The 72089-nt window shown below is 38.9% G+C and overlaps 1 protein-coding gene across 1 annotated transcript; it reads right to left on the bottom strand.

Moving 5' to 3' along the window:
• Positions 1-18302: 18302 nt before the first annotated feature.
• On the bottom strand, positions 18303-49283 carry DBX2 (developing brain homeobox 2). Its single transcript, XM_021704899.1, has 4 exons — positions 48866-49283; positions 35156-35251; positions 24514-24701; positions 18303-18838 (listed from the first exon to the last, which is right to left on the bottom strand). Exons 1-4 carry the CDS (start codon positions 49281-49283, stop codon positions 18509-18511), a joined length of 1032 nt encoding a protein of 343 aa, XP_021560574.1. The 3' UTR covers positions 18303-18508.
• Between the last annotated feature and the right edge of the window lie 22806 nt (positions 49284-72089).

Genomic DNA, 72089 nt, shown 5'->3' with positions numbered 1-72089 from the left:
GTTGGCCTGTTTTCCTTGATCTTGGGAGGGGTCTTCTCTGCCTCTAGGATGTGAATGTTTGTTTCATTCCCCAGATTAGGGATGTTCTCAGCTATGATTTGCTCAAATACATCTTCTAGTCCTCTCTCTCTCTCTCCACCCCCTCCGGTATTCCAATTATTCTGACATTGGAACGCTTCATGGTGTCACTTATTTCTCTGGTTCTATTTTCATGGATTCTGAGTTGTTTTTCCCTGGCCTCCTCTTTTCCCTTTTTATTATATTGTCTTCCAGGTCGCTTATTCGTTCCTCTGCCTCAGTCACCCTGTTAGATTATCTAGATTGGATTGGATCTCATTGATAGCATTTTTAAGTTCTGCCAATTCAGCTTTCATTTCTGCCCTTAGAGACTCTATGTTGCCATTAATTGATTTCTCCATTCTAGCCATTGTCTTCACAATTGCTAGCCTGAATTCCATCTCCGACATCTTGGTTATATCCGCATCCATTTGTAAATCTGCAGCATAAGTCATGATCTCTGAGTCTTTTCTATTTTGGGGGTTCCTTCTCCTAGTCATTCTGTTGATGGGTGTTTGAGGGAATGTATAGAGTCCAAATTATTGACCAGAACCCAAGCAAGATGCACCTATTTTCTTGGGACCTTAGGGTTGCTGGCCTCTTGTTTTCCCAGCCTATCTTCTGGGGGAGGGGCCTGCCACGCTGTTACTCAGGCAACCCTGTTTGGGCAGAGTTGCCCTGCCCCCCTGTGGCGGGGGATGGGCTCAGCGGGAATCAGTTTTGGGGGCTTTTGTTCTCTGGCGGCTTTCCCTGGCAGCATTCCGAGTCTCTTCTGCGAGTCAGAGCAGAAGAGACCACTTCTAACCCTCTGCCTCAGGGCAGAGAGACCGCAGTCTGTTCTTCAGTGAGCTCTCCAGGCCACACTGTCTCCGTTTCTGTCCGTGCTGCTATAAACTGCAGCGCCCTGGGTTGTGCACCCCTTCCAGCAGAGAGTTTTGACTTGAGATCCGTTGACTCAGGATAAGGTTTAGGAAGACTCTCATACCTCTGAAATGGTGTTCAAAATTTTGTGTGTATATGCAAGCATGTCTTTAGAGCAGAACTTCTTGATCTTGGCATTCTGACATCTGGGGCCAGATAATTTTTTGTTGTGGGACCGTCCTATGCATTTAGGATGTTTAGCATTACCCCTGGCCTCTACCCACAAAATGCCACTAGCACAGCTCCCATCATCACTATCAAAAAATGCCTCCAGATGTTACCAATGTCCCTGGAGAACAAGTGATAAGGAGAGAGGGTCCACTGCTTTCATCAGATTCCCAAACAAGTTAAGAGCCACGGCTTTAGTCTGTAGAACAGGGGTCCTACTTACCTCCCCATTGATTAGGGCCCATGCTGGTCTGGCCTTTGGAATTCCCCTCGAAATGAAACCCATTGCGGTCGTGTTGTCCCACTCTCCTGGCTAACAAAGTGATGGGACACCATCACCACCCTTCCCCCTGTTAAGTACAATCACCTAAAGATCTGTTATTTCAAAAATCTTTGACTAAGATCTCCCAATTGCCAAATGGCTTCAGAAAGTCTAAGGATTAATTTTAAAGAAGGGGAGGCATAAACCTCTTAGTTTATCTTGTTTTGATTCCCCATCATACAACCCAGTGCTTGACTCATGTAGTCAGTACATATTTGGCTAATGATTGAATAACTGAATTGTGAAACCCACAGCATCTACGAGAGCTTACTCTTTTTTTTTTTAACATTTTATTTTTAAGCAATCTCCACACCCAATGTGGGGCTCAAACTCACAACCCCAAAATCAAGAGTCACATGCTCCACCAACTGAGCCAACTTGCTGCCCCCATGAGAGCTTATTCTTAATTAAAAGATCCATAGTATGAGGCAGTTCTGGAGTTACTCTATACCATTAACTTGGACTCACTGGCAATAGATTCTCTCTTTTCTCCATGTAGGTTTGGCCTCTATGCAGGTCACCGGTATCCCTCAAGGCATGTAGCATCCCAAGTCTCCTTATCATCTCCATTGGAACCCTCGTGGGGTGTAGGATAGTTCTCATGCTTTGCTTTCCTTTTGCCAACAGGTCCATGGATTTTATTATTTGCTTTTCTTTAAAACCACAACGCCTCCCCACTGCCCTTGGTGTTCTTTTCCAAATCTAATTCTAATTCTGAGTTATCTCTAGTGCTGTACACACACACACACACACACACACACACACACACACACAAACCCCTTTCTTGCCTACCCTACACAGATTGGGTTAAACAAAATTGAGCTACATAGTGTTTCAAGAGATAACCTAAAACATAAAGACATAAAAAGATTAAAAGTACAAGTGTGAAATACCCCTCAAAAGAAAGTTGATGTAGCAAGTACAACAGCATCACCAAAGTTAAAGAGGTTTGCTACATGACAAAGGGTCTGATTCACTGGGAATACAAATCTAATGTTATATGTACTAATAAAATAACTTCAAAATATGTGAAGCAAAATTTGACAGAACTGTACAAGCAACTTGACAAATCCTCTATTACAGTGATATTTTATCGTAACATTCTCAGTAATTGGAGCAAACAAACCCTAATTTAATAAGTATATAAAGATTTGGCAACTACTAGCAAGCTTGATCTAATACACATATATATTTCAAATCTTGTCCATTCAATCCACTCTTCAATTAAATATTTCACACCAGTTTCTCTATGTAAGCCTTCACTTTCTCATTTCTATCCTCTCTTGGCTGATTTCCTTGCTACTTACTGAGAAATTCTAAGCAGTAAAAATTTTTCCAGACTCCCTGTATCACATTTACCCACTCACTAGCATCTGCACCCATCCATACTCTGCCTTCCCACATTTACTACAGATGAGCTGTCTGTGCTTCTCTGTAGAGCTAGTCCCTGCTCTTGTACCCTGGAGCCCAGCCCCTCCGGCTTTCTTCCTCAAGTCCTTTCTCTCTCTTTCATTCTGTGGGGTCACTCCTATTAGCATTCCCATTAGCATGACCCCATCTGCCCTGTAAATACTACCCCTTTCTCTGCTCCCCTCTGCTAGTAACTACCTTCTGCCTCCCAACACCTCTCCTGTGATACTCTCAATACTTCATACTCTAGCCTGGCTTTCTCATTCATGTCTCCATGAAACTGCTCTTGTTGATGTCTCCATTGCTAAATCCAAAGGTCTTTTCTGAGTTCCCATCTTACTGTACTATTATCAGCATTGACCCTGTTGATCACTCTCTCTTTTCTTCATTAGCTTCTAGGACACTCACCCTGTTGGCATTCCTCTCCCCCCCCCCCCCCCCCAAAGCTTGGTGCTTCTCAGTCTCTTTTGCTGGTTCCTCATTTCCTCTCAAACGTCTTACCATTGGAGAGCCTTGGGGCTCCCTCCTCTCTTCCCATACTCACTTCCTTGGCACCCTCATCCAGTCTCTGTGTTAAATGCTCTCCATAAAGGGTAGCTACACTTGTGCTGAGCACAGCATTATGCATAGAAAAGCTGAATCACTATGTTGTACACCTGAAACTAACATAACATATATCAACTATACTCAAATAAAAACATATAAAAATTAACAATTTTTAAAAATTTAAATGTTGTCTATATGCAAATGACTCCAAAATATGTATCTCTAGCCCAGGCTTCTGTCCTGAAATCTAAGTTTGTATATCTAATTACATACTGAACATCTCCACCTAAAGAGCTCATTGACATCACAAACTTAACATGTTTAAAACCTAACTTATAATCCACGCCCCCCCCAAAAAAACCCTAGCTCACCCAGAGACTTCCCTATCTCAATGAATGATGATTCCATCCCTCCATAAGCCCAGGCAAACCATGGAGTCATCCTTATCCCCTCTGTCTCATACCACCTTTATTCTGTCTGGAAATCCACTGGCTCTATCTTTAAAATAAATCCAGAATTCAACCACTTCTCTCTACTACCATGTTACTACCTTGGGTCCAAGCCACCATTATCTCCTCCAACTGTTACACCAACCTCCTGAATTTCCTGCTTCCATCCTTCTCCTTGTAGTCTCTTCTCAACCCAGTAGCCACAGTGACCCCTAAAAATATAAATCGTATCATGCCACTTCCCCGATCTCCCTCACTCAGAGTAACAGCCAAAGACCTTATAAGGAAGGTCTTATTATTTGACCTCATCTTTCACTATCCTCTTTGCTTGTTCCCCTCCAGTCGCACTAACTCCTTGCTGTCCTTTGAACATACCATACAGGCTCCCACTGACCAACATCTCTATCCATGTAATCTGTCTTCCCACTTAGATCCTTTGCACTCTCATTCCTGCTGCCTAAAAATGCTCTTTCCCTAGATACCCACATGACTAATGTCCTCACCTTCTTCAGGTCTTTGCTCAAATATCATCTTTGGCGAAGCCTTCCCTGATGCCTTTATTTACAACTGCAAAACACACCCCTGGCCCTCCTGTATTACTTTCCCCCCCCCTTTATCAGATTTTTACATACTTCTAATTTACTTACACACTACATTCATTATTTATTATCTGTCTTCCTCTACTAGAATATAAGCTCTTAAGTGCGAAGATTTCTGTCTATTTCATTCACTGATGTATCCCAGGCACCTCCTGGCACATTGTACATGCTTAGGAGGTATTTGTTAAATGAAAGAATGAATAACTGAACAAATGAACAAATGAATAAATGCATAGAACTTTGCATCCAATATTCTTGTCAAAACAAGTGGAATAATTACAAAATTTGAGCAAGTACTATTCTATAAATGAATCTAAACATATATTAAAAATCACTACCATACATAGACTAGCGTGGAAACACACTTGCAACTATAAAAGAGGAAGTATAGAGTCTCTCTGAAAGCAAAAAGAGGAATGCCTCACTCAGAATTCTATGCTCAGGTACATATTAATGGAAGAAATAATACCTATGAAATTTTAAATATATGTATAGCAGTAAAGATATGTATAGCTTGGAAACTGGAGTGCAATGAGGATAGAGTGTTCTAGGCAGAATGAAAGAACATGAGCAAAGATCCCAAGGCAGTAATGAGAGTATAAAGAGCAAGATGCACTGAAAAAAGCCTGGAGTGAGGAGATGGTGATGAATGATGAGGTCAGATTGAAAATTAAGTAGAGACCACTTCACAAAGATCCATGTGGCCTATTAAAAAATGTAAACTTTACCCTAAAAGCAAGGGGACTTCCAGTTCCTTCATCTCTTCACCAATGACCTTTCTTTTCAGCCTATCAGCCACCCATCCTCATGTTTCCATCCTAGACCTCATCAGCACTAGAAACTACACCACTTCTAAAATCTTAATTTCAAATATTACACTTTCCAACCACCAGATCACTTGTTTACATGATCTAAAAACCTTCACTTTCACCAAGACCCCCAATACATTGATCCCATGACTTTCTCCCTGATAATCAGCCCTGCTGCTTCTTTCCTTCCCTCATCTAGCCTAGCTTCTATGGTCCACCATCATAATCATGCTCTTTCCAAAGACTGTGCTCTCTCCAGGGTCTTTATCCTTTCATACTACTCTCCCGGCAAAACTCTGACTCTTAATCTGCTTTCCTCATATACGCACTGGCATTTGAAAATTGGTAGAGAAAAACCACATATGTAAACTTACTTGTTTCACTTGAAATTCATACTATAGACCGCAAATAGGTACTCAAAAAGACCCAGAAATCCTTCTCTGTTTCTCTGATAGATTTTAACTCCTCTTTCATTTAATTTCCTTTTTCCTCTAACCTCCCATCACCCTTCCTCAGCCTTCACCTTCATTCTCAGCAGATGACTGCCTCATGCTTCAGTAAGAAGTCATAAATGAGAAGACTCTTCTCTCCCTCCACCTACAAGCAGACCTGCCTCTGCACTGCTCTTCCCTAAGAGTCCAGTGGAGAAAGTGCTCTCTCCTCCTAAAGGAAGGCACCTCTTAAACCCACCCCTTCATCCAATACCTTTTGCTGTCATCAAAATTGGCTCCTCTCTCCCTTTCCTACATTGTCATCATCCCCTTTCAATTCAGTCATTCCACTGTTATCTTAATATTCCCTAGTAACTCCAACTTAAAAGAAAAAAGACCTCACTTCATTGCATAAACCCCTCCAGCTTCCATGTTCTCTCTCCACTCCCCGACACAGCAAAACTGCTTCAAACTCTTGTATACTCAACCCTGTCTGCTGTCTTTTCATTCTCTCTTCAACCCTCTCCAGCCTGGCTTTCACTTCCTACCACTTCCTAACCATTCCAGTTATGGCTATTTTTGTCAACATCACTATCATCCTCTCTATTGTCAAATTCAAAGAACTTATCTCTCCTTATCTTACCTCTCAGCAGCATTCCAGGGTCCTCTTCTGCTCTTTTCTCTCCACATTTTTTGTATGGTCCCATACAATAGTTTTAAGTACCACCTAGATTTTGATGACTCCCAAATTGATATCTCTGGGAATGGTATCTCCTCTCAACCCTAAATGACCATAACCAGCTTAAACCAATGCCCAGTTTTCTGACTCACTAGCTTAATGAGTCCAAAATTGAATCTCCAATCCAAACCTATTCCCCATACCTTCACCATCTTAGAAATGCCTTCATCGCTCATCTCCTTGCTCAACCCACAAGCCTCAGAATCTTTGCAATCCCTTCATTTTCCTCATCTATCACATTTAATCCATCAGAAAGCCTCACTGATTCTAGCTTCAAAACTTGTCTCAAATATGTCCATTTCTTTCTGTTCAAAAAAACCATCAGCTTTGTCCATTGTCATTACCCTATTTCTCATCTAGTCTACAGAGTAGCCAGCCTTTTTCTTCCCTTCTTTCTTTCTTTATAATTTATACTTTTTTATTGACTTAGACTGTTTACTGAATTTGAATATAAGCTGTGTGGGCAATGGCCACATCTAACTTGCTCACCATCATATTCCTATACTCTAGCACAGAGCCTCACACCAACACATAATTGTTGAATGAATTAAATAAGGAATCAATAAAATAGTAAGAGGAGAGTGACATGATCAAATCCATGTTTTAGGGCTGTGGTTCTTACCTGGGGGCAATCCCCTTCCTCCCACCCCGGGATATTTGGCAGGTCTCGAGATGTTCTTTATTGCCATGACAGAGGTGAAGGAGTATTTGCTAATGGGTAGAGGCTAGGTTGCTGATAAGCATTCCACAAGGCACAAGACAGCCCTGCATGACAAAGAATTATTTTACCCAAAATCCCCATAGCGCGAAGGTTAAGAAATCCTGTTTTAGAGAGCTCAAGACAAAGTTTAAAGAATAGACTACTGCTAATTAATCTCTTCCTCCACTGGCAATAGGAAGAACACTTAAGAGGTCATTCCAAGAAAGGGAGGATATCCTGGAATGGAATAAAGCATGCGCTATAAAGAGAAGTAAACACATGCTTAAGATGTATGGATATAAGAGAAATGTTTAGAGCTGACTGTATTTTGTGATTAACTATACGGGGGGACAAGAGAGTCAGATAAACAAAGATATCCAGGATTACTTGCAGTCTTCTGGTTTAGATATCTAGATACAAGCAGTGTTTTCACAGAGTCTGAAAATATAGGAAGTTTAGCTCACTTGCAGAGGAAGATGCAATCAGTCCTGAATAAAACATGAAGTTAATAAATGGTTGTGGACTCACAAGATGAGCCTAACAAATTCCATTGCTAAAGTAAACCCAAGATATAAATTCTCAGAGATAAATCAAGACAAATCTTATAAAGGTGAAAACAATATGGCATGAATAAATAGCATGCAGTTATATATATATATATATGAAATATATATATATTTCACAAAAGTGAAGGAATAACATGATATAAGGTAAAAAAGAATAAAACTTCAAAAATTCAGTGATTAAAAACACCCAGGGAAAATAATAGATCACACAATAAAATGTGAACTGAACTTAAAATAGGTAAAGACAATAAAAAGAATAGAAAATCTTTAAACTGAATGTGTAATTTCCTTTTTTAAAAAAAAGATTTTATTTATTAGAGAGAGAGTAAGAGCAGGGCAGGGAGAAACAGAGGGAGAGGGAGAAGCAGACTCCCCACTGAGCAGGGAGCCTGATGCAGGGCTTGATCCCAGGACCCTGAGATCATGACCTGAGTGGAAGGCAGTTGTTTAACTGACTGAGCCACCCAAGCACCCCAAACATGCAATCTCTTTTAGCACAAGGGATCAGTGAAAGGACTAATTTGTATAGTGTGCATAAAAGTAGTTTAGAAGTTTTATGATACATGGAGAAAAGATAATAGTATCTCACTTAAAACAGTGGCATTAGGGCTTCTGATTTTATTTCCGACCTTAATGACTTGAAGGTCTTCATCATAAAGATTACTATATGTTTACAGGACCACGATATAAAAACATACTTCTGACCAAGAGAAATTGTACTTTAAGATCAAGGCTTAATTGTAAAAGACTAGGACATCTTAAATTAAGGGTTGTGGTAGGCTGAAAAACACCACACCTCATACCCCCAACCCCAAGATAGCAGGTCCTAATCCCTGGCATCTGTAAATTTTACCTTATCTGGAAAAAGGGTTTTTGCAGATGTGATTAAGAGTCTTGAGATAGAGAGACTACCCTGAATTGTCTGAGTGAGCCCTACATGTAATCACATGTAATCTTACAAAAGGGAGACAGAGGGAGGTCTGATACAGACAAGAATAGAGTAGACACACGGAAGAGGAGGCCATGTGACTATGGAGAGACTGAAGCAATAGGGCCACAAGCCAAGGAATGCCAGGAGCCAGCAAAAGCTGGAAGAGGCAAGGAACAGAGTCTCCCCTAGAACCTCCAGAAGATGCCAGTCTTGCCAACACCGGGATTTCAGCCCTGTAATGTTGATCTTGGACTTCCTGCTCCTGGAACTGTGAGAGAACACATTTCTGTTATTTTAAAGCCACCACGTTTTCAGTAATCTGTTATTATAGCAGCCACAGGAAATTAATACAAAAGTATCTCTTAAATGTTTATGTTAAAATACAGTTTCAACTGTACCAATATAGAATAGAATGAAATACAGATAATACTGTTACAAACTGGATTTTATCGTTCCAGAATTCATATGTTGAAGGCCTAACCCCCCAGTGTGCTATATTTGGACATAGAGCCTTTAAGGAGGTCATTAAGGTTAAATGAAGTCATCAAGGTGGGGCACTAATCTGATAGAATGATGACCTTACAAGAAGAGACACCAGAGGCTTCTCTCTCTCCACACAAGCACAGAAGAAAGGCCATGTGAACACATAGTGGGAAGGTCATCTGCAGGCCAGGAAGTGAGGTCTCATCAAAACCAACCCTGCTGGTCCCTTGATCTTGGACTTCCGGCCTCCAGAACTTTGAGAAAATAAATTTCTGCTGTTTAAGCCACCGAATCTATGGTATTCTGTTATGATAGCATAACTTAAGTAATACAAATATGCTTTCTACCTTGCCCTTATCAAAACGCCATCTTGCATCATCATGTCACCAATTGTTTACATTTTCCTCCACAACTGAAGTTTGTGCTCAATGTTATACCACATAAGAAGAAAAAGACTGGATTGTAGAAAACTATCGCATTTCACACTGCACCTGTCAAACTTTGGAAATGACCATGCCAAGCCTAGGCTGACTGAGGCCAGCTCTGCATGCCACGACCACACTTCCCTGGCTTCCCTCACTCACCCATTACTTCATTTAACAAGAGAGCTCTCAAAAAGACAAATATGTGGGAAAACTGGAAGGAAACTCACATATCATTTAATTTCAAATCAAACAAATATATTTATTGTGGAATTATTGAATTCCAGGCTCCCTGCTAGCTATTGATGGAGAGGGGAAAATACAGACAGATTTTCTAAACTTACAGAGCTTAAAGTCTATCTAGATTCATGAGATCGGGAAAACAAAAGATGAATAGGTAATTACAACGGTGGTGAGGGTGTTGGGAAGAGGGTGCACCCAGTAGAAATTTCACCTGGGAGTCCAGGGGAGACCTGAAGGCTGGGTTTAAGAGTAGGCGAGGAGAAACGTTTGTCGGTGGGGAGCAGAGAAGGACAACAGTCTGGGATTAGCTTGTGCAAATGCTTGTGAGAGTTACAAGAGTGTACAAAATTTAAGGAAATGGAGAAAATCCAACACGTCTAGAATGTAGAGAATAAGAATGGAAGTGAAGAGAGATGAGACCAGAGAGGAGCAGGAAACAGATCTCAGAGGACACCGTAAACTAGGTGAGGGAGGTTGGTCTTGGTCTTAGCTTGGGGAAGAACCACAGAAAGATTTTAATGGGAAGGATGGCATGATTAGATTTAAATGTTAAGTTTGATAAGTTCTTTACAGATTTTGGATACTAGCCCTTTATCTGATATGTCATTTGCAAATATCTTCTCCCATTCTGTCGATTGTCTTTTGGTTTTGTTGACTGTTTCCTTTGCTGTGCACAAGTTTTTATCTTGATGAAGTCCCAATAGTTGATTTTTGCCCTTGCTTCCCTTGCCTTTGGCGATGTTTCTAGGAAGAAGTTGCTGTGGCTGAGGTCAAAGAGGTTGCTGCCTGTGTTCTCCTCTAGGATTTTGATGGAATCCTGTCTCACATTTAGGTCTTTCAACCATTTTGAGTCTATTTTTGTGTGTGGTGTAAGGAAATGGTCCAGTTTTATTCTTCTGCATGTGGCTGTCCAATTTTCCCAACAGCATTTGTTGAAGAGACTGTCTTTCTTCCATTGGACATTCTCTCCTGCTTTGTCGAAGATTAGTTGACCATAGAGTTGAGGGTCCATTTCTGGGCTCTCTATTCTGTTCCATTGATCTATGTGGCTGTTTTTGTGCCAGTAGGAAGGAAAAAATGAAGGGGGGGAAATCGGAGGGGGAGACGAACCATGAGAGACTATGGACTCTGAGAAACAAACTGAGGGTTCTAGAGGGGAGAGGGCTGGGGGGATGGGTTAGCCTGGTGATGGGTATTAAAGAGGGCACGTACTGAATGGAGCATTGGGTGTTATATGCAAACAATGAATCATGGAACACTACATCAAAAACTAATGATGTAATGTATGGTGATTAACATAATAAAAAAAATTAACTTTAAAAAAAAAGATTCAAATGTTAAAAGAATCAGTCACCTATAGCCTGGAGTAAGAGTTGGAAGGAAGCTAGAAGGAATGCAAAGAGATCTGGGATGTGCATGGCTGTGGGGCTGGACAGAAGGGCCAGATTAAAGACATGTTAGGGGAATGCATAGACCAGCCTTGGCAACTGGTTCTATATGATGGGAGTGGGGAGAAAAGAGGAAAGCTGACTCCCACATTGCTGAATTCACTGTCCTACTTTGCCATTTTTTTGAAAGAAGGAAATGCTGGTAGAGACTAGGGGTGAAAGAAGAGCTCATTTGAATTTGAGATATCTGTGAGACAGCCATATCAAGATATGCATTTTCTGATTTTAAAAGTGATATGATTTAGAGTCAATTATTTGGAAAAAGAAGAACAAGGGAAAAAAAAATCAACATCATCTTTAACCCCACTACCCAGAGACAGCTAGAGTTCATATGTTTGTATAGTCTTGTCTCTAAACCTGTATGTGCACACACATAACACAGACACACACACATACACACGCACACAATTTGGCTATTAACATATTGTTTGGTAATCTGCTTTTCCCTTAACAATGAATCCTGGCCATTTTTATAAATCATCTTTTTTTTTCTATAATATCAATTTCAATGGCTGCATAGGATTTCATTATATAAATTTGCTAAAATTGATTTAACCAATTCCCTATTAAAATATAAAAATATATTATGATGGGGCTTTTCGGACAGTGAAACTACTTTATGTGATACTATAATGGTAGATACATGTCATTATATATTTGTCAAAACCCCTAGAATGTGTAATACCAAGAGTGAATTCTGATGTAAGCTATGGACGTCAGGCGATAATGATGTGTCAATGTAAGTCCTTCAGTTGTACAAATGTACCACTCTGGTGTGAAATGCTGATAGTGGGGAGGCTGTTAAGAGGGGGGACATATGGGAAATCTCTGTACCCTCTGCTCAATTTTCCTGTGAACCTGAAACTGCTTTACAAAACAAAGTCAAATATATTTTGATGAGTACCTTTCTATATAAAATTGTTTGCACACTTCTATTTCCTTAAGATAAATTCTAGTAAGTGGCATTGTCTAGTCAAAGGGTATGCTCATTTAACAACTTGTTTGTGTTACCAAATTGCCCTCCAGAAAGTTTTTAATAACTTACACTCCTACTAAGAGAGTACACTTGAGTTGATTTTTGATCCCTGACTCAACACTGCCCATATTGTGTTTCACTCCACAACTCCATTTACCCCATCATCAAAATAGTGCTGTAAAAACATTATTGGATGTTTCTGTCAACAACATTCCTGTTTTCTTAACCACAATATAGTACCAAGTCATTCTGTCTTTTGATTACAGCTAGCTGCATCTCTGAGAAAATGTATGCCATGCTAATTTGTCTTTATTTAAAATTTCAAAGAAATTCCCACATGGATCCCAGATGTTGACCATTTAATACAAGAAGGTGTTTCCTCATTATACAAATATGGTATGTGTCCAAAATATTGGCATTGTTTAGTTTATGAATCACTTAAAATAACGACATCACAAAAAACAATGGTTCACGTGTGAGTCATAAATTAAACAATGCCAATTTTTTGATGTGCACCACATTTGTATAATAAGGAAGGAAACACCTCGGATTAAATGGTCAACATATGGAATCCATGCAAGGGCTTTAAAAAATTAGGGCTGCATTTTCTTAAATTGTAGTGTAGAAAGAAATCCAAAATGGAGGCAACTTTCGCAAAAATTTTCCTGCCCCAAATACTCTTGTAAGTAGTATATCGCTTAATTGGTACAAAACCTTAAGTCAAAGCAATATAAGTCAAATTCCATTACAGGGAATGCCAAGGGAGTATAAGTCTTTTTGTTTTTCTAGATCTTTTTCTGTAATATTGTAGAATACAGTCGTGGTGGGTTGAATAGTGGTTTGCAAAAAGGTATGTCTATGTCCTAACTCCTGGAACCTGTGAATGTGACCTTATTTGAAAAGGGGTCTTTACAGATGCAATGAAGTTAAGGATCTTAAGATATGATTATCCTGGACTTGAAGTCAGCTCTAAAACCAATTAGAGGGGTCATTATAAGAGAAAGGCAGAGAAAAATTTGTGACACAGACACAGGAGAGAAGACCATATGAGCCAGAGGTAGAGGTTGGAGTCACACAGCCCAACCTAAAGACCTCCCTAGAGCCACTAGAAGCTGGAAAGGGCAGCTTCCTAAAATCTTCTGAGGGACCATGGCCCTGCCAGCATCTTGATTATGGATTTTTGGCCTCCACAACTGTGAGAGAATAGATTTCTGTTGTCTTAAGCCATACGGTTTGTGGTAGTCTACTATGGCTGCTCTAGGAAACTACAATGGAAATTCATCATAATAGAATTAACTATACATTATGACTTAATTATATCACTTTATTTTATTCAAATTGATGTACCTGATTTTTTTTAATTTTGGTTAACATCAAACACTTGATGATTCTGCTTTGGGTTTAAATAACACTGAAGGCTACCTTTTAACCTCAGAATGTTCTGATCCCAAAAGGTTTTCCTCATAATTTCTGTTACTCATGCAACTTTGAGAGAATGTCCATAGAGTTGTGGGAACTGGGGAATTCTGGACTAACTAGGGAGAACAGCCTTATCATCTCAGCCTTCAAAATGGTGACAGATGCCGGACACCCAATAGTTTGCTTGACTTCTACCCACATCGTGGGCGATAAAACATAGCTAAAATGAGGTATCAGTGTGACTGTAAAGCACAATTAAAAATTCTGCCCTATATTAGTATGTTTACTGCTGGCAAGGTATTGAAATCCAAGTGTGTACACTCCCTTGGACCTTGACTGGATGGATATGTTTTGATAAACTTCATGGTGGCTTTTTGGAAGAAGTTCTCCATTTGGTACAGGAGCTCCATGATTATTCTTTCCATGACCTGCCATCCCCCAGCCCCATTCCTTGGTCCACCTCAAGAAGTGAAAGAGTTAGCAATGGAAAATTATATAGCCATCATAAATAGTTTCAGCATTTATTTAATGGCATGGGGAAATGTACTCTGTAAAAAGTTGAGTTAAAAAAAGCAGGATAAACTGGATACATACTATGATCCAAATTTGTTTAGTCATACACACCTTTATATATACATACATTCAAAGTGAAAATTTTTCACAAAAGAGCTAAGTTGGCTGTCTCCAAATAATGGAATTACACACGTATTTTTGTTAGCTATATTTTCAAGTGTGTTTCTTCATAATGAGCATGTATAAGTTTTACAACCAAAAATAACAATGTAACAGAACCAAAATAATAGCTGGAAGATAAGAACCATCTTTGTGGGGCTAGTCCAACATTCTTAAGGTAGTTGCTTATTTCAGAGATGGTTGATAAAGGATATAAATTAATTCTGCAAAACTTCCTTATATATTCGAGAATACTTATCCTGATTTCCCACCTCACTTGTGTTATTTGCTTTTCCTTCACTGTTCCCACCCACCATGGGTACAGGTTGATCTGAGGCTGAGAAAGTAGAAAGACCAAAGTAGAGGGTCGGATGCACTATGAACACAAGAATAATGAATTCTTCCCTCGGGCTCTGACTCCTCTTGGGACCAACGTGGCCTGATTGGAGGAGAGAGAGAAAACCAACGACGCCAGGTAGCTTGTATTTTTCTGAATAGTGGAGCACTTAATCAACTTCGTATCACTCCCCCCAAACTCACATGGAGAGATGGGGGTTTTGGAGGATGTTAGAAGATTATTTTTTGCTTCAAATTTACTGGGTCTGATTACCGACAGCATAGAATATATCAAAAGTTGTTTGGCAAAAAGACTAATTCTAAGTTTCTTGAGGGCAAGGACCACATTCTCCCTCACATTTGTTTACACAGAGCCTAGGACAGTGCCTCACACTGAGTACCCAATAAGTGTTGAAATCCAGAAAGAAAAAGTACTTTTGTAGATTTCAGATGACTGCAGAGGCAGGGTCTTACAGGCTTATCAACACAGTGGAATGAGCCTTCTGTACTAAAGGCCAGCAGAGCTTGAAGAAATCACTGGGCATCAGGGGGTAGGTCACAGAACACGTTGGCGAGTGTGTAGCTTTAAAAAAAAATGCATCAGAATGCAGAATGAAAGGGGCCAGAAAGGACATGGGTGGCTTGAATGAGCAAATTTAATTATGACTTTATATTTGAAAAGAGAAAAACATGTGTAATGATTCTCAGAGGGTGGAGTGGGAGGTGTGGCTGAAGAGAATGTATGAAGTATATGCACAAATCTGAGCACATACCCAAAACTGGTTGGAAGGTATGGCATGTTCATATGTATGGATTTTTAAAGTCTGAGAACCACTGGACTAAGCAACTGGGTTCCCCATTCAACCCACGGCATCACTAAGAAAATAGAACTGCCTTTTCAACATCAATGATTATGGCTTTCACTGTCTCCTGACCCAGTGATCAGGCCTACCCTGCTATATACTTCCAACCCTTTATATTTAGCTTTATAAAATATTTATCTTTGTAAAAGCTAGAGGATGGCACTAACCATTTTTTCTTCTCATCTGCCTAAAAATCCACATGACAATGTCTTCTAAAAATTTTAAAAATACCTTCGCCTCCAGGCTTCTCTGGTTCTGGTGCTTACTAGAGCTCAATTTGCCTGGAAAGCAGACAACAAATACACTAATATGTGACCACATGGAGAAAAGGAATCTGCATCTAGAGAACAGAGGAAAATACATGTGTATGTATTTTAGGTGGAGAGAGGTAGAGAGAGAGTTGGCAGAGTACAAATTAAGAGAGAAGGGAGACCCTTGTCAATTAGAATATCAAGCTCAGCAGTAATTCAAGCAAAGAAGGCAAAGGGAAGGCACAACAGGCTTATGTATGTGCACCAAGTGTATGCATTTGTGTGTGTTTCCTATGTATCCCTAATATATTCATCTAAAGTATACTTTTCCTGAGCCTTAAGGCATTCCAGAGTAGAAACCAATTAAAATATTTATTGGTATATTTGACTATCAGGCCAACCTTACAGAGAGAAAAGCCTCTGCTGAGTCTCAGAGCTTGGTGTGAAAGTCTGGGGTTAGATCATTTAAGCACCAATTAGCCCACATCTAAAACCTGGTTTATCAGGTGGCCATGAAGCAGGTTGCTCTTGTTTGATCTTCAGGTTATTCTCAAGAAACATTAACCATAGATAAGCACTTCAAAATTTTTGGCAGTGAGTGATAAAAAAAATAGTTTCATTTCACTTAAACACTCCTATGGGACTATTTTCTATAGAGGCTTCATAGTTGAAGGATTTTGCAATTCTTTACTTTCCCTAAACTTCAAAGTTAATAGAGAAGAGAACACTAGAAAGAAAACCATTCCCCAAGTAAGAGATCATAAAGTACAATATGCTTCTGAATTTCTTTAATAAATCTTACCGCAATCCCCAAAACGTATGTCTTACAATGCATCCCATAGCTGGTGAATACATTCTACAGCGGTATGCACCCCCGTATGGTTGGTATGATTTCAAGATTTGAAACTTGATGGCCAGGGTCCAAATCCCATTTATTAACCTCATGACCTTGGGCCACCACCCTAACAAGGGCCTTTCGCCCTCGTCTGGGTAACAGAATCCTGACAGTAACAGTGCCTACCTCCTAGGGCTACTGTCATGAGGACTGCCATGAATTAACTCACCCTAAAGGCTTAGCACAGTCTCTGGTGCATAGAAAAGACCCAATAAATGTAGGTGAGGTTAACATTCTACCAAGAAAAAAAAAACCCAATACTATAAATCATTTTAAGACAGGTTTTAAATTTTAAATTGTTGTCAGCAGATCCCTGCTACTCTTTCCCACAGACACTGAGACAAGCTTTTTCCGAGAGGACTTTTAAGTAAAACATCTCGTGATCAAGACACAGGCTAGCATACCCCAATTCAAATCATGTTCAGACAAAATCATTACCTGATGCTGACTAAAACTGTTGTCTTCTGAGATATTACCTTCTTTAAACGCTAAAGCCTCAAAGTCTATAACTAAGAATGTAAGCAAATTAGAAGCCACTCTCTTTACGCAGCTGTCTAACAAAATTCCACACCATGAACTTCTAATAATGTTTCTTGTCCACAGATTAATAATAACCTAGTTCAAAACCACATTATTTCCTTTTTCTGCCTCATTTCCTTCAAAGTGAAACATAATTTTTTCTTGGACCTGGAATAAAAATTTCTAGATTAAGCAAATCATTACCAGAAATGCAATTTTATATCACTACTATTTCAGGAACAACAAAACACACAAAACATCTGTGTGGTGCTTGTTAATACATAAAAATAACCTAATATATATAGTGTATACCACCTAAGTGGAAAATTGAGTCTATAACTAGAAGTGCAAACAGAAATCCACTACCAGTTCCATCAGTATCGTGTTTTGAAGTCCAGTTGGGAACATTTTAGGAACTGTGACACTTCTTTAAGTCTTGGCCGGAGGTCACAAACTGCTTGGCAGAGATGTTTCATTTGCCCAACACAATACTTTTAAAATTATTACTCAAATATTTTTAGGTGGGCCACGCCCGTTATTTACTGACAGGCCGTTAAAGGCATTTCATTTTGCAAACCTTGATTAAGGCCCATCCTTACAGAGAAGAGATCAAAAGATAATCATTAGTTAAACGGGTACCTCCCTCAATGATGTCCTGATGAAGTCCAGACACTTGGAAAATTAAGGGTCCTAATAGTTTCATTCAGAAATTCTTCTAGTTTTCTTGTTGGATTACTTTTAAACATAGACTTTCAGGGTATGTATCTAACAGTGGCTCATTCGATTAGGGTAGCTGAGCTGAGCTGTTAAGTTCATTTATAGCTGGAGACTGAAAGAAATCAGAAAATAGGAATTTTTAAAAAACACATTGGACCAAAATCCAAATTTTACATTATTTTCAGAAAATTAATAACATTCGGTCAATAGTTGGTTTTTCCTAATATAAAAGGAAATGAATTTGCTTGGTGCAATATTTAAAGAGGAACTAATTCCTACTAATGTATTTCAATGAGTATTTATATATATATACACACACACGTAGAGACACACACATATATACACACATACTCAGAGCAGGGACTGAGCCAACTATAACTCTCATTCTTTTCAGTTCCTTCGTACTTTCTGGGAGATTCTACTCCACTTACAAATTAAGCCTGAGTCTGGGAGCCAAACAAGAGAGCAATTGAGAGGGTTTCCTAAAGAATTAGTTCATGCATCACTCCAAAGGTATTACTTTTTAGGCACTGATGAGGCACAAGCTAGCTGGTTTTAGAGTCCAAATGTTATTAGTTAAGCATCCTTTTAAATTAACGTAGAGGAAGGTTTCCATTCAGACTGCCCCAGTAAGTACACCCTTGTCTCCAGCATCTTCCGAACACAAATACAAGGCACCCTGCTGTGACTTTGCTTCTGGGGCCGCTGCCCCTGAACTCTGTTGGATGAGTCTTTCTGAAGGTTCTGGCGAATTCTCCCTCCATCTTGGACTCGAGTGCTGCTGGGAGACTTCCCAGAGTGAGGGACACGGAGAAGGGAGCCCCAGAGCAGACCTTGAGAGGGGATCCTCTTGAAGGCCTACTTCCTGGACACACCTGTTGGAAAGCACTTCCTTCTCTTTGGAATTCCGCCACTTCATTCTTCTGTTCTGAAACCAAATTTTCACCTATTGACAAAATAATTGGACAAAATGATCACTTACTCCATGTTACTTCACTTCAGCATTGTAAACTGTAATGCCTTCTACGAAATACCTTATTGTGAGAGCCAGCCTAGCAAAGTCCTTATGGCTTTCCACTGGGCTCCTTCAAAAATACCTGAACAACTGCTTTAGTATAATATCCCCACACTGATGAAACAAAATGACTGCGATAAGCGGGTTACAGCCTGTAAGTCTGACATCTTTCAAAACTGATTTAACACTCAACAGTTTAAAACATCATTTAGCCCATGCTAAATTATTCACACAAAGGAAAGGCTATCGGCTAGTAATAGTGTTTACTTTGTGCGAGGTGTCAGGCCGTGCAGGCTGTTGGATTACATAATTTGATCCTCACGATGACTGCAATAAGTCCTCATTTCACATGTATGAAAATTGAGGTTCAGAGTGAAAAACCAGTTCAAGGTCACTCAGCTAGTAAAATGGAAGCACTTAGAACAGAATCCATGACTGTCCCACTCCAGGGCCCAGGCTCTTGTAACATTCAGATTTCATTAGGAACTTCTGGAAAACTAAATTAGGAATGCATTTTATAATGCTTTGATAAATTCCAGGCTTCAGTTTCCAAGTTTAATTACTCCTAGGATTTACCAAACTTGAATAATTAGGCTCAATAACAATCAATCATTATTAACCCCAAAGTGCTTATGATGGTGGTTTCTAATTTGAGCCATACTTCTGCCCCACCCCACCAGAGTCTGTCTTTACTATTAACTCCCCCCTTTATCTACTGCGTTGTCAACCGTGCCTGATCAGAAAACTTCACAACTGGTTTCCTGATATTTTAAAAGTCAATCACATTGTTTTCCTGAGCATTATACTGCATCTTTGCTTGAACAATTTAGTGGGTTTCTATTTTTAAAACAAAAAACTAGGAAGTTTTTACCTTAAAAAATAATTATTAAAGTGTTACCAACCAATGTTTCTCCCAATGAAGGAAAAATTTCTATCTGAGATGATCTTTCCAGAATGGCAAAACAATTCCTTCATTCTTTCAACCTGACTGGCAATTTCAAAATGGCTGCAAAGAACCTGATCCCAGGCAAGTGAATCCAAAAGACTGCCATCTCAGTTATAATTCTGTGGTTAAGGCTTTTCATAAGAAAACAGCACTAATGTGTACACACCAGAGCATTTGGTTCTAGTCATGAACTCATTTATTATTTGCAGTGGGCATTTACTCCTAGAAAGCCTGCCAAGTATTTCTAGTGGGTTTTCACTAAGACATTTTATTTGTGCCCATTGGTGATTCTTGCCCTTCTCATCACATTCATTATTTTCTTCTTTCCTTAGTTTTTCTGTAGACCTTGAATTTTTTGAGTGATATCTCAATGAAAAAAAATCATGAAGAAAGTTTCTTCACAATCAACAGTATTGAAACAAATGTACATATTTGGGGAAAACTGTAAATTAAAAGTTCTACCTCTCAACAAATACAAAAACAAACTCCAAATGGAAACAGCTAAACACAAAAACAAAACTATAAAAGTTCTAGAAAAAAACTATGAGAGATTATCATTACAGTCTTAGATTTTTTTTTTAAGCATTGACATAAAACACTAAGACCACAAAAGAAAAAACAGAGCTGCCAACATAAAAATGAGAAATTTCTGTGTAAAGACACCACAAACATATGAAAAAGCCACAAACTACCTAAAAGAATTAAAAGCAGAGACTTGAAGAGATATTTGTATATCCATGTTCATAGCATTATTCACAAAAGGTAGAAGCAACCAAAGTGCCCATTGATGGGTGAATGCATAAACAAATATGGTATATACATACAATGGACTATTATTCAGCATTAAAAAGGAAGGAAATTCTGACACATGATACAATATGGATGAACCTTGAAGATACTATGCTAAGTGAAATAAACCAATCACAGAAGGCCAATACAAGTGATTCCACTCATTTGAGGTACCTAGAACAGTCAAATCATAGAGACAGAAGGTGGTGGTTGCTAGGGGCTGGGGGGAGTGGGGAATGGGGAGTCACTGTTTAATGGATACAGAGTTTCAGTTTTACAAGATAAAAAAGTTCTGGAGATGGATGGTAGCCATGGTTGCTCAACAGTGTGAATGTACTTACCGCCTCTAAATTGTACCCTTAAAAAAGGTTTAAATGGTAAATTTTATGTCACATCTATTTTACCATAGTAAAAAAAAAAAACTCAAACCTGAAGAGTTTGCAATGGTTGTAACAGGAAAAGGTTACTAAACATAATATTCCAAATATTTTGATGACAGCTGAAATAATTGCTACAAATAATATGAATAATAGCCAAAAACTGAGAGCAATCCAAACACCCACCATTAGAATGGATAAACCGTTGTATACAGTGTAATGGAATACTACAGGGCAATGAGCTCAGAAGAGTGACTGCTGCATGCAACCTCATGAATGAATTTCACAAACATAATGTTAAGGAAAAGAAGTCATATATACCAAAGAATTTGTACTTTATGATTCTATTTATATAAACTACAAAAATAGGCAAAACTAATCTATGCTGTTAGAAGTCAGGATAGTGGGTAGTCTTGGAAGGAGGAGGCGGTAACCAGGAGGGAATATGCAGGGGGCTACTGGCCTAGTGATAAGGTTCTTCTGCTTGATCTGTGTGTTGGTTATACAGGTGATTTATACTCTCCTTCAAAAAGTCAAGATATATGTAGAATATGATCCTGTTTTTATTTAAAAACGTATATACAGGGTGCCTGGGTGGCTCAGTTGGTTAAGCGACTGCCTTCAGCTCAGGTCATGATCCTGGAGTCCCTGGATCGAGTCCCGCATCGGTCTCCCTGCTCGGCAGGGAGTCTGCTTCTCCCTCTGACCCTCCCAACCCTCCCCCCTCTCATGTGCTCTCTCTCTCAGTCTCTCTCTCTCAAATAAATAAATAAAATCTTTAAAAATAAATAAATAAATAATAAATAAATAAATAAATAAAAACGTATATACACAATTCTGGATCTCAATTCTAGGTCCTTATTTATAAAACAGGAATAATCAAAGTAGCTAGCTACCTCATAGCATCATTGTGAGGATAAATGACATCAAATGTAAGGACACACGGTAGGCATCGTGCAAGTGCTCGTGTTACTCTGTGTTTGTGCATATACAACACATATATACATTTACATTAAAGATAATATGTGGTACATCAAATAAATTCAAACAAGAGCCACTTATAAATGACAGTAATAACTAAGGAGTTGGTTTGGAAGGGGAGGAGATGAATTTTCATTTTTAATTTTACCAATTTCCCCTTTGTTTGAATTTACCATAATAAATACCATGTGTTGTGTAATTAGATATATATGCAAATAAGAAAATATGAAATTACTTCTGAGATGTTTACCAAATTTGATAACATAAAAAGTATTCATTCCTCAAGGCACTTGAATTTTAAAAACAATACAATCAACTATGTGAAACTATGCACCTGTGAATACGAACAGGAAGGTAACATACAAAATAGAAAAATAGTTTGTTTTCTTGGAATGGACAGATTATGGTCATCCCCTCATAAAAATGTTCTCTAATATGCGTGCTGCCTTCTCGTTCCAATAATCTATTTTTAAGAAAATGATATGTACTATCAAAGACGTTCACACTATCTCAGCACTGTCAGATCAAACCTAGCCATCTTTTCTCTTTTAACACCGACTTCAAGTTCTGACTCAACCAGGGGTCCCCTGCAACCTCCCAAACCTGCACATTTTCTCCACACCAACTCTGGAGTTTTGTTTTTTGGTTTTTTTTAATCCGTACCAGTGGGATGCAGACCAGCCCTACTGAGCTTCTGTGTGTCCTAAGTCAGGCCCAACGATTCCTCTAAGGATGAGACGCTTCCCTCACTAGACTCCCCAGGGGTATAAGAATCAGTCATGGGGATTAACATAAATCTCCAGAGAGATACATAACTTTGAGAACCACTGATCTAACTGCTTTATTTGGCAGTATATCTAACCTACCAGGTGATGTCTCCTATGTTATCATATATTATTATCTAACAGTTCGTGAGCTTCTGCTTTGTTTTCCCAGTTGCTTATATAAATTCCTGGGTGCACAGAGTGTATCTTAATCAGTGCTTAATCAACACTCCCTCTTACTGCCTACTTATTAGTACAGCGTCTTGCACACACAGACCATCAAGATATGGCTACTGATTTATCTATCATATACGCAAAATTGCTCTGCGACATGGATAGAATTCCTATATTTGTCCCTGTTTTTTACGTGAGAAACTGAGGTGAGGGATCTGTAGTACCACACAATGAGGAAAGCACAGATGGGCTGATGTAGGCCAATTACTCTCTACCACAGCATGTACTGCTTCCTACAACTAGAAAAAGTTGGGGGGGGTGGGGACAGATCACTTCCCTAGGGAAAGGAAGCAAGGTTAAGGAGAGTTTCATCCAAAAATAACTGGTTTAATAAAGTCCAAAGTTAGAAACCAGGTCATTTGTATTGAGCAAAGAACAGTAGAGCACGGTAGTTACTCAGGGCCTCTGCTAGCCCTTCAATGCCTTTATGCTAACTCAAAAAAAAAAAAAAAAAGATAGTAGGAAGGGAAAAATGAAGGGGGGGAGTTGGAGGGGGAGACGAACCATGAGGGACTATGGACTCTGAGAAAGAAACTGAGGGTTCTAGAGGGGAGGGAGGTGGGGGGATGGGTTAGCCTGGTGATGGGTATTAAAGAGGGCACGTTCTGCATGGAGCACTGGGTGTTATGCACAAACAATGAATCATGGAACACTACATCAAAAACTAATGATGTATGGTGACTAACATAACATAAAAAAAAAAAAAAATCCAGGTGGATGTAGCCTTGCACCAGGAAAGCCAGTTTGGCAGGCGGAGCACCTGCTACATTTCAGTTGCTGCCATGCCTCTTCGCCCTTGTCCCCTCGTGCAGTGCATATCCTACACAACGATACATGATAGCTCCAGGTTAAATAGAACACACAAACTCCAGAGTCAAGTTGCCTAGGGTGAGAGCCCAGCTCCAAAGCAGCTTCACTACATGACATCAGACCCATGTTTACTTCCCTACACTTTCTCATCTAGAAAATGAGGACGATTATGGTGCTTATTTTATACAGTGATTATAAAACAATTAGTCATAAAATACTAGTACCTTAATGTGTAAGAAAGGTTTGTAGGTGTTGCAAATATGAAACTACTTTACTGTACTTGACATACGCTCAGAGTGCAGAGTAATGAAATCTATTTGAAGGTATTTATGAGTCACACATTTATGACTGGATTTTGGATTGGAAATGAAGAAAAAGACAGGAAAATTGGTTCCTGCTTTTGTAGATTATGTGGTCTACTTCTCTCAAACCAAACAACTAATGATGTAAATGCCACATCCTTAGTGGTTCTCTTCATCTGGGGAGAATTAATCATGCAAAAACCTAGACCTCTCAGCAAATGGACCTATTTTCAAATAGCAATTGTGACATATATTTCCACCCACTCAACAATCGTGAAAATCATTTCAGTAACGCTTTAGGGTCCAGCACCATACCTAGTACAACAGACATTGCCAAATGCATGGATTTCATTGTATTCCTTTGGAAATCAGGAGCAGTGGACATCTTCCTGCTCATTAGTACCTGTGATTCCTTTAGTCCCAAGCTGAGGGCAAGTTTCTTTCGGTCTGTTTTGCTGATATATTTCTGCTTCTGAAACATTTTCTCCAGAGCCTTTCTCTGATCCTCAGAAAAAACAGCTCTTCTTAAAATACCCTTCCGAGCTTTGGAGTTAGAGTCCTGCGTCAAGAGAGGCAGCACACTCTCTTCTCCTGGAGGGGGAAGACAGGTACAAAAGCCCAGTTAGCGTTAGTGAGGAGAAGCCCGTCTGCCTTTCCCAGGACAGTATCTTCCTTCTCTGTACCACGGCCAAATCATCTCTCCGAACTCTGCACACTCAGAGCAGTGCTTCTTCCATGGTTTTGGTCATGGACTCCATTGAGAAATCCGATATATACTCTTGGCTCCCCAATGAGAAAAAAGTATATATGCTCGCTCTCCCAATTTTGGTGCCATGTTAGAAAGTCTATGGTCCCACGTTACAAAGCTCAAAGGCAGAACGAATAGTAGGTGAGTTAAACACACCATTTTTCTCTAATTCTTCATTTATTTATTTGTTTTTTTCTCTCAACAAAGTTTTGAACACTTACCATATGCCAGGCACTCTGCTCAGTGTTACACATTGAGACACAAGACGAATACATTTTATTGTACGCATTATCCATAAGATTTAGTGGAAGGCATTTATTGAACTAGCATCACAAATGTGAGGATATATTCCAAAGGAGGCTGCCTTGAGCGCACAAAACAAGGATCTGATCTTAATCTGGGATTTCAGGGAAAGCCGGTAGGAGTCAGAGATGTTCAATCTGAGAAGGGAGGTTTGGAAGATCCCCAAGCACTACCACTCCCCAATCCAGCTGACCATCAACTCCTTCAGGTTAGAGGTATTTACTACTTTTTCTGCCTTCTGTGGCTAGCACAACTGGTTCCCACCCTCTAAGAGTTTCATTCATCATTCATTCATTCATTTAGCTTCCCAGTTATGGTAGGAAGAATAATGGCCTTCCCAAAGATGCCTATGTGAATATGTTCCCCAGAACTTAGAAGTACATTACATGACATGACAAGGGGGAATTTAGGTTGCAAATGGAATTACAGCTGTTAACCAGATGACCTTGAGATTAGAAGAGTATCCTGGGGTAACCAGGTGGGCAATGTAATCACAAGGGTCCTTATGAGTGGAAAAGAGAGGGGAAAAAAGGAAGTCATAGAGAGATTGACTTTGATGCTACACTTCTTGCTTTGAGGATGGAGGAAGGGGCCACAAGCCAAGAAACGCAGGCAGCCACTAGAAACTGGAAAAGGCAAGAAACAAATTCCTCCCTAGAGCTTCCAGAAGGAACTCAGCCCCGCTGACACCTTGATTTTAGTCCAGTGAGACCCATTTCAGGCTTCTGAACCCCCATTACTGTAAGATAATAAGCTTGTATTAAGACAGTAGGTTTGTGGAAATTTGTTACAGCAGCAAGAGGACACTCATACCTGGTATCCGGATAACTGAGCTTATTTGAGGAAACCAGACCAACAGCACATGGTCCTTGCCCTCAATGAGCTCACATTCTCATCGGAGGACTGACATGAAGATCACGGTGGAATATAGGCACCAGGGGAACAGGGACGCCAGTTTATGGCTGTAGCTGGTATGCATTTTGGTGCTTAATAATTATTTCTAAATAAAAAACAAATTAATGTCTTAAGCACTACAATAGAATGAATGATCTTATGAAGTGCTCTGGCATCACAAAGGAGGAAGTAATTAATTCAGAGAAAACAGGCTGAGCCAAGTCTAAAAGACCAATCCAGTTCAAGAGAGAAAGAACCAAGGCCAAGCTAGGCAGAGTGACTAGCACGTCTAGAAGCAGTAAGGTAGTGCTATAAATACATAGAACAAACTGATGGTTGCCAAAGGTGAGGGGGGTGAACGATGGGGCACAAAATGAGTGGAGGGGAGTGCGAGATACAGGCTTCCATTTATGGAATGAATAAATTACGGGAATAGAAGACAGCATAAAGAATGTAGTCAATGATATGTAAGAGTGATGTATCAGGACAGATGGCAGCTGTGCTTGTGGTGACCACAGCATAATGTACAGACTTGTTGAATCACTATGTGACACACCTGAAACTAATGTAACCTTGTGTGTCAATAATATTCAACATTTTTTTAAAAAGCACTAAGGCATGAAGGAATAAAATTTATGGCAGGAAAACTAAGCAGTCTGCAAGGCTGGGAAGGGCATGAAGCAGAGGGGGCAAGATGGCAACCATATCCAGCCCACAGATGGGCTTTGTTTGGTCTTAGAATTCTGATGTAGTTGTTCACATTTAATAATTAGGAGATTTCATGTGAAGTCCAGGTTTCTGACATCTCTTCAAAGGTAACCACACTAGGCTCATCTTCCCAGAAAGCAAAGAGCTACCAGAGTGAACAGCAGGTGTCCCCTTTTGATGGGATGTGTGGCCCTCAGTTTGCCACAGCCTCACCTAGCTTGCTTTGTACCTGCCAGGCTCTTGAAGACATCTGGACCTTTGACATAGAGATTATAGAGTGGAACAGAGCCAGATCATAGAGTACTACAAGAGTTTGGGACTTTATCCAATAGTAGTGAAGATCAGTAGCAGATGTTTAATCAGGGTGTGACCTGATAATAATAATAAACACACACAGAGTACTCTGTACCATTATACTTACTCTGTGTTAAGCCACTGATTTGCATTAATTCATTTAATCCTGCCCAGCCTATGCCCCAAATGTTATACTATTCTTCTCCCCACTTTACAGATGAATAAAATGAAGATTTTGTCCAAGGGGTACATGACTAGAGTTCCAAACCCAGGACAACTAATATCAAAACAAATGCTCCTAACACTACACAATATATTCGAACTCAATCTGACTTGTAGTTTAGGGAAAAAATGTCAAAAATTAATAAATCTTGTCAAATCTACTTCTGTAATATGATAGCTTCCTTTTTTACTTGTCTAAAAGACTACAGATTATCTCCCAGTGAGTATCTCAGCCCTGGCTTACACCTCATTCTGTTTCATCCTCACCTTGCAAGAAGGACTGGCCTCTCTCTCTTTCCTTCCAGCTCTGTAACATTTCCATCTCCTCAGAAATGCCATAGCTCCTGGGATGTAATCAAGCCTAATTTTTTTACAAAGGTCTACTTTTATTGGTGCTCTTTTGATTCATTGTATGCGAACTTACAATTCTGTTAATTCTCCATCTACAGTTTTTTTTTTTTTTTTTTTTGCTTGTCACATGCCAAGGCCATACCTTGAAGTCAGGTTTTGACAACTGGATTCACTGTTTTTTTATCAAAGATTTAAGTAGTTTTATGAAATATTGGTCAATAATAAAAAATATTCTAAATATCTCAATATGTTCTTTTTCTAAATCTTCTTCTCTGAACTTTCCTTGGTGTAGAGACTATGGAATTGGGTCTTCTGCATTAGTTACGAGATTCATCTGTTGTGTGATCTCTCTCCAGGAAGGACAGGACAAAGGAGTTTGGAATGTGTAATATGGAAGAACTGGGTTTGGATCATGGCACTTACCAGTATGACTTAAAGCAAGTTACTCAGCCTTTTTCAGCTTATACTTACAAAGTTGCTCTAAGGATTCGGTGACCTAACACAAGAAAATTTCAGTGCCTGGCCCACAGTAAGGATTCCACGAATCTATCTACTTTTGCTTGTTGGTTTTCATTAGATTCTTATAAGAACCATATGTCACAGACATCCTCTGTACAGATGAAGACGTAGTCAGGGCTGTTAAGGTCCAAAGCCACACCAAGAACACAGAGCTCAGCTGGTAGCAGGACCTTCTGAATCCAAATGTTTGGCTCCTTCCTCCGTGCTATGCTGTTTCTTTACTCAGATATCACATGTCAAAACAGAAGGGAAGAAACACTTGTAAACACAGACCTCCTGTCTGTGACTACAGGCTTCTGCACCCTGTCCTGGACCAGTGTGTGAGTGTGGACTACAGGGCATCTCCTGTACAGCCCGATAATTGTGTCCTCAAATTTCACCACACCCTATCACTTGATATTTTGACTCTGGTATTTTTTAATTTGTAAATGTATATAATCTATCATTATTATAGCCATATGTATTAAAAATTGGGGAAAGAAACATAAATATCCAAAGGTAAAGAAATGTGTAAGGACATGATGCTGTAACTACTTGGTGAAATTTTAAAGAACCATTAAAGATGAGAACTGCGACAAGCAGGCAGCAGCAAAGAAAATACACTATACTGTATATGATAAATAAGACACATACTGTGTTTATAACTAAGTAAAAATGCAGAGAAGAGACTGAAAAGGCAAAAATAAACATAAAATAGGCTACTATAGAGTTATGGACAAATAATTCATCTCTAGTCTGCATTTTAAGTCTGGTTCTACTTTCTAAGGAAAACAAAGCAAACATTGTAGCAACCTTTTTGGGAATAATCCTCTTTTTTTAAAGATTTTATTTATTTATTTGACAGAGAGAGAGAAAGCACAAGTAAGCAGATCTGCAGCAGAGGGAGAAGGAGAAGCAGGCTCCCCGCTGAGCAAGGAGGCCGATGTGGGGCTCAATCCCAGGGTCCTAGGATCATGAACTGAGCTGAAAGCAGACGCTTAACCAACTGAGCCACTCAGGCACCCCTGGGAATAATCTGGTGGAGTGATGGGGATGTTGCTGAGTGACGACTGAAGATGAAGCCAATCCATCTCTCAGGTGCTCACAGTTGATTAGGAGAGGTCCGAGAGGTATACAGCCAGCCACAACACAGCGAGATAAATAACTGCAGACCATGGCATAAACAAATGAGTAATATAAAAAATAAAAATAAACAGATACAGAATTTAAGGCATGTAGAAAAGAGGCTTTAAAAGCCAGGGCCGGGGTACCTGGGTGGCTCAGTCATTAAGCGTCTGCCTTCAGCTCAGTTCATGATCCCAGGGTCCTGGGATCAAGCCCTACATCGGGCTCCCTGCTCTATGGGAAGCCTGTTTCTCCCTCTCCCACTCCCCCTGCTTGTGTTCCCTCTCTCACTGTGTCTCTCTCTGTCAAATAAATAAAATCTTTAAAAAAAATAAAAATAAAAAAAATAAATAAATAAAAGCCAGGGCCACCAATTCAAGGTGCTACAGGCTCTACCAATTTGGGAGTATTATGATGATGATGACGATGATGATGATGATGATTTTGTACCGTGGCTTCCATATATATGGGGCTCAGCAGCGGCTACCGTATGTGGCCCCTACATGTAGCATGTCATGTCATCTTTACAACAATCCCCAGAGGGGGTACTATCACCTCCATTTTCCATAGGAAAAAACTAAGGCTCCAAAAAGTTAAGTTGTGCCCTGGAGGTCACATATCAAAGAAGAGTGAGGTCAATTGATGCTCTTTATAATTATACCAAAGAGTGTCAAAGTTTTAATAAGTGGGCAGACAAAGAGGTCGGGAGGTGGGAAGAGTCATATCAAAGTGGCAGAGTGACCAAGGATAGAAAAGTTTCAAAGGCATGATTCCCTGGGTCCTGAGATGGCCCTATGCACCATCCTACAGGGAACCCCTGTGTGTAATGGGGCTGGGGAAGGGCATTCCAATTGGAGGTGTGCTCTGTGTAAATGACACTGTCATACAAATGACACGGGGGAGGGTGGGGACGAGCTGGGGAACGACAGAGAAATAGAGCATAAGATAAACTAATGGAACCCTTCATACTTTCATGTGTGAGGATGTAGGGTGTACATGTATTTTATATAATTCCTGTGGATCTGAAGTGTGGAGAGAGGAGATATAGAACTTCCCTAACTTGCCCCATTGAAACTAGAAGTCTACTTTCCATTCTCTATATAATCTAGTATTTGGGAATGCTGTAATACTTCATTATCATATAACCATATTGATTTGCTAAAAACCTTTCCCTAATATTAAGCCAAATTCAATTTCCACTAAACCCCAATTCAATCCTTCACACCTGTACTGAATGCAGTATATCTAATTTGAAGATAACGCTCAGGTTCTCTCTATTATTTCTCTTCTCCAGGCCAAACATAATCACTTTAGAGAATTCATGACCAGGCATAGAGAGCCTTCACCATTTTAGTTGCTACTTCCGGACATGGTTTTATATGCAAATGTGTTCACTGTGCCTTTTAAAGTGGGGCTCCAGAACTGGACAGGTGTAGGTTGTCTGACCATTACAGAGGCTGGTACAACTATTATCTCCCTTGTTCTGGGTATTGTATTTCTAAAAGCATAATCCAACATCCCCATATCATTCTGTAGACACATAGTGAGCTAAGAGTACAATCCTTTCCGTCTTTGTTATGTTCAGCCAATTCTCTCCCTCCTCTATTTTGTACTTGTGCACTGGTTGTGGGGAATCTCAAATCAGGACTTTATCAGCTGCCCATTAGATGTTACGGTATGTTCAGGCGAGGGCTGTAGACAAGATCAGGAACGAGCACCCTCTATCACTAAGTAGCTCTGCTTCCTATCCCCCAGCCTCCACTACTTATGAACACATTTGGGGAGAAAGGGAACTCCATTCCTGGAAAGTTACTCAAATACGTTCACTGCCTCTGCAGAACTGTTGAATAGAGCCATCAACTTGGAAAATCTCTTGTCTTCGAGTCTCTGACTCCTTGAAACATTCTTCCTGGTTGACCGAGTGTCATTTATCTCTGGAACACCCCTCCCTTCACTACTGAGAAGTCAAAACCTATATTCAACTTACTGCACAAGCCTGATTATGTTTTCAACAAAATAATCATGCTTCTTTCTCTATTAGCACAAAATGCTCCACCCCTCTGAAGATGTTAGAGTGCTAATGATAAATCCTTACAGAAGGACTGCCGCAGGTCTTGTCAGTTTTCTCGGGGCACCCAGCACTCCAGCTGATAACAGTGAAAGAGAACACAGTCAGGTCAGATGGCAAGAATACTAATAAGAGCATCGCCCATCTTTGACAGTGACACTCACCGGAACAACCTACATTCTCAACAATAAAAGTAATAGCCCTTCCCTGCTGCCTTCAACAAAATCCTAAATTCAAATTTGGAGAGTATTATTATGTTCTCCTAAGATTTAGCCAGGAGGAGAAAAGAGTAACATGATCTTAAGATGTAGAATATAAGGGGCACCTGGGTGGCTCAGATGGTTAAGCATTTGTCTTTGATTCAGGTCATGATTCCAAGGTCCTGGGATTGAGAGCCCTTCCCTGCTGCTTCTTCCTCTCCCTCTGTCATTCCCTCTGCTTGTGCTCTTTGGCTCTCTGTCAAATAAATAAAATCTTAAAAAAAAAAAAGAATATAAGAACATCTCCCAAGGAAAAGGCAGAGCAGTGTGTCCCAGAAGAATATTTCCCTGTTCAGATTTTCAAAACGTTGCTTCAAATTTAAACTTTGTCTTTTAATGCATAAAATTTTTGAAAGATCGCATTCAAATTGGGTACTCAAAGACAAAATGAAATAATTATCTGATTAGTTCAATTAGCTATTCTACATAATTAAGACTCCTGTACCTTTTCAGGTCACTGTTGTTTTTTTTAAGGTCATTCTCCGCATAATCTCCACGACTTTCCATTTCATCTTAGCTGAGAAATGTGATTTTGAAAAGAACCTTATGGATGTAATATCAAAGATTTTCCTTCCACTACTTTGGGGGAGGGGAGAACTTTTACCACTGCCTTTTAATTTTTCCCCACTGTCAGGGTTGTGCTTAAAGAGCCTATTAAACCATTTATTATATGTGAGAAGGGCACTGGAGGAATGATTGTTTCCACATTGCAACAAGGTAATCATAAATCTAAAAGGTTAACAAGAAAAATGAAATCAATTTTATACAAGTGAATCATGTTAAAAGAGTCAAAATGATATTTTACTTGCTAGTTATGAACCTGTTGATCTGATCCTATGCTTTGGAAAGCGTGAACTCAATATTGTGAAACAATGATGAGGACCACAGATTTCATTGCTTATTAAAACATTTAGTATAAACCTTGATTTTGACTGTCCACACATGTCAGCACATTTTGGCTGAAATTTAATATGAGATTACTTGAACAGTTCATTTTCCTTCTTCTGTGTGATGGAAAAAAAATTTAATGCTTGGGCATAAAAATTGTTATTAAAGAAAGAAGAAAAAAAGAAAATCTAGTAAATGCCTTAAATAATAAAGAGTACTGTGCAGATATAAGCCTTATTAGCGTTCCTTAGTATCATGGTTATTTATGTAAAATTCTTTAATGACAGCATAAATCCACCATTTCATTATTATTTGCTGCTAATACGATGAACATTGTAAACAAAAAAATAAAAAATTCATTTCAGATTTATAACTAATGAGACACCAAAGTTTATTAAAAACACTTGTGGCATCTCTCAAGAGTTTTAAAATGCCAACTTCAGAAATGGAAACAAACCAAGTACAGTGTTCTCTATGCTTGATCTGAGCTGTGCTGATTTACCCCATGTTTTATTAAATAAAAAAAAGATAAACATAGGACTTTATAAGCCTCCAGGGAGAGACACCACAATTCACCAATGTTATGCCAAAGGCATGAAGTGCGAAGAACCGAGAGGCAGATGGAGGAAAATGAGTCTTGCTTGAAGTAATTTTTTCAAGCAACTGAAAAGATGAAGTTCTCTAGGAAATGTCTTTAGAATTACTTATGTGCTCTATTGATCAAACTGGCCCAGGCATTAGTGCACTTTTTGGGTTTAGAGACTCTTACAAAAACACTGCTAAAAATGAATAAACATATACATGCATACATACATGAATGTCCGCCTGTTACACAGGACTTTTTATCCATTTCCACTTACCTGACCTACACTGCCAGAGGTTCTCTAAATGGAAGTCTAGTATTCTATCAAGATGGAGTGACTGAAACTAGGTGTGGGATCTCTTTCAATCTCTACCCTGGAGATGCAACACCAAACATTTAATTCCAGAGATGCCACTATGCCATGGTATCAGCTAATCTGGGAATGACGCTCCACTCTAGCAGCCTTTTTCTGATACTCTAATCCATGGTGACAAATGTATCCTTAATTTGCACAACACTTTTCAATTGCCCGCACAGGAGACCACCTTGAAGGAGCGAGTAAAAGGTTTAGTCATGGTTTTCTATTTTTCTATTTGAATCAATACATTCTAGTTAAATGGACAATTAATAGGTCACTTCCAAAATAGTGGTGTATCAGTCCTGGTTAATAAACAATCCCCAGAGTTGATAATGGGCTCTATGTATTCAGCAAGTCCTGTATACACTCAGCTCATCCACTAAATCCCTTTTCAGGTGGACAGGGTTATATGGGAAGATGAGCTAGAATGAGTCTATAAAAGTCAGTTTCATTCACTGCTTTATTTTTCAGTCAAGTGCTTTAAATGGTGTCCAGAAATTCACTCGGAATGTGAGACAGGAGAAAAGATGGACACACAGAGCCTTGCTTTATGACCATACAAAAGGGCAACTGACCCTTGCCCGAGGCTTTTCCATGTGAAATGGCTCCTAAAGTTCATCTGCACAGTGAAAAATCGTGGTGAGGTCGCGTGTGGATGAGTCAAGTGAAAGTGACGATTGGTCACGGGTCTGTCACCCATTGTGGCTGGGCCCCTGCCATGTAAAGTGCTCTGTGGGAAAGTATCGGCCCCCTAAAGAGATGCTCAGAAGCCTGCAGCTCATTAAACGGCCAGCATTTGCTGCCTCACTTGTCAGGAATCATTCTGTTGAGCAACTGCTCTCCTGAAAGATTCATAAAACACATGAACAGAGAGGCAGCAGGGACCTGAATTCAACCGTGATAGAGCTCTATACTTCAGCCTAACTCAACTCGGATTTCACTTTTCGCCTGACAGAGGGGTTAACCTGAATAAATGTTTTCTCTTGGGCAGCTGAAATAAATGTGCCCCTTTACTGGACTTCTTTTTCATAAACTCAAATTCTCTGCCTACAGATTCTTATTTGACCTAGAAATCTCAAGATCAAGGTGAACTTAATTTCTTTTTAGTTTGACATTGTTTTCTTTGGGTATGTGAGTGTATGTGTGTGCGTGCACCCTCTGAAAGTTTTTCCAAGTTGTCGTTCTCACTTCAGCCCTGGACACTATTTAAATTTTGTAATGTTCAAGAAGTTCTCTTGAAAATATTTCCTACAACTCCGGTTGGTTTTCTTCAAGATCATAAAGAAGAGGTATTTATCTCCTTTTACAACCTGGACAATTTCAATTATTTTCTATGGACACCCAGTGACTTTCTGTGTCACATTTTAAGCTGAATGGAAATTTTACACAGCACTATTTCTTAGCCTTCCTTCCTTTCTTTTTTTCTTCTCTAAGTGAGTATTGCTACACATTTCAGAAAGAGCCAAACTGGTCCCTCTGAGATCTTTTATATCAAATGGAAAACAAGTTGCTTTCCTTGGTGTGTCAGCCCTGGGTTTCAATGCCATTAGAAACTGCTCACAATTGCTCAGTGTGCTGAGGTCTGATAAATCTCTGGAAACCTCCTGAATGGGATCGCTGTGATTTTTAGTGAGGATTTAGCTCCTTGCCATTGCATTACCAATTAGTTTTCCAGAGCACATTAAATCCTGCTGCTTTGGTTTACAGAATAACTGAGGCATTGCTGATGAAGCATAAAAACTTACTTGCAAAAGCAGTGGGGGATGCAGGGCGCCGACAGGACCCACCACAGCATGCCGAGTAGAATGGCGGGGCAGTCAGGAAAAAAGGTTTGGAAGATGCTGTGGAGAAAGCATTGATCTCATTGATGAGTCATTTCTTTCAGACAATATTCAAAATTCCACTTTCCCGAAAGTCACTGAGTAAAACACTTCATTTTCTGAGACTTTACTTAACTAGTTATAACTTTTACTGAAATTAAAGTCATTCTAAAGTAGCCTTTATCTGCCAAAGAGATCGCCAAATAGTTTAATCAAGATTTGGAAGATATGTTGGAAAGACTCAATGGATCAAAACCAAACTTAATTTTCTGTGTGGTCATAATTATATGTAGCAAGTATTCCTTTATTTAAAATATCCCAGAGCAACACTGTCCAAGAGAATGATCTGTGGTGATGGAATGTCCTTTATCTCCACTGTCCACTTGAAAATAAATATTTTTATTACTCTCCCTACATATTCAATGGCAACTTTTTCTTATCTTAATCATTATTTAGTGAATATTATTTTGATATGAAAATATACATTTTTCAAGAACACAATAATTTCAGACTTGTATTTTAACCAATTGATAAGCATGTGTTAATTTTCGCCAATATTTTTGCAGGCTATATAAAAATAAGTGCATTGCCCAATAAGAATTTCGGTTCTTAATGCCTTCAAATTGCAAATTAATCATAAATCATAATATAATGGAAAGTTGCCAATATTCATGTTCTCAGCTTTTCAATATCCAATTTTTCAAATAATAAAATGTTTGTCTTAATGATATCTTGAGGCATACACAGCTGGCTCAGTCAGTGGAGTGTGTGGCTCCTAATCTTGGGGCTGTAAGTTTGAGCCCCACACTGGGTATAGAGATTACTTAAAAATAAAATCTTTTAAAAAATGGTATTTTGAAAATATAGCAACTAAGCAAAGTATGAAAAGGAAATCCATTTTGGTGTTCAAAAGTACTATAAAACTTGAAAAAAAAATTTTTTTTAAGTAGGCTCCATGCCCAATGTGGGGTTTGAACTCATGACCTGACATAGACAGTTGCACGCTCCACCAAATGAGACACCCACGCAGCCTATAAAACTTGTTTTTAGGGCGCCTGGGTGGCTCAGTTGGTTAGGCGACTGCCTTCGGCTCAGGTCATGATCCTGGAGTCCCGGGATCGAGTTCCGCATCGGGCTCCCTGCTCGGCAGGGAGTCTGCTTCTCCCTCTGACCCTCCTCCCTCTCATGCTCTCTGTCTCTCATTCTCTCTGTCTCAAATAAATAAATAAAATCTTTAAAAAACAAACAAACAAAAAAACTTGTTTTTAATTTCACTGTTATAAGTTATTCTAATATTAACTATAAAACCATCAAAGAAATGATAAATCATTCATTTTAATTTAACATCTTATGTTACAATAAAATGGCATTATTTAGGCAGTTACATTTTCCATTATTCTCGGACTATATGAAGTACTTTGAAAAATGAAAATCTATTTTTATGTATAAAAGCTGTCATATTATGTTTATTCTCAAGCATTTCTGTTAACTCATTTCAGCTCCAAAATAAACACTCCATAAATAATTAAGTTACGGCTATTGTGCTGTTTAGCACAAAATGCAATGCTGCATTTACATACATACAATGAAACGTTTATCATCATAGCTGGAAAAACACACATAAAAGAAATATTTTTACTTAATATAAAGTGTAGAAAATAAGTACACTAGTGATACTGTTACCATAACCATGCAAAATACGTGCAAATTACAAATTTTACTATTCTAGCCAAGATGTTTCTCAGTCTAACCCTATGGCCCTAAAAATAGAAAGTTAAAAGATCTAAAAAAATGAATGGTTCATTTGAGACTAGTGATCAATTAAATTCATTTGTGATAAATGAAGTTTTGAGATATATGATCTTAGTGTTGTTTAACCATAAAAAGTTTTTACTGAATACTTTGTTACATTACTATATATTATCTTATCTTAATAAAGTAAAACTGCAATCAAAATAACATGTTATCTACAGTAATAAACTCATGTGGCTAAGGAACTACATGTTACATGACCAGGCTTCAGGTTCTATTGCATAGAATTTCTTCACCATTTTAAAAATCATCTCTTTGACATACATATATTTACACAGATTAGTTGATTCCTGATTTCCATGCATAAATACACCTTGTTTAAGCTGGCTTATGTGAAAATTGCTGTGAAATTCCAATTAAGTGCTCCATTTCTTTTTCTTAACATGTGCCTACTTTGACATAAGTCAAATGCTAATCCAGCTGAGCATGTGATTGCAGGGGTGTCAAATGGTACGTGGAAATAACCATTTAAAACAATGAAATGCAAAGAAAATGATTAAAATAAAATAAACAATGAAATGCATTTAAAAATATATCTTACACTTCTAAATTTTTGTAAATGACATGCTCTTTAAAGCAATGAGCAAAAAAGGAAACTCAATTGTGATAAAAACAAAGTAACAAGTTGACAGACCTGTTAAAACTTTAGCCTGGTGATGGGTATTAAAGAGGGCACGTTCTGCATGGAGCACTGGGTGTTATACGCAAACAATGAATCATGGAACACTACATCAAAAACTAATGATGTAATAAGGTATGGTGATTAACATAATTAAAAAATAAATAAATAAATAAATAAACAAAAATAAATAAATAAATATGGCTTTTGTAAGCCATAAGAACTACTCAGAAGATGCTCTGAAAAAGGCAGAAAACAAGGCAATTTCACCCTGGATGATATGCATTTCAAAGCCCATCAATGCAATCTAAATGCAGTCACTTTATCACTGATCCTACTGGGAACAATCTGTCATGGGCTTACCGAACGATATTTATGACAATAGTATTTAAGGAGTGTCTGCTATACACCGGGCACTGGACTAGCTATGAATTTTAGCACATGCTTTCTCATTCATTCATTAGCATTCAGCCTCAAATGGGTATGCAACTGGAATGTGATGAGTACTCTTTTCAGCAAATTTTTTTAAAAAGGACAAGAGAAACATAAATATGTTACCATAATAGTTATTAGCCAGGAAAGATAAGGATTTCATGCAGAGACTGCCAGAGCTGGAACCCAGAAAAGGGACTGTCTGCCAAGTTTTCCATAAGAGAAAAACAAATGGCCTTTCCTATGGTGGGGGGGGGGGGGGGGGGGAGAAGGCATGCTGTCAGGTGCTACAGCATGATGTCAGGTTCTGTTAGCGCACGTTTCAGGATACTCCGAATTTTGTATCCCACTGACAAATCTAGTTTCCAGTTTCTGCGGGAATCTGCTACAAGTCACAAACAAATCACTTAAAATTCTTGGAACTGAACTGTCTGAATCCAAATGACTAAAATCACTTATTCACAGAAAACCTCATGAACTTTTCACTTCTTAATCAGATGTTCTGACTTAACTGAAGCCACAGAATCAAAATATCTATTAACTATTTTGAATATTTAATTAAGGTGGGAACTTCAAGCCAACTTAATGGTGAACTGACCTGATTTCTTTTTAAACTTAACTAGATGGTTCTGTGATACCAGCATCTCATAGCCAAGGATGGTTACAAGCCTACCTACAGATAAATCATTTTCAAAATTCTGTTGTTTAGAAAGCAAGCAATAATTTTTAAATTGCTTTTCTGTTGTTATTTTCACTCTTTCACTGATGGAGCAGAACAATAGGTATTTAAAAGGGGTGAAACCACATTCTTTTTATTGTCAGTGCAAAACTGTGGTACTAACTGACTTGAGTTGACATTTCAAAGAAAGAATACCAAAGACCACTAATAAAACCTTCAAATAAATTTCAGGAGTCCACCGCAATGCTATGCCAATTGGCAGCATCTTTCAAGGATGAGGAGAAATGAGAAAAAGTTCCAAGATGTCTTACTAAGGCAATCAAAGGGTCAAAACATACCTCCAGGAAATAACAGGGAATTAAATAATTTTTTAAAAATGGTTTTAAATGACCTTCTACAAGTGCCTGGTACATGGGCACCGGGAATAAAGAAATCTAAACTTCTAAATCTAAAATAATACACAATTGGAATAGAGTGGACCCAAAAACGAGACTCCAAAAGAATGGCAACCAGATGCCCTGCCTACTAAGACCTAAGAAATATCACTTACCTAATGAGGTGTGATTTATTTTATCACACAACCTGGAAGGAATTCATTTATGTGATCCACATGCAAATTTGCCTTCAGTCACAAGGGAATGCAAGTAAACTAAATTCATCCTTTATCTTCCTGCTCATCAGAAAACAACAGAAGTCCACATTTTTTTTCCTCAATGAGTATTTCAGACACAGAAAAACAAAGGTCTTAATGTTCTGGTACAGCTCATGAGAAGATAAATCAAGTGTAGTGTCTACTTGTTTGATTCTACCCTTTTAATTCTGTGCAAATAATATTTACTGCATCTCTATCAAGTGCCACACAGTGTACTGTGTATTGGGATTACAAAGATGAAAAAGGACCGTTTCCTTCCCTAGAAGAATTTCTACTTAGTGCTTCTTAACTTACAGATTTACATCTGCTGGTCAAAGAAATGAAATGCGAATTTTTCTGTTCTCCAAAGTTAGTTTTGTTCTGTAAAATCTGAGGCATTCCCCCAAGAAAGAGATGAGATTTGAAAAAATTCATATGGTGCATTTTCCTAACCATTGGTTCTCAACCCTGAATACACACTAGAATTACCTGGAGTGCTTTTCAAAGATACGGATGCCCAGGCCACACACCAACGGGGCTAAATCACACTGGCTAAGGGTGGGCTCCTTAGCAGGGCATTGTTTCAAAAGCTGCACAGGTCATTACAATGCATCGCCAGGAGGGAAACACTGAAAAGAACACAAAACAATGTCTGACACAGCAGGCACTCAGTAAATGTTAGCCTTTACTCCTGCCATTATTATGTAATTTGAGATCAGCTGCGAGACAACGCATAAAAAGAAGCGGCATGGTCAAGACTTCCACTGAAATAGAGAAGTAAAAAGAAAAGATTATTGTTAAGAAGGCTTTGTCAAAGAAGGCTTTAATCAGGAACAACATCTTAATCCACACCTTAATTTGGAAGGTATTTAGAACAGCAAAGGATGAGAAAGAAGGCATTCCAACAAGGAAAGGTGGCATGAACGAAAGGAAGGGGGGCGAGGAGAGACAGGTAGGGCAGGTTAAGAAAACCAGCCCGACTGCTGGCACAAGGCCCAAAGACTGAACGTTAAGGAATGTAGTTGGAAGAGCTAAATGCTGCTGATGGAATGAAGGTGTTGAAGAACAGAGTATTTTTATTTGATTTGATCGTCAAGTGGGGATAAATAAGGTTTCCCCGAGTAGCTTGGTAATATGACGAAGCTCTATTTTAGGAAAATTCACCTGGCAGTACTGGGTTCGATGTGGTGGAGCAAGGTGGGGCTACATGGGAGGATCCCCCTGCAGTTATAAGAATAGGTGATGACAACCCTCTGTTTGGACACTGCCGCTAGCATCTTCTCTAGCTTCTCCTCACCAGCAGGTGAGTAGGGGCTGGCCTCTTCTCAAGCTGTGGGGCCCCAGTTCATTGCAACCAGCAAATATGATCACTACCTCTGCTACTTCTCCCTTCAAGGCATCTCCATAGCAGCTCTGAAAAACTGAGCTAAATTTGAGGAGACCCATTGCTCTTTTTACTATCAAGTCGATGTCACAGGGGACTATAATATAACAGAATAGCATTTGTAGCTCTCAAATTCTAAAAGCCTTAATGAAGACTCCTTGAGCTCTGAGCTATACAACTCTGTGTGACTAATTCTTGCACTGGGCTACTCTAGCAGGAGACAGCCCTGGCAAGAATTGTCTCTGATAATGGTTACCCTGATTTCACCCTGTGGCAGATTTTAAATGGCTACAAATTATTTGGCACTCCTTCCATTGAGAGGTAGGGTCTTGACTTCCCCTTGCCTTGTATTTGGGATGGTCTTGCTGCCTTGTTTGACCAAAGGATATGGAAGAAGTGACATTCTGGAATTTCCATACCTAGGCCACAAGAAGCCTTGCAGCCACTGTCTGGGGTTCTTGGAGTGTTTGCTCTTAGAACCTTCCCTTTCATAACCCAAGCATCATGCTATTAGAAGCCCAAGACACCTGGAAAGTCCAAGTGTGGATTGCTGGAACAGCTCTAGTTGAGCACCCAATCAACAGTCAGCCATGTGGGTTGCCATTTTGGACATCCAGCCCAGCTGGGCCTTCAGAAGACCACAGCTCCGGCTGCCATCAAACTGTAATGAGATTTCAAGTGAGAACCACCCAGCAGAGCCCTGTCAACCCATGGGACTGTGAGAGAAAATAATAAATTGTTCCTTTAAGCTTCTAAGCTTTGAGATGGCTTTTTATACAGCAATACCCTTTTTACCAATATTTTGCTTATGGTTGAATGATGGGAAGGAGTCTTTCACATATTTCCCTGTATGTTATCAGTGGGCTTTTGCAGTTTGTGTTTGAAAGTCAAATGCTGACTCTAATCTCTGTTCTTATTTTGAAATAAAGAAACGGAGGCTTAAGGAGCTTCTAGGAATTATGATTATATAATCAATAATATAAAGACTTTAGACTTGAATCTAGGCTTTAAAATTATAGAAATGCCACTAAAACCAGCTCAGAAAACTGTATTTTTAAATTTACCCAATTTGCCATTTTTGCTTTGGAGGAATTGTTGGCAAATTTTTACTATAGAAAATACTTCAGGCTTTGCAGGCCATAGGTCTCTGTTGCAACTATTCAACTTGTAATGCAAAAGCACCTATAGAAAATATGTAAACAAACAGGAGTGCTTCTTTTCCTGCCTTAAATAGGACTATCTTTTGGTTTCAGATCCAATATAACTATAGAATTTGTACAATATACCTAAACTCAAACCAGCCCTAGGATAGTCTCTTTAAGAAATATGCTAGCAGTTATGGTTTTTATTCTCTTCTAATGTACAAAAATCTTCCCAAAGAATAACCTAACTCCTTCACACATTTTAATTTTTTTCTTTTTGAAAACAGAGAGAGCACACATGTGCATGTAAGAGCGAGGTGGGACGGGCAGAGGGGGAGAGAGAGAGAGAGAGAATCCTAAGCAGGCTCCACACCCAGCGTGGAGCCTGATGCAAGGCTTTATCTCACATCCCTGAGATCATGACCTGAACCAAAATCAAGAGTCAGACCCTTAATCGATGGAGCCACCCAAGCGCCCCCACATACTTTAATTTTAAAAGTTGTCAGAGATCTAACATTTTAAAGAACAAGAAATTTTGAGTCCTCTCAAGAGGACTGGTAAAAATGTATATATCGTATATTCTATTTCTGACGGCCACTTTGAATTAATAAAAGTAAGGTTGTTATGGCAAAGTGCCTAAACGTGAAAGAAAAGTGAAAAACCTAGCTCATCTTCAGAATAATGATAAATAAGAAGGGAATCAATCAAGTATTCAGTAATATAGAAAAAGACGTGAATTTTTTTTCTTTCCTTTTCCCAGATGCTTTGATTCTGAAACAAAAGTCTAAAAACTTTAGAGGCTTTTTGATCTTTGACTTCAGAGAGAACTTTAGTGCCTTCAGTTTACTGTTCACATAACTCACAAAAATGTGCCCCTGAAATATTCCCAACTAATAGCTGGTTGACAAAATGAATAATGCTATTAAAAGTGGGATCAGTTATGGTAACTTTATATAAAGTGATGAATCACTCAGCATTGCCAAATCAAGTACTGACTGGAGGCTAAAAAGAATAAAAGGGAAAGATTTCATTAGAAGTGGAAACATTACTGAAAGTAAAATAAAATATTTTGGAATAAAATATACAAGGGTCTGGTAAGCATATTATACATTAAGGCAAAAATCCAATTTCTTACTAAGAGAGTATAAAATAGAAAAGCATGATCTAATGAAGTTTTAAATAAGGATTCTAACAAGCATTCCTAGATAAAAATCATATTGTTTCTTTTTCCAATTTGCCTTTTTATTCCTGACAGACTCCGGGTGTATTTGAATGAAAACTTATACTTACTTAACTGGCTTAAAAACTGTGTACCTACACTATTAAAAAAAAAATCACTGTAATTAGGAAAAAACTTTATTTAGAGCCTCTGTTAATCCAAGATTAAGTAGACAAACGCTGTATTAAGAGCTACAAATCAAGTCCCCTTGAAAGATATAATAAGGGGCGCCTGAGTCGGTTGAGTGTTTGCCTTTGGCTCAGATCACGATCCCAGGGTCCCGAGATAGAGTCCCGCATCCAGCTCCCTGCTCAGCGGGGAGCCTGCTTCTCCCTCTCCCGCTCCCCCTGCTTCTGCACGTGCTCTCTCTCTGTCAAATAAATAAAATCTTTTAAAAAAAGATATAAGATATATTTTAAAGTTATAAACAATATCAACAACAGAAATAGGGTGGTGGAAAACAGATTGAGTGAGGTGTAAATGAAATATTTCACCACCACCACTCCCCCCCCACACACACCTAAGGACACATTTGTTTAAATATGTTAAAGATAAGAACTTTCACTTCTGTACAAACTTTCATAGCAAAGCATCTCGAAGTATTTTATGAACACATCTATTACCTGTGTTGCTTCCCTTACTTTCATGTTGCTCCCATTTCTATCATTATTCAGCAGCACACCTAAGCATAAAGTTATTTCCCACAGCAAAGGAGACTTTTTTTTCTGGTAGACACAAGAACAGGAGGAAGGAGGCACACTCAAAGAGCGATACCATGGAGTCTAATTCACAGCTTCAGTTCCAATATCTGAGGCCCATTTATGGCAAATAAATGTGGATAAAATCACTGTCAACAATCCTCTTAAATTGCCCACAACATATGGCATCCTTTGGCTTCCTGAATGTAACCCTAAACTCTCTGAATCCTATGTTTACTTATGCATAAATGTGTATGCAATTTTCTGGGCATTCAAACCATTGTGCCTCTTAAAATATCCCTCAAATCTCTTAAGTCAATAGGAGTTCAGGAGAAAGTTCTAAAATGTTCCTACTTGCCTGCTGGATTTACACCTGTTTTATTATTAAACCTCAATAGCTTCAATACATGTTAACAGATTGAGATTCCTTGTTGTTAAAGTGAAGTAGAGAAGGTAGAGAAGCATATGTAGGGGTTGGAAGTGGGATAGGTGCTAAAGTCAGAGGCAAATTAAATGCACATAAATTGCTACCCCAACTCAGGTGTAGCTCCAACTCAGGTGTTATTCTGTAAAGAGGGTGGCTTACTGAATCACTATTAGAAGGGAAGGGACTGTCTATTAGTCATTTCTCCATGAATCTGAAGGAGTTCATTAACTTGGGGAACATAGAACAGTTTGTTCAGAGCTGATTCTCACGAACTGTGTAAAGTTATTAATATGTTAATATAAATCCAAAGACATGTTAAGAAGATACAAAAAATATGCACATGCAGTAAGAATATGGTTCAGTATTATCTAAAAATTCCACCAAAGGATGGTTGAGGTAATGGCCTGAGGAAGGAACTACTGGAATGGGGTCCATCCTTATCCTTCTCTGGATTCTCCATTCTCCGTCCTGGTTCTGGGTCAGCATCACCAACGTTCAAGATGCTGTGATTTTAATTTGCCAGAACAAATCTAAAGCACAATGGTAGCAAAAATAAGTGAGAAACTTTGGCTTAATAAAAAATCCCAAAGCCTTCAAGTTGACCTAGACAAAACTAAGTGCAATTAATTTAAGACAGAGTCATGGATTAACAGGTAAATAGTAACTGGAATTGGGAGGTGGACAAGAAAACTAGAATGCACATTAAGTATTAATGGTAAGAAGCAATCTTAACAAGGGGCCAGAAAAATGACATGGATCTGGTTCCTTTCCTATAGTATACAGTACAACTTATTTGATAAAATCATTTTTAAAAAGATTTAAAAAAAAAAAGGACTCACCTACCAGAAGAAACATTTGCTTTCTAATCCTCTTAAGGAGTAGATCTAATAATAAATAAATTACATTCAGGAAATTATCTTTACGTCAAACATTTTTAAAAAATGTTTAAAATGACAAATGTCATTAAAAAGCAAGGCTATTTCCACTTATTTTTGAATAAAACTGGTGACATAACCGAGACAAATTTAAATTTTTCAGCTTTTTACACTTCAGGGCTCCCTTTTATATACAAAACATGAATATTTTAACCTAGCATAATATTCACCAAATAATGACATTAATAAACTTTTGGGGAAGGATCTCTGATGATTCTAATTTACTTGCAAAACTTCCTGGTTTCCCCTAATAAACTAAAACAGATCCAAAGATTCAACCCTGGAGGTGAACTATTTACTACCTTCTATTGCACTAAATGTGCCCGTCTTGAGCCTTGAGGAATGCCCTTTGATTTTTAAAGTTTTTACACTACTCTGCATAAACCACTTGACGACATATAGCTACAGAGTGTTTTTTTCTACTTCAAATACCCAAAGACTTGCCACTTTTCAAGGATGAAGCACTGAGAGCTATCCTCTCATTTATTACCTGTAAATCCATCTCATTTCTTAACTGTCACCACCTTGCAGAGACCCACAGGAAGATGAACGGGAAGGCCAATTTCTTTCCTTCTGGGCTCAGATATAAAATCACAATTGATTTATTATTGTGATACATGGAATTGGTTATTACTAGTTTCTGATATTCAACAAAAGACTAATATAAGGAATACGAAAATATGGGGCGATTTTTTCTCTTTCACAAATCCACATAAGTTTTCACTGTTACTTCTGACAAAAAAAAAAAAAAAAATTAGCAAGTGAAGTAAATCACTGTAGGAAAAAACTGGCCTACTAGAAAGATTAAAGCAGGGGCGTCTGGGTGGCTCAGTCATTAAGCATCTGCCTTCAGCTCAGGTCATGATCCCAGGGTCCTGGGATGGAGCCCCACATCGAGCCCGCATTGGGCTCCTTGCTCAGTGGGAAGCCTGCTTCTACCTCTCCCACTCCCCCTGCTTGTGTTCCCTCTCTCGCTGTCTCTCTCTGTCAAAAAAATAAATAAAATCTTAAAAAAAAAAAGATTAAAGCAACTAACAATTATGAAAATGCTTGGTAAGCCATAGAGCGCAATGAACATGGAATATAAGCTCCACAGGGGCAGAGACAGTTATCTGTTTTGTGCACTGACTATCCCACTGGCCTTGGACAGAGCCTGACACATGGGAGATAGTCGGTAAGCATTTGCTGAACGAATGAAATATGTGGTATAATTAAAAATGGGTAACAAAGATAATGAAGCTGAAATTACATGCAGTGGCGTAAGCCCCCTAGTTAAATGGTTCTGTATTTCACCAAGGCACCAATAAAAAGAACTCTGGGGTTTTTTCATTCGACATTTGGATTGGTACACTCAATGAGTTAAGGTTGGAAAAAAAAGCAAGTAGTCAATATGCTGAAATGACTAAAAATCACATTTTGTGATCCACTCCAAAGTAAGTGTCTGAAGGATCAGAAGCGGTTGTTTGCTCACATTTCAGAAATATAAAGAAATACTGTTATCTTTCCAAAAACAGTAGCTCTTCTATCTCCTCTATATTCTCTACAGAACATCAGTCACTATGTCATCAGTCAGCTAATTTTCAGGTGATAGTAACCTTGTCAGTACTCATTATAACTTCATAATTCTACACAGTAGAAAAGAATTCCCACAACATTTGGTAGGACAAAAATCTGTTACTTAAATAAAACTAGGGCAATGTTCAGAAAACTACATTCTGTGTCAAATTACAAAGATAAATGAATGTAAATGCAGCATATTTGTAGAAACAAATATAGAGAGTTTTAACTTTCTTAAGCTACTTCTCTAGATCCAAAAATTAAATGCACTTTTATTTTTTTAAATAAAAGGTTATTTGTTCAAATGAAAATTAACCGAGGAGAATACATCTTCAGTGAGGACGGAATAAAATACTGGGAAAATATATGCTTACACTATATTAGTATGCTTAAAAGAGAAATATAAATTCTTGTACTCATTCCAAAAAATCATTTTTGCATTTTGACACTTTAGTAAGTGTACAAGAATGAATATATCCTTGCAAATTTTTTAAAATGTACTTAGGAGTACCTTTACCCAATAATTGCAATATTTTTAATGGAACAGAGACACAAAATTCTTTTTCAGTTATTGAATTATCTGCATTTGATTTGTATTTGGTTTACTTAAGTTTAATCTGTAAAATCTACAAAGGTGAAAATTAAGTAACTTTCAGTGGTTGAGTAACCAATCATGATCAGGAGCAATTTAAAAATCCTTAAAAATAACTTCTATGAACACAATGCCAAACCACTAAAAGCTAGGCAAATCACCACTCTTTTCGAAAATGTTATTTTTCATGACACATTATTTACTAACTCTTATCTAGGTGAACCTGCTTTATACGTTTCTAATTTTCCACATACTTCAGAAATAACAGAGTGGCCCAAATTTCCAAGGAACATAAACCCTGCCTTTATCTGCGTTTGTTCCTTTCCCAAGGCTTCCTAGAGTTTAGGTTTTACACCATGAGAATGAGACCGGTGCTCATATAATTATATTTGTTCCATTTTGTTAGTAACCACTTCAAACTGAAAGACCAGGACAGGTTCTAAACATGTTAAATTCTATAAAGCCATTAGCAATAAATTTGATCCGGCAGTTTGCTGGGACAATGGAATCTGCTGAAAAAACGTCTATTAGTCATTCTGAACAAACCCACCGGGATTAAAAGAATGAGTTAAGATCGTCTAAGGACGCAGCAAAAAAAAAAAAAAAAAATTAATCCAACTGGATCTCTGCTTCTGAGTGTTTTAAGAGACTCTTCTTTTTTTTACTGCCCATTTCGGCTGCCTCTCCATATGCTTTAGCTAATATCTGACTAAACCGTCCGCATCCTCTTCCCAATCACACCACTTAGGTTTTACCCGAAAATGAAAACAAACCAAAACTGCCTTTCTTTGGGTAAGTAAATTCCCATTTATTGGTGAATTTCCTATTTCAGGTGCCAATTCAGCTGTTTCGGCTCAGCACAAAGAGAAAGTCGGTCTTGATTTCCTTGCGCCTTAGTGATCCAAAATATAAAGAATGGAGAAAGCCAAAAGTTTGCGCAACTCTCCTTCCAAAGATCTTTGCCAGCGTTCTTGAACTGCCCCGGCCATCGCAACAGTTTGAGAAGGAAAAGCCCCCAAAGCGGGCCTCGCGAACTTCTGCTGGCCAAGAACTTCCCAGGGTGCTGGTGTCGCGCGGCCTCCAGGACAGGAGCCGGCGGGCAGAAACGCTCAACTTGGGAAACCCCGTGAAACTGCTCCAGCGAGCCCAGAGATCTTGGGACCGGGGCTGCCCTTTCCCGCTAACCCAATGAGGTTCATTCAGGGTTTCTCCGGAAAGGCCTGAAAATCAAGGTAGCCCTACCACTTGTTGAAAGGAGACCGAGAGGAAGCTGGCGGTATGGAGTGGGAGAGGAGAGGTGTCACAGTTAGTGGTGGTACCCTCTTTACCCCCGAAGTGGCATCTACCACTAAAGCTCGAGACGCTCTAGGAAGGTCCCAAGCCAGAGCTGATTCCCGCGCGCTGGGGCCTTCGCTCCCCTGGCGCAGGGCGCACCGCCGAGCGCCCGGATTCCGGCCCCGCGAGGCAGGAGGCGCCGGGCGCGGCTAGGGAGGGAAGAGCTAGCTCACCTGGGGCTGAAGGCTGGAAGGTACAGTCCCGATCCGCCGGAGCCCGGCCGGGCAGCCTGGCGCCGTCCGCCGAGGGGCTGAGCACTTGAAAAGCCCAACGCGTGCCGTATGGCGCGCCGCCGGGGCTGACTTGTTCCGCCGCAGGGCACAGCTTGAGGGGAACGGGGCTGGCTGGCAGGGGCCGGACCTGCGCGCCGGCGGCCGTGGCGGCGGCGGCGACTAGAGCCGACGCCGAGCCGTGGTGCGCGGGTGGCTGCAGCCCGTGCGGCGGGGCGCCCCCAGCCCGCAGCAAGTTCTCGATCAGGAAACTCTTGCCCAAGTTGCCAAAGCCCGGCGCTGTGGGGAAGTTGAGGAGCGCGGAGGACGCTACCACGTCCCAGTACGCGCCGGCGTGGGCCGCCACGGCGCTGGGGAGCATAGTGCGGCGCCCGCGGGTCGTCTGCGCGCCCGCCTCTAGCTCAGCGCCCCGCACCGGGACCGCGCCGCCGCCTCCGGTCGCAGTCTCCCGCAGAACTGGAGCGCGCTGAGCCCGGGAAGGAGGAGAGGGCACCGAAGACGCCGCCAGGCTTGGAACGATATTATTTATTTGGGTTGGGCGTTTTTTTAAAGGATGGGAGGAGTGAGTGTGGGAGGGGGAAGCTGTGCGTGTCTCTCGCCCGCGGCGTAGGCTCTGGGGGCGCCGGAGGAGTCCCTCCCGCTCCCTATGCAGATCCGGACTTTTTTTTGTTGTTTTTCTTCTAGAAGGCTGGAAGGTGTGTCTAGCCCATCCATTCATGTCACCCGGCCCACAAAGTGATAGACGCGGCCAACAATAAGAGCGGCCCGAGAGTCTGAGCTTTGGCAAAGGGAGTGGACGCGTAGCGGGAGAAGGTGGGCGTGGAGGCGACGTGAACCGGGCGCGTTCGCCCCCTCCCAGCGGCGGGGGCCCTCGCTCTGGAGCCCATGCAGCCCCCGGGGCGCGAGAGCGCGCGACCACGAATGAGGCGTGCCGAGAGGGTGGGCGGCACTCGCTTCCAGAGAGCGATCGATGTACCACCTGTTGTCGACCCCTGGCTCTCCAGTGTTGATGTCACTTCTTCAGGAACGAAGGGGCATCCAAGGGAACAGAATAGTAGTCACTAGTGTCTTGAAGGGCTCTAGTCATCAGAGAAAGTCACAAGTGTTACTGAGACATCGTGGTCCTACAGATGAAAAGTTTTAAAGAGTGGGTTGCATATGAGATGCGTCCCCACCCCCGCCTTGTTAAGGCAAAGGAAATGAGTTTTTTTCTTGAAGACCTTTTAAGAAATTTCGTAGTTTCTAGTAATTTGTTACTAGTCACTTTTTAATAAGATTTGATTTAGGAATGACTCCAGAAGAGATGTTCTAATAAATTTTGATCTAGAGAATGGGATCTTAGTTGGAGTTGGTTAAATGGTTGGGTCCAAAACCCAGGAAGAAAAGCCACCACCAAATTTTCCTAACCAAACCTGGCTGGGTCTTCCTCCACAGAGACCAGGATGAGAACACTGAATTACTTAGGCTTACAGTTGCTCTTTTTTCCCCTGGTAGAAATCTGGGCAGTTTCCAATTTATTAACAGACTGTTAAAGACTGGACAGGCAAAAAGTGTGTGTGTGTGGTTAAAAGTTCCTTTAACCACAAGGCAATTTAAAGTTCCTCGTTTTTAGAAACTATCAATGGAGTTTTAAAACTGTGACTTTGGGCGCCTGGGTGGCTCAGTTGGTTAAGCGACTGCCTTCGGCTCAGGTCATGATCCTGGAGTCCCTGGATCGAGTCCCGCATCGGGCTCCCTGCTTGGCAGGGAGTCTGCTTCTCCCTCTGACCCTCCCCCCTCTCATGTGCTCTCTCTCATTCTCTCTCTCTCAAATAAATAAATAAAATCTTTAAAAAAAAAAAACTGTGACTTCGTCAATTAACAATTCCCAATGCTACTCTCCTGTGCAAATTTAGATGAATTTATTTAAAATAAATTTTTTAAAGAATGTCTGAAAGGTTCAGGGTTGCATGTATAGTTTTCCTCTTTATCCTAATAATAATATGGTTCCTAGCTTCAATTTTCTTAAAAGCTGGCCAGGTTTCCAGGCTAGTGAGATAAATTTCCTTTAAAAATTCACCTGGTTGATTTGTGTTTCATTTACACCAGGTATGTCAAAAGCTTTATAGAAATCCACCCGCTCTATCTGCTGCTAAATGGAAGGGAATTATTTGCAAGGCCGTTGTATGTTACTAATATTCATTCACTTCCGATTTAGTCAACAAATCTTTACTGAGCATTTCATATTTATTGAGCATTTGTGGTGGTCCTGGGACTATATAGAAAGAGAAAAGAGGGGCGCCTGGGTGGCTCAGTCGGTTAAGCGACTGCCTTCGGCTCAGGTCATGATCCTGGAGTCCCGGGATCGAGTCCCGCATTGGGCTCCCTGCTCAGCGGGGAGTCTGCTTCTCCCTCTTACCCTCCTCCCTCTCGTGCTCTCTGTCTCTCATTCTCTCTCTCGCAAATAAATGAATAAAATCTTTAAAAAAAAAAAAAGAGAAAAGAAAGGTCTGGCCCTTGCTTTGTAGAAGTTCAAAGCTTAGTGAGGGAGAAAATCAAGTAATATCTGATAAAGGGACTGTAATTTGGAAGGAAAAGCATGAGAAAACCTCCAGAGTAAGATTCCCCTAAACTGAGTCTTAAAAGGTGAACAGTGGTCAGGGATGGGATGTGAAGTAGTAACCTTTGAGATTAGCAAGGAAAAGAGAGATTGCATTATCCCTGCCAGTTCTATATCATAGCCACCATTTATTCAGTGTTTACATTTGGCCAAGTATAGACTAAATAATTTGTACATATTAGCTTGTTTAACTTCATAATAATATTATAAGGTTGGTACTATTATTGGCCCAGTGTTACTGATGGGGCACAGAAAACTTAAGTAACTTTCCTAAAACTACACCACTACCAGAGTGGTGAGGCTAAGATACAGTCTAAGCTGGATGATTCCAAAGCCTTAGAACTTTTAAGTTCAACTGTCACTCTCTTCACAAATCTACTTGCCATGCTAAATGGTGTCATCTGGCCATGCAAGGGAGGCTAAGAAACAAGTATTCTGTTGTTCTGTAGTGGAAGGTGTCAATGAAGACTTGAGTCAAGAATAACTGTTGAGTCAGTCAAGTTGCCACAGCCAAATAAGAGGCAATTAGAGAAATCCAGACACAAAGTGATGTGGAATTTAACAAAATTAATGGCAAGAAAATGGAATGGAGGGGATAAATATTACAGTGGGTTGAATCTATAGGACTGGATGATGCAGTTCTCAACTGGGGGTGAGCCCCTCCCTACTCAAGAGTCATTTGGCAATGTCTGGAGATACTGTTGGTTGCCATGACTTGACGAAAGGATGGGGCAGTTAGCCACTGTCATCTAGTAGCTAGAAGCCAAGGATGCTGCTCAACATCCTATAATGAACAGGACAGCTTCCCCAACAAAGAATTATCCAGCCTGAAATGTCAATAGTGTGGTGTTTGAGAAACCTTGGTTATAGAGGATAAGAGAGAATGTAGGATCACTTCCAGTTTTCTGGTCTAATGACTGAGTAGATGCCCACTTAATCAGGATGGGAACTTATAGGATGAAGAGCTGGTTTTACATGGAGGTATGACCAGAAAGATGGAGACAAATGTTCTGGTTGTTTGCAGAAACTTCCAGGGAGAATACTGTAGTGAGAAGAGAAATGAGCCTAAAGACAAATGCTGGGGAATACCAGTATTAAGGGAATGAATAGAAGAAAGAGGAGCCTTGAAGAAGACTGAAAACAAGCCGTCAAGATTTGAAGACTGAAACCAGAAGAGAGAATGGAGCCATGGACGTCAAAGGAAAGAAAGTTCAAAAAGGAGGAATGGCAGACTTTGGTAAAGAACTGCTGTACCCTCAGCAGTTTCTTTTTCCAATGGGACAGCTACCGTGCATTTCCCAGCCTGCCCTTCAGGCTATGCATGGCCAGTGCAGTAAGAGGAGAAGTGATCTGTTTCTCCTCCAGTTCTGTCCCCTAACAATCCACACAGTCCTTTGTTCATCAGCTGCCAGATGCAGAGGTCCAGGGGATGAAAAAGTCCTCAGGGCATGGTGGAACCATAAGATTAAAGCAGCCTATGTTCCTGAATCACCACATGGAAGACACACAAAAATGAGTATTTACATAAGTAGATCATGACATAAGCAAAAAATAAACATTTTTTTGGGTAATGCCATTAAGATTTAGGAGTTCCAACAGCATATCCTCACCTACCTTAATTAATATACTGACTGCAAATGCCTCAGATTTAAAAAAATTAATTTGATCCATAGTGACTTGGGCAAGTACGTTTCCGTCGGCTACAATGAGGCTTCTGTCGGGAGCAAAGGAAGTAGACACCAGTTTGTGTATGATTGATGATGCTTAGAAGGTAAGAAAGGGAAGTAGAAGTTGAAGAACCATAGGGGAAAGGTAAAGGGAGTTATAGGGTCAAAAAAAAAAAAAAAGGAAATATTTATAAGGTGAGAGAAAAGGGGCTGGAGGTAAAAGTGTGTTTGAAAGAGCCGTGATAAGCCCAGCACAGGCTGTACGGGCTTTTTACCTTTTGGTAAGGAAGTGTTCCAGGTCCAAGGCCTATTCTTATGCAGCCAAGTGAGCATGAAAGACCACATGCAGGAGACTGCCTTTCCCAACAGTTATCTTTATCTTCAGTTAATATTAGAGGGTGTTTTAGATAGCACCATAGACATTATAAGTTGTTTTTCACCTGATAAAGAAGTGGTATATAAGATTCAGAGGAAAGCATTCCCACCTTTACTTAAAAGCCTTTACCTTCCAGAATGGAGCCCAAGGCTAATTCTGACCGAGCCCTGTGTTCAGTCACTGATTTAGGGAACTCATTGCCTAAATCCAGCTATAATCTTAGCAGCATCCTGAGACCAGAAAACTCACATTTCCTCAAGTGAATCTTTCATACAGGATATGAACTTGAGAGGCCTGAGAGATGGACATCATTGAGCTTATAAACATATTACAGGACTGTTTCTGTATATGCTCGCACATAAATGTTTAAATGTGTCATAGAATTCAGTCTGACATTTGCCTTCAGACCTGGCTGTGGGGCTATGGAGATGGCTCTAAATCTCTTAATTTGCTTAATTAGCTATTTGAGACTTCTTGTATATATGAAGATGAACCTAATCATTGAGAAAGCCCAATAGGCTCAGGCCATTTTCGTCCCTTAAAGAACCACTTTGGTCTGTGCTGAGATCTGATCCAAAAAAAAGAGCATCATTGCAAAATCAAATGCCTTCAGGGTCAGATGGCTGACACCTATGGGTTAGCCATGTATAAAATAATAGAGAGTGAGATAGTTACTAAATAGTGTGTGTTGGGGGTGGTCAGAGGCTGCCAAGCAAAGCCTATGCTTAGACCTGTTTGTAACTAGTCTGGAGAAGTAGTCTTGGGCCAGAGTGTGCTTTGTATGCAGTACTCAGGATTTTGGACTTTGTCCTTAAAGCAATAAATTAGCAATAATGATAAACCTCATTGGCTACGATACTGCCACTGCACAAAGCTGTCCTTAAAGCAATCAGATGTGCACCAGAAAAAAAGAAATTGTAACCGTATGTAGTGATGGATATTAACTGAAACTTATTGTGGTAATCATTTTGCTATACATATCACATCATTATGTTGTACACCTAAAGCTGCAGTGTTATATGTCAGTTATATCTCAATTTTAAAAAAGCAATGAGATGTGATTTCATATCTGCATTTTAAAGGATCACTCCTATGGTATGGAGACTGTGCTAGGATCTGGAGAGTTGCTGACTGGACACCATTCAAGTAATCCAGAGACGAGATCCTGGAACTTTGGGCTGGGTTTGTGGCAGTAAACATGGGGAGAAGCAGGAGAATCTGAGAGCTATCTAGAAGATATCTGTGAATTTAGAGTCTGAGGAAGTCTTTTCTCTCCTAAGGAACCAAGGTACTTGGTTTTATCAGACTGTGGGAACTATATAGCCCATTGTGTTTCCCCGATATGTTTTGAATGCCAACAAGTTGAGCTCATTTTAGAGTTTAATTGAAGTAACTCTCTTAGCCCGTATTTCTCTCCTCTCCAGCCTCAGTGCACTTTAGATCTTTTATGTTTATTTGCTGGCTCTGTTATATGTGTATCCATTTAGTGCACATTCTCCAACTCTATAAGTAATAAGCAAATACAACAAACAAGTAAATCTTTTTTTTTATTTTAAACACACATTAGAATTCTGTAGTGGAATCTAAAGAAGCGTCCCTAATTCCTCCGTGATCAGCTGAAATCTCCTTTTGGGCAGGAGAGTCTCTGTGCTTGGTGAAGAGAGAAGCTTCTCGTAGCCCAGGTGATATTTACTCTGGATTGCTGACCTCACCGGCAGCCTCTGAGCACCTACTCCAACAACCAGACATCTTTGAAAAGAAAATGTGATTGTGAGGAATTAGTTCTGTTCTCAACTGAGGTGAAAATTCAGGAGTCTCATTGTAGCCTTTTTAGTAACCACTGTCTGGCTGGTGCAGGTTTACTTAGGGAGAAACAAGTATTTCCCAGAACTGCTAACTGTGTAGATTCTCTCCACTGCCCAACACCCACTCACGACTCAGAACCTTAGGCAGATTACATCTTAATCCCTAAATTAGAGAAAAAATATTTTTTTAAAAAAGTACAGGAATATGTTAAGAGGTACATTCAACCACTTCAACAGTCGTTACTCAGTTAAATTCTGTACAGTAATAGACTTTCTTAAATATTCTCCCATTCCCTCCACCCCAGCCCATCCCCAAATACTCTTGGGTCTTCAAAATAAATTCTAAAAATCTGCCTCACCTCGGAAAGACGTTTACAAATATGTTTTCAGTTTTGATCTGGCAGGACTCATGCTCATATTGTCCTCCTTTTCCTGCACATGTCTTTTCTGGCTGGCTCTGTTGGCTTTCTGTGTATTATTTTGCCATGCCTCGGGCATTGTTCATCTCCGTGCCCTGCATTCTACCTTCAAGCTCTATTTTACAGACTTTCTTCTGTAACTGGGAGACTTCCCGGTTTCTTTCCAGGCTATTCAGTTTCTTGGCATTCCTCGCTCATTGATCATTTCTAACCACTTTTCCACTTGTCCTGCTTGGCCCAAAGTGGAATGTGAGACTACTGAATGATTTTGAGGAAATTACTCTGGATGCTGCTGAGCAGCAGGTCTTTTCAACTGTTTCTCATCGTCTCAGTGGCCTCACAGTCACAGGTGCCTCTCATTCATATTGAAATCCCACAGAATTTTTGGGTTTGCTCTGAATTACCGCTTTGGACAAAAGGGAGGATGCACGTCACATTGTGAGTTTTGTCCTATTCCCCAGTGTTTACACCAGAATTGTCCCTTCAGATGAACATTTTTTTTTGCATTTACTGCCAAAAGTATGAAGTACACACAGAGAAGTTAATCCCTTGTGAAACTGCTCTAAGACTATGAACTCAGGCTCTCTGAACCAAATTTAGATGTGTCAATCTCCTTGCTTTAAAGTGTCATTTCTCTGGCAAGAATTTGTCACGTGTGAAATGTAATAAGCACTTTAGGCAAATAAACAAAAATTAAGCCCTAGAGTATTTGTTTCTTTCCTAGTCTCCTAGTTCTCTATTGACTTTCACTGCTTTGATTTATTTGGGAACTAGAGTAATATTACAGAGCTTCTGAAGTAAGCATTGCTTGACCATTTAAATTGGGTGGTGTAATTCTCAAGTGACCCTCTTTATATCACTCAAACATATGCTCTCTTTTTTTCAGGGTCATGCATACATTTTCACACTCCCCATCATTCCATCCACACATCTCCCCTAGCCCCAATCCAACACCTCTGGTCCAGCTATCCTTTCTTTTTTTAGCCTAAGCACCAGTTGGTTCACAACCCTAGGAGCTTCCCAAGCGGCCCCTAGTACCCAGAGGGCAAGGAGAGACCAAAGAAAGAAGCAGGCCACTTCAGATTGGACAGTGGTAGGTTGGCTATGCAAGGGAACTTACATATGAGACTTCTCTTGGGTGGCCACAAGACCAGTAGATCTCTACATCCACCCACCAAATCTTAAAAGTTTATATAGAGGCCTTAACTGAGTACCATCATGTTATACCATCCAGATGGTCTCAACAACACATTGCTCTCTGAAGGCTATGTCCTTGAAAAACTTCCCAATATGGGAACAGTGGGGAGAGTGTACATTCCAAGCACAGGGGAGGGGTGAGGAGCCTCTGATTGCCCACATCCAGTGTCTAGTTCTGGGGTCAGCTGGCAGTCATGATCTCTCAATTACCTCCCCCCAAACTCCACCAACTCATGACTGGCTCATATATTCTTACACACCCTCCTCTTCCATGATGTGCCCTGAGCAGTCATCAGGTTTCACCAACATGGAGGTGACTTTTTTGGTGGCTATCTGGCTGCACTGGAGGCAGATACCACAACGTACAAGAGAAAACACAGATCATGATAAAGATTCCAAAATTAAGTAATAGGTTGTTGTTGTTGTTGTTGTTGTTGTTTTTCCCACCAAGAGTCCCATGATCCAAACCATTGATTGCTAAATCCCCTAGGCTATGGGTTGGTCACTCAGGGAGTTCACTTGTGTCCTCATATGATTTAATAAAGATGACACATCAGCAGACTCATCAGGTATGAACACACAGCACTTTGTTTGGACAATGGCACAAACGAAGAATCTTATCTTTCCTAATTGCAAGGCATCAATCATGTCCAAGGCCATTCTATTTTGGAAGACAGCTTTTCTCATTAAAGACATCAGTGCTCAGTTAAGGACAGGCTTTGTTGGCTATCATTTAAGGTTTGCTTGGTGAATTTGCTAAGGGCTTCTATATGTGCTATAATGACCTCCAGGCTAATGGAGGACACAAAGATGGTGTCCAAATGATTGTATTGGTGGGAAACAGGATTTCATGGATTGGTGGACTTTCGAAGTCGTAAGTGGGTTCACATTGTCTGTAGCTGTGGTAGCATCATTACTGAGGTAAGACAATGGTTGATTTCTTGATATTTCAGGTATGTTATACTTTTGGAGTGAATCTGTCCCTGACTAGCTGACTTTCAGATGTAGGTTGCTGATAATATTTAGTTGATATGCAAAAGTGCATCCACTAAGGGGAGTTATTGTTTATCTATTGAACAGGATTAAAATTGATTCAGGTGGCTACTTGTTACCATGGTTGCAAAATAATCACTTTAGAAAAAGCTTATGGAAACTTTTTAAATTCTCAGTTCTCCCTTTTTTTTCCTCATTCATCCAGGGCTCTAGAAGTGATAATCAAGGATTTTCCAGATCTTATCACAGGTGTTGATTCTCTTTATAAATATGGTTTGTAGAGATCTGATTTTTAGATGGAGCATTAGTTGGTGTGATATTATCCTGTGTTTATCTGGAATCATTTAGATCATCTGTCAAGACAGTGATTTTGCAAAAGTATTTAAGACTCTGGACAACAGACATCAGACACCTGTGAGACAGGTAAATATAAAAAGAAGTATTTAAGAAGTTATCAGAAGATTCTCTAGAACTAGGCCTGATTAGGTAAACAATTCCAAACAATATTTTTTTTATTTTTTATTGTTATGTTAATCACCATACATTACATCATTAGTTTTTGATGTAGTGTTCCATCATTCATTGTTTGTGCATAACACCCAGTGCTCCATGCAGAACGTGCCCTCTTTAATACCCATCACCAGGCTAAGACATCCTCCCAACCCCCTCCCCTCTAGAACCCTGTTTGTTTTTCAGAGTCCGTCGTCTCTCATGGTTCGTCTCCCCCTCCGATTTCCCCCCCTTCATTCTTCCTCTCCTGCTATCTTCTTCTTCTTTTTTTTTAACATATATTGTATTATTTGTTTCAGGGGTACACGTCTGTGATTCATCAGTCTTACACAATTCACAGCGCTCACCATAGCACATACCCTCCCCAATGTCTATCACCCAGCCACCCCATCCCTCCCACCCCCCACCACTCCAGCAACCCTCAGTTTCAAACAATTTTCTGTGACCAACTTAAATAACCAGGCTGCCTTTTTTAAAAATTTTAATTTCAGTATAGTTGACATATAGTGTTATTAGTTTCAGGTATACAATATAGTGATGCAGCAGTTCTATACATCACTCAGGTGTCATCATGATAAGTGTATTCTTAATCCCTCCACCTACTTCTCCCATCCCCCCACCTACCTCCCCTCTGGTAACCATCAGTTTGTTCTTTATAGTTAAGAGTCTGTTTTTTAGATTCTCTTTTTTTTCCCTTTGTTTTGTTTCTTAAATTCCATATACGAGTGAAATCATATGGTATTTGTCTTTTTCTAACTGATCTATTTCCCTTAGCATTATCTCTAGATCCAAACATGTTGTTGCATATGGCAAGGTTTCATTCTTTTTTATGGCTGAATAATATTCTAGTGTGTGTGTGTGTGTGATGGGGGGGCATATCTTCTTTATCCACTCATCTACTGATGGACACTTGAGCTGCTTCCATAATTTGGCTATTGTAAATACTGCAATAAACAAAGGAGTTTATGTATCCCTTTGAATTAATGTTTTTGTATTCTTTGGGTAAGTACCCAGTAGTGTGATTCATAGCTCTATTTTTAACTTTTTGAAGAACCTTCATACTGTTTTCCATAATGACTGCCCCAGTTTGCATTCCTACCAAAAGTGCACAAGTGTTCCTTTTTCTCCACATCCTCACCAAAACCTGTTGTTTCTGGTGGTGTTGATTTTAGCCATTCTGACAGGTGTGAGGTGATACATCATTGTAGTTCTGGTTTTTTATTTCCCTCATGATGAGTGATGTTCAGCATATTTTCATGTGTCTATTGGCCATCTGTATGTCTTCTTTGGAAAAATGTCTGATCATGTCTTCTGCCCATTTTTAAATTGGATTTTTTTTTTTTTTTGGAAAAAAAGTTTTTGGAAAGAAAGTTCTTCTTTTGTTTTAGATACTTAACCCTCTTTATTGACTATATAATTTGCAAATATCTTCTCCCATTCACTAGGTTGTCTTTTAGTGCTGTTGACTATTTCCTTTGCTATGCAGAACCTTTGTATTTTGATGTGGTCCCAATACTTTATTTTTGTTTTTGTTTCCCTTGCCTCAGGAGACATATCTAGAAAAAAGTTGCTATGGCTAATGTTGAAGAAGTTATTTCCTGTATTCTCATTTAGGATTTGTATGGATTCAGGTCTCACATTTAGATCTTTAAAACATTTTGAATTTATTTTTGTGTATGAGGTAAGAAAGTGGTCCAGTTTCTTTTGCATGTTGCTGTCCAGTTTTTCCAACATCATTTGTTGCAGAGACAGTTCTTTTCCCATTGGATATTCTTCCCTATGTGACCAAAGATTAACTGACCATATAGTGTGGGTTTATTTCTAGGTTTTCTGTCCTGTTCCATTGATCTATGTGTCCATTTTTGTGCCAGTACTATATTGTTTTGATTACTACAGTTTTGTAGTGTAAATTGTGATGCCTCCAGCTTTGTTTTTCTTTTTCAGGATTGCTTTGGCTATTCAGGGTCTTTTGTGGTTCCATACCAATTTTAGGATACTTTGTTCTAGTTCTGTGAAAAATGCTCTTGGTATTTTGATAGGGATTGCATTAAATGTGTAAATGGATTTGGGTAGTATAGACATTTTGACAATATTTGTTCTTTCAATCCATGGGCATGGAATGTCTATTATTTCTTTATATCATCTTTAATTTCTTTCAATAGTGTTTTATAGTTTTCAGAGTACAGGTCTTTCACCTCTTTGGTTAGGTTTATTCCTAGGTATCTTATTTTTGGTGCAATTGTATATGGGATTGTTTTCTTAATTTCTCCTGCTTCATTATTGGTGCATATAAAGGCAACAGATTTCTGTACTTTGATTTTGTATCCTGCAACTTCACTGAATTCATTTATGAGTTCTAGCAATTTTTTGGTGGTCTTTGGGCTTTTCTATATAGAGTAACATGTCATCTGCAAATAGTGAAAGTTTTACTTCTTCTTTACTGATTTGGATGCCTTTATTTCTTTTTGTTGTCTGTGGTGGCTAGGACTTCCAGTACTATGTTGAATGAAAGTGGTGAGAGTGGACATCCTTGTCCTGTTCCCGACCTTAAGGGAAAAACTCTCAGTTTTTTTCCCATTAAGGATGATGTTAGCTGTGGGTTTTTCATATATGTCCTTTATTACGTTGAGATATGCTCCCTCTAAATCTATTTTGTTGAGGGTTTTTATCATGAATGGACGTTGTACTTTGTCAAATCATTTATTGAAATGATCATATGGTTCTTATCTTCTCTACTATTTATGTGACGTATCGTGTTGATTGATTTGTGAATATTGAACCACCCTTATGTCCTAGGAATAAATCCCACTTGATCATGGTGAATAATCTTTCAAATATATTGTTGTGTGTAGTTTGCTAATATTTTCTTGAGGGTTTCTGCACCTATGTTCAATAGAGATATTGGCCTGTAGTTCTCTTTTTTGGGGTCTTTACCTGGTTTTGGTATCAGGGTAATGCTGGCCTCATAGAATGAATTGGGAAATTTTCCCTCCTCTTCTATTTTTGGAATAGTTTGAGAAGAATAGGTATTAACTCTTCTTTAAATGTTTGATAGAATTCACCTGTTAAGGCATCTGGTCCTGAACTTTTGTTTGTTGGGAGGGTTTTTTTAAATTACTAATTCACTTTCCTTGCTGGTAATTGGTCTGTTCGATTTTCTGTTTCTTCCTGCTTCAGTTCTGGGAAGTTATATGTTCCTCGGAATTTATCCATTTCTTCTAAGTTAACTAATTTGCTGGATATAATTTTTCATAATATTCTCTCATTATCCTTTGTATTTCTGTGGTGTTGGTTGTTATTTCTTCTCTTTTTATTAGTGTCTTTGCTTGAGTTCTGTCTCTCTCTTTTTTGAGGAGTCTGGCTAAAGTTTTATCAGTTTTGTTGATCTTTTCAAAGAACAAGCTCCTGGTTTCATTGATCTGTTCTGTTGTGTTTTTTTTTAGTTTCTATATCATTTATTTCTGCTCCAATCCTTATTATTTCCTTCCATCTACTGGTTTTGTATTTTGTTTGTTGGTCTTTTTCTAACTCCTTTAGGTGTAAGTTTAGGTTGTTTGAGATTTTTCTTGCTTCTTGAGGTAGGTCTATATTGCTGTAAATGTCCCTCTTAGAACCACTTTTGCTGCATCCCAAAGATCTTGGACTGGTGTGCTTTCATTTTCATTTGTCTCCATGTATTTTTTGCTTTCCTCTTTGATTTCTTGGTAGACGTGTACATTATTTAGTAGCTATTTTACCTCCATGTATTTGTTGTGCTCTTTCTAGATTTTTTTCTTATGGTTGACTTCTAGTTTCATAGTGTGGAATTCAGAAAAGATGCATGGTGTGGCTTCAGTCTTTTTTAATTTGTTGAGACTTGTTTTGTGACTTAATACATTATCTGTTCTGGAGAATGTTCGATGTGCACTAGAAAAGAATGTATTCTATTTAAGGATGGAACGATCTGAATATATCTGTTAGATCCTTCTGGTCCAATGTGTCATTCAAAGCCACTGTTTCCTTATTGATTTTCTGTTTGAATGATCTGTCCATTGATGTAAGTGGGGTGTTAATGTCCCCTACCATTATTGTACGATCAATTTGTTCCTTTTATGTTTGTTATTAACTGTTTTATGCATTTAGATGATCCCATGTTGGGTGCATAAACATTTACAATTGTTATATCTTCATGTTGATTGTCCCCCTTTGTGATTATATAGTGTCCTTCTTTGTCTCTTGTTACAGTCTTTTTTATAAGGTCTATTTTGTCAGATACTGTATTGCCACCCAGCTTTATTTTCACATCCATTTGCAAGACAGATATTTCTCCATCCCCTCACTTTCAATCTGCAGGTGTCTTAGATCTGAAATGAGTCTCTTGTTGTCTTTATGGGGTTTTTTGTGTTTCAAATTTTTATTTAAATTCTAGTTAGTTAACATATAGTATACTACTGGTTTCAGGAGTAGAATTTAGTGATTCGTCACTTACATACAACACCCAGTGCTCAACAAACAAGTGCCCTCCTTAATGCCCATCACTCATTTAGCCCATCCCCTGCTCACCTCCCCTCCATCAACCCTCAGTTTGTTCTGTGTAGTTAAGAGTCTCTTATGGTTTGTTTCCCTCTCTTTTTTTCCCCTCCCCTACGTTCATCTGTTTTGTTTCTTAAATTCCACATATGAGTGAAATCAGACAGTTTTTGTATTTCTCTGACTTATTTCGCTTAGCATAATACATTCTAGCTCCATCCACATCATTGCAAATGGCAAAATTTCATTCTTTTGATGGCTGTGTAATATTCCACCTTTATCCATTCATCAGTTGATGGACATTTGGGCTCTTTCCATAATTTGACTATTGTTGATCATGCTGCTATAAACACTGGGGTGACTGTGTCCCTTTGAATCAGTATTTTTGTGTCCTTTGAGTAAATACCTAGTAGTGCAATTGCTGGGTCATGGGGTAGCGCTGTTTTTAACTTTTTGAGGAACCTCCATATTGTTTTTCAGAGTGGCTACACTTGCTTGCATTCCCACCAACAGTGTAAGAGGATTTCCCTTTCTCCACATCCCCGCCAACATCTTTTGCTTCCTGTGTTTTTAATTTTAGCCATTCTGACAGGTTTGAGGTGGTATCTCATCATGGTTTTGATTTGTATTTCCCTGATAATGAGTGATGCTGAGCATCTTTTCATGTGTCTGTTGGCCATCGGGCTGTCTTCTTTGGAAAAATGTCTATTCATTTCTTCACTGGATTATTTATTCTTTGGGTGTTCAATTTGATAAGTTCTTTATAGATTTTGGATACTAACCCTTTATCAGATATGTCATTTGCAAATATCTTCTCCCATTCTGTAGGCTGCCTTTTAGTTTTCTTGATTGTTTCCTTTGGTGTGCAGAAGCTTTTTATCTTAAGTCCCAATAGTTCATTTTTTGCTTTTGTTTCCTTTGCCTTTGGTGATGTGTAGTAAGAAGTTGCTACAGGTGAAAGAGGTTGCTGCCTGTTTTCTTCTCTAGAATTTTGGTGGGTTCCTGTCTCATATTTAGGTCTTTCATCCATTTTGAATTTATTTTGTGTATGGTGTAAGAAAGTGGTCCAGTTTCATTCTTCTGTATGTTGCTCTCCCATTTTCCCAATACCAGTTGTTGAAGACACTGTCTTTTTTCCATTGGATATTCTTTCCTGCTTTCTCAAAGATTAGTTGTCCATAGAGCTGTGGGTACATTTCTGGGTTTTCTATTCTGTTCCATTCATCCATGTGTCTGTTTTTATGCCAGTACCATACTTTCTTGTTAATTACAGCTTTGTACTATAGCTTTAGGTCTGGGATTTTATGTCCCCAGCTTTGTTTTTCTTTTTCAAGATTTCTTTGGCTACTTGGGGTCTTTGTGGTCCACACAAATTTCAGGATTATTTGTTCTAGCTCTGAAAGAGCTGGTGGTATTTTGATAGGGATTGCATTAAATGTGTAGATTGCTTTGAGTAGTATAGACATTTTAACAGTATTTGTTCTTCCAATCCACGAGCATGGAATGTTTTTCCATTTCTTTGTCTCCTCTTCAGTTTCTTTCATAAGTGTTCTCTAGTTTTCAGAGTACAGATCTTTTACTTCATTGATTAGGTTTATTCCTAGGTATCTTACGGGGGTTCTCCCTTATATAACTGTTTTCTTTTCTCTTGCTGCTTTTAAAATTGAATCTTTATCAGTACATTTTGCCAATTAATTACTATGTGTCTTGGTGTGGACCTCCTTGGGTTGATTTTGCTGGGGACTCTCTCAGCCTCCTGGATCTGAATTTCTGTGTCCTTCCCCAGATTTGGGGAGTTTTCAGCTATTATTTTTTCCAATAAATTTTCTGTCCCCTTTCCCTCTCTTCTCCTTCTAGGATCCCTGTAATGCAAATGTTATTTTACTTGATGGAATTGCTGAGTTCCCTAAGTCTACTCTCATTTTGCATATTTTTTTCCTCTCACCTTCTCAGCTTGATCACTTTCCATTACTTTGTCCTCCAGTTTGCTGATCCATTCTTCTGCTGCCTCTAGTCTGCTATTTATTCCATCTGGTATATTTTTAATTTCATTTATTATGTTCTTCATCTCTGACAGTTTCTTTTTTATCTGTTTGTTAAGGGTCTCACTGATGTTTTCCACTCTTTTCTCAAGTCCAGTGAGTGTATTTATGATCATTACTTTAAATTCTCTATCAGGCATATTACTTATCTTTGTTTCTTGCTGTGGTTTTGTCCTATTCTTTCATTTGGGACAAAATCCTCTGTCTCCTCATTTTGTCTAACTCTCTGTGTCTCTTGGTGTGTGTTATGGAAGTCAGCCACTTCTGCTCTTGAAAGTAGTGGCCTTGTGAAGAAGAGGTCTTGTAGTGGCCCTGCAATGGGTGTCTTCTGTTTACCAGAAGCTGACACTTCAGGGGTTATCTCCTAGGTGTGTTGTTGTAGCTGATCCACTTTTTCCTTCAGTCCAGTCATCTTGAAAGGCTTTCTTTGGCTGTTCTGGGCATTGTTTGGTTCCTGTAGTGTTAGTGGACCAATCTGGGGCCACCTTGGGCTTAAGTTGAATCAGACCAGGCATTTCATTAAGATAAATCTAGTGATTATTCTTTTTTCTTTTTTAAAAAATCCTCCTCTGAACTTATAGCTTTCTGAATATGCTGGTTCCTCTACTTGATCAATCCTAGAAAATTGTCCGCTATTATCTTTTAAAATATTACTTCTTTTTCAACCATTCTGTGGGCTCTCCTAAAATCCTATTAGACCAATTCTACCAATTTTTTGCCCTATTTTCCAGTTCTCTTATGTAATTTTGTATCTTTTCATCACTTCAGTTCCCTAGGTAAATAATTTATCTCTATATTCCAGAAACTATCTCTCCCTTCAGCTGTTGAATTTGTTATTTAATATGAACTAGTATATCCTTTTTCAGTACCCCTTTTCCTTGCCTACTAGGCCAAAAGACTAAATGTACTCTATTTCTGTTCCACTAATGGTGAATATTAACTAATGAATTTTTAATTTAAATTATTATACTTTCAGTTTTAATTTTAGATGTTCTCTTTTCAAATTTTTCTGGCCATTTTTAATAATATATTGATCTTTTCTCATTTTAATTATTTAATTCTTTTTAATGTTTTTAAACAATTTAAGCATATATTGTTAATTCTATCAATAATTTGTTATCTGAAGATCCTAAAGGCCTATGCCTCTTGTTTTGTTTGTCATATTAAATTTGCTTCTGTTATATTCGTTTCTTACGTATTGCAATTTAGAGACAGAGAGAGAGAGCATGCAAGCATGGAGGGGGGAGGCAGAAGGAGAGGGAGAGAGAGCATCTTAACCAATGTGGGGCTCGATCTCATGACCCTGAGATCATGGCTTGAGCCAAAATCTAGAGTTGGATGCTTAACCACCTGAGCCACCCAAGCACACCATGAAGTCATTTTTAATGGAGTTGTGTCTTATTGAAATCCACTGTTACCTGACTTTCATGTGTATCACTCTGGAGATACTTTGTGGCTACTTCTGCCAATTTTTCCAGCCCTGCCAAGATGAGGTCTTGGGCAGGTGCATATTGAAGAATTGAAACTGAAACCCAAGCTATATATTTTAAAAGAATAATGCCATATTTTATGCTGTAATTTTTAATTGTTTTATATCAGTAGGTTTTGTTTTTAATTTACAGGCATATCTCAGAGCTATTGTGGTTTCAGTTCCAGATCACACAAAAAAGTGAATGTTACAATAAAGTGACTCAAATCAATTTTTGGTTTCCCAGTGCATATGAAAGTTATGTTTACACTATACTGTGTCTATTTTGTGTTCAATAGCATTATATTTCAAAAATGTACATACCTTAATTTAAAAATACTTTATTGCTAAAAATGCTAACCATCATCTGAGCTTTCAGTGAATCATCCTTTTTCTGGTGAAGGGTCTTACCTCAATGTCGACGGTTGGTGACTAATCAAGGTGGTGGTTGCTGAAGGTTGGGGTGACTGTGATAATTTCTTAAAATAAGACGACCTTAAAGTTTGCTGCATCAATTGACTCTTCCTTTCATGAACAGTATCTCTGTAGCATGTGATGCTGTTTAATAACATTTTATCCACAATGAAAGTTCTTTCAGATTTGGAATCCATCCTCTCAAACTGTGCTGCTGCTTTATTAACTAAGTTTAAGTAATATTTTAAATTTTTTGTTGTAATCTCAACAATCGCCAGGAGTAGAGTTACCGGGAATAGATTTCATCTCAAGAAACCACTTCTTTGCTCATCCATAAGAAGCAATTACTCATCCACTAAAGTTTTATCATGATTGCAGAAATTTCGGTGACATTTTCAGGCTCCACTTCTAATTCCAGTACCCTTGCTATTTCCACCACCTCTGCAGTTATTCTTCCACTGAAGTCTTGAACTTTCGGGGGAAAAAAAAAAAGGAATATCTATTAAGTATTAAGTAAAGTGAAGCACAACAAAGTGAGGTAAGCCTGTATTTAGTTTTCCCATTTTACCAAAAATGGAAATACTGTATTTTCTACCAAGAGTCAAATTAATCTTTTCATAAAATATAAATCTAGTCCTAGAACTCTCCAGCTTAAAACTCTTCAGTGGTTTTCTTTTTTCTTTTCTAAGAATAGAATAGGATCTAAGATCATTAACATGTTTTTCAAGGCCCCAGTTGATCTGACCCATGACAATTTTGCCAGTCTTAACTCAGTTTCCCTGAGTTACTGCTCTTTGTCAGTTCCTCAAGAGTATTATGTTCCTTCCCAACTCTGAGCCTTTGCACATATTATTCCTTCTGCCAGAAAGCCTATTCTCTGTCTCAGTCTCACTTGGAAAATGTTCATTTGTCTTTTTGGTCTCAGCTTGAATGTCTCTTCCTCAGAAAACCTTCTCTGAACTCCCCAGTCCCATAGCTAGTCAAGGTTATATTCCCATATTACTTACTTTCAGAGTACTCTGAGGATTTTCTTAAGTATAATTAAATCATTTCTTTTTAATTTAATGGCTGTCCTCTCCACCTGAGTAAGCTTTGTGTACATGAGATTGGGTCAGTCAGTTCTGTTCATTCCTGGCAGTTAGTACATTGCCTATGTTGCAGAAGAAAATAAACTTAGCATTGTGTTTTGTTTTGAAACAGATATCCACATTTTTTATTTAATATAAACTTTCTACAAAGAGCTGTATCAGGAAATCAAATTGATGTCCCAAATATATTGAATTGCAAAACTTTTAGAATGTGGAAAATAAAGAGCTTAATTGTAGACAGGAAAATAATTGTTTAAATTTTTTAAGTAATTTATATTAAAAGTTCATTGTTTCTGAAGTAATGTCATAAACATAACAAACTATTACTATATTGTTACTATTTTTTATTACTGTTCATGTTTCTCAAATCTTGATATCCATAAAGAAATAAGAAACACATTTCATCAAAGACAAGCTGTTATAATGATAATACTATCTAATAAAATAAGTCCCCTTTTCTTTATTTTCAGTGGCAGGAAACTTAAAGAAGTGTGTTGCTTACAGGAAAGCACAGACCAGTCAAATTTCTTTAGCTAACCAAATTTAGCCTCCTTAATACACAGACATTTTATAAAAAGGCATCTGAATTAAACAAGTACTGTTTGGTTCAAGTAATCATTTTCATTGTCTTACTTTTTTTTTCTCATTGTCTTAAAGTTGCTTTGGTTCTTAAAGGAAGATGAATATTTCTGCTTTTATATTTTTTCTTTCTCAAAGAAGGAACTTACATCACTCTGCCTTTGCACGTGCCACATTATAGGTGGCAATAAATATATGCTGAATAAAATAATCAGTTAACAACCTGAATGTCATTTAATAATGATTCATTGAACTTTATTTTTTAATGTAAACTATTGACTTTATTTTTTTATTATGTTCAGTTAGCCAACATATAGTACATCATTAGTTTTTGATGTAGTGTTCAGTGATTTTTAAATGATTCATTAGTTGCATATAACACCCAGTGCTTGGATATGGATATAAGCAGGATGTCAGAGATAGACTTCAGGGTAGCAATTATGAAGTCAATAGCTAGGCTTGAGAAAAACATTAGTGACAATATAGAATCTCTAAGGGCAGAAATGAGATCTAATCAGGCCGAACTTAAAAATGCTATGAATGAGATGCAGTCTAACCTGGATACTCTAACAGCCAGGGTATATGAGGCAGAAGAACAAATTAGTGATCTAGGAGATTCATGGAACTTTAAACTTTTTTAAGATATATCTTACAAGAGGACATCAAAATGACTCTTCTTGGATTTTCCAGCAGATATATATATATATATATAGCTTTCTTATAAGAAGTATTCCCAAGGCAATTTTTTAGCACTGATTTATATCTCTGACCTGAATTATTGTGAGAGCATCCCAGCCACATTTCTTACTTCTTATCTGTTTTCTTCAACCACACCACCATGCCAATATATCATATACCTTTCCAACATATCATATACCTTTCCAACATTCCTTTATTCAAAATTAATTAAATGAGTATTTACTGAGCATCTGTATGCCTGGTATTGCTCTAGGTTTTAAGGACTCAGAAGTAAACAAAACAAGTGCTGCCCTGTTCTCATAGAACTTACTTTCCCCAGGGTAAAGAGAAAACAAATGAACAATAAATATAAATTGTGTTGGCAGTTAGATAAACTGCTATGAAGATAATAAAGGAGAGTGAGAGAACAGAGTGTAAAGTAGTTTTATTTTGGGTGGGATTTTCAAAAAGACCTTTCTAAGAAGGTAGTGATATTTGGGCAAAAATTTAAATGAACTGAGGGCATGAGGCATGAAAATACCTACAAAAAAGGATTAGAAGCTGAGGATCAGCAAGTTTAAGGCCAGAGGTGAGTGCACACTTGGCTTTTAAGAATAGTAAGGAGGCCAGTGTGGATGGAACATGAAGAGCTGGGAGATATTGGAAATGATGTTGGAGAGATAGCCTAGAACCTGATCATTTATAGTTTAATAGGTCATCAAGAGGACTTTCAGTTTTATTCTAAATGTGATATGCAGCCAATGGAAGGTCAAAACAGGGAAATTACCTGATTTGGCTTATATAATAGAATAATCATTCCAGCCTGTAAGTAAGGGAGTTGGAAGAGAACTGAAGTGGTCCTAATGAGGGATAACAGTGGCATGGACTAGGGTTGAGATAATAGTGACAATAAGAAGTCATATTTAGCTACATACTTAGTGTGGAATTTAGCTTCTACATCGGCTGATGGACTAGGAGTCAAGGATTACTCCTTTTAATTTTATCTAAGTGCCATGAGATACTCTGAGATGCTATGAAATCACTTTGAGATATTATTAGTTTGGGATGCCTATTAGACATTCAGGTAAAGATATTGCTTAGGGCATTCAATACAGGAGTTTGGAGTTCAGGGGAGAGTTAAAGCTCAATATATAAATTTGGAAATTATCAACATATAAGTGGTATTGAAAAGCATACAATTAAGTGAGATGTTCCAGGACAGTGTTTTCCAACCTTTTTTCATGTCATTGCCCACATAAAAAATTATACTATCTGTACACTCGAAGAGGGAAACAGACAAAGCTGCCTGAAGCTAGAGGTGATGACTAAGAACCTCCAGGGATCACATCTTGGAAACATTTATAACCTGTGTGTTCACACTGGTTAGAATGATAAGCAAAAAGCATGCCATGGTCACTCAAACATTTTTAGATATCACAAAGTAGGACAGGATTTAGCAAGAGACTGAGAAAAACTTGCTGGTGGAAAAACCTGTAGCAGGTGGCATTCCAGAGCCAAGAAAAGAAAGTGATTCAAGAAGGAAGGAGAATCAACTAGTCAGCTGGTACAGTAAGGTTGAGTAAGATGAGGATCAAGAATTGACTATTACCTGTTTTAGAGATGAGGGAACTGAGGTTCAGAGAGATTTCCCAAAGTCAGGAATGGGCCTGAGAGTCTACATTTTAAATATGATTCCCTGTGATGCAGATGCTGCTGGTTCATGGATCACATTGAGTATCAAGGCTCTTCTATTTTTTTCATATAAATCTTTATTTTTTCATTTTTTAATTTAAATTCAATTAATTTACATATATTATTTGTAATATATAGAGGTCAGTGATTCATCAGTCTTATATAATACCCAGTGCTCATTATGTCACGTGCCCTCCTTAATGTCTATCACCCAGTTACCCCATCCCCTCACCCACCTCCCCTCCAGCAACCCTCAGTTTGTTTCCTATGATTAAGAGTCTCTTATGGTTTGTCTCCCTCTCTGATTTCATCTTGTTTTATTTTTTCCTCTCTTTCCCTATGATCCTCTGTTTTGTTTCTTAAATTCCACATATAAGTGAGATCATATGATAGTTGTCTTTTTCTGATTGACTTATTTTGCTTAGCATAATGCCCTCTAGTTCCATCCACGTCGTTGCAAATGGCAAGATTTCATTTTTTTTTTTTTTTTGATGACTGAGTAGTAATCCATTGTGTGTGTGTGTATACACACCACATCTTCTTCATCCATTCATCTGTCAATGAACATCTGAGCTCTTTCCATAGTTTGGCTATTGTGGACATTGCTGCTATAAACATTGAGGTGCAGGTGCCCCTTTGGGTCACTACATTTGTATTTGGGGGGTAAATACCCAGTAATGCAATTGTTGGGCCACAGGGTAGCTCTATTTTCAACTTTTTGAGGAACCCCTATACTGTTTTCCAGAGTGGCTGCACCAGCTTGCATTCCCACCAACAATGTAACAGGTTTCTCTTTCTCCACATCCTCACCAACATCTGTCTTTCCCTGACTTGTTAATTTTAGCCATTCTCACTGGCTTGAGGTGATATCTCATTGTGGTTTTGATTTGTATTTCCCTGATGCCGAGTGAGGTTGAGCATTTTTCCATGTGTCTGTTGGCCATTTGTATGTCTTCTTTGCTGAAATGTCTGTTCATGTCTTCTGTCCATTTCTTGATTGGATTATTTGTTCTTTGAGTGTTGAGTTTGATCAGTTCTTTATAGATTTTGGATACTAGCCCTTTATCTGATATGTCATTTGCAAATATCTTTTCCTATTCTGTCAGCTGTCTTTTGGTTTTGTTGACTGTT

This window comes from Neomonachus schauinslandi, chromosome 5 (genome assembly GCF_002201575.2).
Source record: "Neomonachus schauinslandi chromosome 5, ASM220157v2, whole genome shotgun sequence".
Classification (NCBI taxonomy): Eukaryota; Metazoa; Chordata; class Mammalia; order Carnivora; family Phocidae; genus Neomonachus; species Neomonachus schauinslandi.
The sequence above is the reverse complement of the archived record's forward strand: the minus strand, read 5'-3'. Positions and strand labels throughout refer to the sequence as shown.

Bases quoted from the DNA above. Each gene is read 5' to 3' on its own strand.
- DBX2 (XM_021704899.1), bottom strand. From the start codon at position 49,283: ATGCTCCCCAGCGCCGTGGCGGCCCACGCCGGCGCGTACTGGGACGTG. The intron at 24,702-35,155 runs GTAAGTTTTTAT...TTCCCCCTCCAG, and splicing joins ATCCCCCACTGCTTTTGCAA to GAGAAGAGAGTGTGCTGCCT. The intron at 18,839-24,513 runs GTACTAATGAGC...TTTTGTCAATAG, and splicing joins TGGGACTAAAGGAATCACAG to GTGAAAATTTGGTTTCAGAA.